At 37.8% G+C, this 72,089-nt stretch overlaps 2 protein-coding genes across 2 annotated transcripts in view; both read right to left on the bottom strand.

Annotated features, from left to right (window-relative positions):
* Window positions 1–6,667, bottom strand: part of LOC139709951 (indoleamine 2,3-dioxygenase 2-like) — a 13,930-nt gene extending 7,263 nt beyond the window's left edge. Inside the window, exons 1-4 of the mRNA XM_071621901.1 lie at window positions 6,581–6,667; window positions 5,331–5,426; window positions 3,785–3,904; window positions 1–94 (exon numbers count right to left, since the gene is read on the bottom strand). The exon at window positions 1–94 is cut by the window's left edge and continues 40 nt beyond it. Coding sequence (XP_071478002.1) covers window positions 1–94; window positions 3,785–3,904; window positions 5,331–5,426; window positions 6,581–6,667 — 397 coding nt within the window. The remainder of the gene's footprint in view (window positions 95–3,784; window positions 3,905–5,330; window positions 5,427–6,580) is intronic.
* Window positions 6,668–15,567: 8,900 nt separating this feature from the next.
* Window positions 15,568–36,834, bottom strand: LOC139709949 (indoleamine 2,3-dioxygenase 2-like). The gene is made up of 13 exons (XM_071621900.1): window positions 36,744–36,834; window positions 28,700–28,791; window positions 27,076–27,195; window positions 26,216–26,349; window positions 23,854–23,974; window positions 22,614–22,710; window positions 21,756–21,807; window positions 21,278–21,353; window positions 20,599–20,680; window positions 18,119–18,211; window positions 16,851–16,947; window positions 16,167–16,246; window positions 15,568–15,773 (listed from the first exon to the last, which is right to left on the bottom strand). Exons 1-13 carry the CDS (start codon window positions 36,832–36,834, stop codon window positions 15,568–15,570), a joined length of 1,341 nt encoding a protein of 446 aa, XP_071478001.1.
* Window positions 36,835–72,089: the final 35,255 nt, after the last annotated feature.

Here is a 72,089-nt window from a genome sequence, read left to right as displayed (position 1 = left end):
TAATCATGGAGAAACCCCATGCAGTCAGTGATGGCGTCACCTGTAGCCTCTCCGCAACTGTTGCGAAAGGTATAGCCACGCATCGCGGCAAAACCTGATTTGAAGAGTAAAACAGGCATGAAAATGCAGTTAGTGCACATTCAGTTCTTCCTAGTGACTTTCAGTGGGGCAACATATCACCTATAACTACACATACACATTGTTACCCACGCCGATGAAAATCGGCAGGGGGTTATGTAAAGGGTTCCGTATGTTTGTTTGTTTGTTTGTTTGTTTTTTGTTTGTTTGTTTGTTTGTTTGTTTGTTTGTATGTTTGTTTGTTTGTTTGTTTGTGTACAAGATAACAAGAGAACGGGTAAACGGATTTGCACGAAATGTTCAGGGAATGTTTGGATAATGACAGGAAAGAATCGATTAGATTTTGGTGATAATCGGTTGACCCTTGCAAATTCTGTGTGACCTTGAAGTTTTGACCCCATGGTATAGTGACCATTCCGAAAATTTCCCGTTTCTCACTTTGCGATTTTCCGCTACCATACGAAAACATAAACTCCCCAACGATCCTACTTCGCTGCTCAAATGTTCGTAAGAATTCCGAAATTTACGTTTAGGCCTATTTGAGGGACTATGTCCTTCTAGATTTATGAAAGTTCGTTTTCCGTCATCACAAACTGGCCCGTATTTTGATGATTTTTCAAATTAACATTGATTGTTTTTTTCGTTGGAGGAGCATTTTGCTCGGTCGCAGTCACACTGCACGATATGCGTGCTCAATGTCAATGCGTGTGCAAGGCCGCTGAAAATGCATCGCGCTCTACACTGTTGGTGCAAAATTGCACCGGGGACGTTGCGGCGCTCGTTGGTGGCCGAATACTGGTGCAGTAGACATTTGCATTCAACCCTTAGAACCTTGCATTGAATAATTCCCGTAGACACTAATCATAGGGGTAATTGCCTAGGGGGTACGTAAATTTTGTTTTTCTTTTTTGCTTTTGTGGATACCATCAAAGATCGTACACTCATACGACCTTTGATATTTGATGATTTTTCAAATTAACATTGATTGTTTTTTTCGTTGGAGGAGCATTTTGCTCGGTCGCAGTCACACTGCACGATATGCGTGCACAATGTCAATGCGTGTGCAAGGCCGCTGAAAATGCATCGCGCTCTACACTGTTGGTGCAAAATTGCACCGGGGACGTTGCGGCGCTCGTTGGTGGCCGAATACTGGTGCAGTAGACATTTGCATTCAACCCTTGCATTGAATAATTCCCGTAGACACTAATCATAGGGGTAATTGCCTAGGGGGTACGTAAATTTTGTTTTTCTTTTTTGCTTTTGTGGATACCATCAAAGATCGTACACTCATACGACCTTTGATATCATCACACTCTCGGCTTGCTATAATCAAAATATCCCGCAAGAAAACGGCGTATTTCTCGATTTTTAGCGCTTTTTCCGCGACCCGTCGCGTAGACAATACTCTTAGAACTGGACTTAATTCGCGCGCGCTTGGAAAAGTTCCGATTCTGCACTTTTGACGGTGGAATTTGGGATTTTCGATGGATTTTTGGAGGAGACTTGAGGACTTTCCTGTACGTGAATGAGTGTTAATACCGTATGTGTAATGATGTGATTTGCGTGTGATGTGACTGTAGAACCAAAGATCGTACACTTCAGTGTACGATCTTTGGTAGAACTCACTGGCTGGTGATAAAGCACACTGGCAATTAAGTGGCCGAATTCTGGTAGATGACCGAATGCACATTATGTTTACCCCGACTTTGTACTTAGGCGTGGGTCTGCCGCCTTTGACGGCCCCTCTCTAGTTTATAATATAGGCAAGATTCGCTTGCTTTGAAGCAGCTTATACCAGTTTCCTGCTGCAGATTTTTTTTTTCTCAAAGCATGATGAGATTAGTCGTTGGATAAATGAGTCGTGAAATTTTATGGGGATAATGATAATGCATACTCTTACTTTTGGAAATGTTCATGCAACGCACAAGTTTTATAGCAATCGTTAAAAAGATAAAATTGTTACATTTTGTTAAGCAAAATTATTGTATAGGGCCTATTGTTATCCTCAGTTAGTGTTTTGGTGACACCGCCATGAAAGTGCCTTGAAGACTAATGATAATCGTATACCGACAAAACGCAATTATTGTTCGTTATTCCGATGATTAGCTACTACGTACGGACCCCCTTTTTACCCACGCCGATGAAAATCGGCAGGGGGTTATGTATAAAGGGTTCCGTATGTTTGTTTGTTTGTTTGTTTGTTTGTGTACAAGATAACTAGAGAACGGGTAAACGGATTTGCACGAAATGTTCAGGGGATGTTTGGATAATGGCAGGAAAGAATCGATTAGATTTTGGTGACAATCGGTTGACCCTTGCAAATTCTGTGTGACCTTGAAGTTTTGACCCTATGTCATAGTGACCACTCCGAAAATTTCCCGTTTCTCACTTTGCGATTTTCCGCTACCATACGAAAACCTATACTCCCCAACGATCCGACTTCGCTGCTCAAATGTTCGTAAGAATTCCGAAATTTACGTTTAGGCCTGTTTGAGGGACTATGTCCTTCTAGATTTATGAAAGTTCGTTCTCCGTCGTCACAAACTGGCCCGTATTTTGATGATTGTTCAAATTAACATTGACAATTTTTTTCGTTGGAGGAGCATTTGCTCGGTCGCAGTCACACTGCACGATATGCGCGCTCAATGTCAATGCGTGTGCAAGGCCGCTGAAAATGCATCGCGCTCTACACTGTTGGTGCAAAATTGCATCGGGGACGTTGCGGCGCTCGTTGGTGACCGCATACTGGTGCAGTAGACATTTGCATTCAACCCATGCATTGAATAATTCCCATAGACACTAATCATAGGGGTAATTGCCTAGGGGGTACGTAAATTTTGTTTTTCTTTTGCGCTTTTGTGGATACCATCAAAGATCGTACACTCATACGACCTTTGATATCATCACACTCTCGGCTTGCTATAATCAAAATATCAGAAAACGGCGTATTTCTCGATTTTTAGCGTTTTTCGGCGACCCGTCGCGTAGACAATACTCTTAAAACTGGACTTAATTCGCGCGCGCTTGAAAAGTTCCGATTCTGCACTTGACGGTGGAATTTGGGATTTTCGATGGATTTTGGGAGGAGACTAAAGGACTTTTCTGTTGTGAATGAGTGTTACCGTATGTGAAATGATGTGATTTGCGTGTGATGTGACTGTAGAACCAAAGATCGTACACTGAAGTGTACGATCTTTGGTAGAACTCACTGGCTGGTGATAAAGCACACTGGCAATTAAGTGACCGAATTCTGGTAGATGACCGAATGCACATTATGTTTACCCCGACTGTGTACTTAAGGCGTGGGTCTGCCGCCTTTGACGGCCCCTCTCTAGTTCCTTTTTTTTTTTCAATTTCGAGTTAAAGAACCTTCGGAACACCCACTGTTCTTAGCTAATTTTTAGATTAACCCTTTGTGTGCTTAGAGGTGAGTCTGACACAGAAAACTCAAAGCCTTGTACACACTGTCCAATGTCCCTGGCACAAAAAATGTTAATGGATCCTCGGATCAAGGCACCTTTTTTCATTCTTCGGAAAAACGAATATCATCCGAAAACACTAACCTATCGTCATTAAAATGCACATGAGTATTTTGATTGGAAAATGACGGAATTTCAAAGGACGTCTAATTTTGAAAAGATGGAGATGAGTGGGCAACGTAATTATGCTATCAGAGTCTCAGTTAGTAAGTCCATGGTAAGCATACCTCTGGAATATCATCCTCCCCATTGCACCAGACATAAGTGTTCGCAAGTGCTGTGAGCAAGACTAGCGCTGCCTTCCATTGGCGGGGACCTTCCAGCCGATTATGATCCAGCAAAGGCATCTGTAAGCACGTAAATAATAGAATAATCTAAAAAAAAAAAAAATAATGATAATAAGTTAACCCTCATCGCCATAAAGTCATGATAACGTCATGACAGTTTGAGATTAGAGGTCATTTCACTATTCAAATTTTTAAAAGGCCACAGTGGTATACCTGTATAGAGGTCATTTAACCAGATATCATCCTTGCCTATGCTCCAGTTTGGCACCCGGGCATAACGGAGAATCAAAAGCTAAAATTCAGCAAATCCAGTGGAGGGCTTAATTACCACCTCATATTTGGGCCGTTCTACTAGCCGGTTCGCAGTTCTATTTGGCGCATGAGCAGAAAAAAAGGGTCTTTCGTACCAACAGGCATGTTGATTTTTTAATTCACTGGAATAAGCATCTGTGATGAAGTGATTGTTCATGTATTCCTTATAAATGCTGATTGCCACCACATCTATCTGCCAGCGGTGTGGTATTTGGCAATTCACTAGAAAAAGATTGTAAATAAATTCAATGCAAAATCATGACATGGATGCTTTCCCAAGTGTCAATTGATAGATCACTCTGGCCATCTGGTCTACGAAAGTTCATTCTTTGTTTGAATAAGATTGATGAATCCAATAAATTGTTACGTAAAGCTTATGCATTATCTTACTCTGAAAACGAGGGAAGTACCCCTTATCGACTGAGAAAAAAAAAGAAATGAGCTAATGAGCTAACTCCAAACCGGCTTATTGTAGTTGTTGTCTTGCTCTCGAAACATTATCTCCCTAGAATAGATAGCAGACACAAAAAGCTGGATGTCAAGTTATGTATAGAGCATGTATGTATAGGGTTGACCAAAATACCTTACAGTCCTGTTCTTTCCACACTAAATGATTTTTGCCGAAACTGTTGAAAGGGACAGCGACCTGCTGCTCGCTAGGTTTGTCATGATTTAGGAATGATGCATACTTAGAAAACAGAAGTGCACTCTGATGTCAGATTTGAGAGGGCATAAATTATCCCCTGCACGGAGCATATGGGCACAAAAGAGATTCATTCTCCTTCTATAATTCCTTCTTGGAAAAACGTCGTTGAATTTACAACAAGAGGACGAGGTATACAAGTGAAGCAGGTTTGGTATTTCAGAGATGTATTATTGTTTTGTTGTGTGTCAACGGTCCGTGACCAGTTTTGGCATTTTCTTTTCAATATACAAAGAGTGCGCATTTCTTCTGTTTACCATTTCGTATCAAATAACAGTTCATTGTGAATGTCTATTTTGTACTCGTCTTTTCTTGTCGATGTCTCGTCATTCCATACCGGTGAAAATATATGAAAAACAAGAATTATAAGAAACGGCAGTATGGCTGGCAGGAGATCATTTTATATCTATTTACGTGATACAAGCTTCGCTTGGCTAAGCTCTTTGATGATTTATGTAGTTTTCAGGTCACCTTTTCTATTCTCTCCCTGGCTTTGCCACTATCAACCAAGTACGCAGTATTGGATGCAAGTGTCGTCCATGGTTTGAAGTAATCTGGCAGATCAATCTGGAAAAGACATACGATGATCAATGAACGGTGAAACAATGAAAAATGAGCAATCGTCAACAAAAGGAAACAAAGTATACAAACTAAAACCACTGACATCAATGTGACGTATAACAAAAAGGGTCAACGAAAATCCCGACGCAAGTAGCCCAGCACATCAGCATTAACAAAGAGCTATGATGCATATAGCAAAGAACTAACATGTGTTTTAGGTCATTTGAAAAGAAGCGCAGGTTTGCATTCTACGTTGATGGATCAATTTAACTTATGTAGTCAGATTACATGGAGATTTATTTTTTACTAGGGCTGGTCACTGCATGATCACGAGATAATTAGAAACCTTTTATAAAAACCTCTTGTGAATTATGAAAGAGCATATTTTAAGAGGAATTCAAAGTTTGCTTGATGAAAATTGCTTTTGAAATGGCTGAGAAATCCAAACCTTAAGAGGTCCTTATAAAAGGTGAGATCCACCTTTTATTAGGACCATTTCGCTTGGATTCTTTGTTTTAATTGTTGTTTTATATCTCAGCTGTTTAAAGACGGTTTCATCAAATTCTGCGAATTCATCTTAGAATTGCATGCCTTTTTGATATTTCATAAGTGATTTTTAATAGTCAAAGTTCAAATCTGAATCCCCTATCTCAACCAAGACTATTATCCCTTTGATGTGTACAGGTGGATAAAATTAATTGCATGTTAGGTTCACTATTAAATTCTAGCAATAAAGTCTATAATATAAGGAGATATCACTATTTTCCTCATTAAACCATAACTGTAGACGGTTTAATCTGCAAACATTTTTATTATTTCTATTGCTCATATTTTGTATATTTAACAATACTTAACATCGATTATACTGGTTCATATTCTTTCATTGGTTGTTTCTATCTCTAACTCACATTTTACCATTATTTTAAATCAGTAATGCCGGGTTTTTGTTTCATCTGCAAATGGTAAATTACGCCTTTAACTGAAATACATTAGAATATATATTATATCAACATGAATATATACTATCTATATACTGTTGTTTACGTACATTATATTATGATGATACAATTGGCAAATAAAATGATTGCATATAAGACATTACACTTCTTTGTTTTGACGGACTGTCAAAAAGGAACTGTTTGAACTTAGGGGTTACTTACCGTCGGGTTTGCATCCAAGAACCCAAATGTTGGCGAAACGCCGTAGTCCTCCAAGCAGGGTACATCGCTGTATTTGGCTCCAGCCATTGCTGTCTCCTTACTTTGCATCACAAGACAGAAACGTCAGGTAACGAGTGTACGTTTACGAGGAACAACAACGTGGCTTATAGAGGGGTTATGGTCATTCAGGTGTTAAAGGACTCACATTAAATAATCTGGCTACAAAACATTCACTTCCACACTCCACACTCCACACTCACAAAGTATTCTAAACGTACGAACGTACGCACACACGCACACACACACCACACACCCACATACGCACATGCTTCGATCGCGTTAGTAGATAGAGGCATCGACCTCAGTGCAATAAAATGCCTTGGTTTGACTTGGAAATACAGCAGGTGTATTCTATTGTTGCTGAGTTGGTTAGAAATTTGATTATTTGTCTTACCTCTTCGTTTTATCCCTAAAATTATGCAGAATTTGGTAGAAACAATGTCAATCTTAATTCGTCTCTTGATTTGGATGATATTTCTAGCTGACTCCTCCTATACCACAAACTGGACTATTGTAAGACTAGATCTCGATCTACATAAGATTAAGATTGAAGTGATCGATGTGATCGATTGATCTACGCTTGTGTATCTACCATGTGTCGGGCGTCCAAATGAAACTGGATCGAATGGTGATCATGTAGAAAAATAAATTGTAGAAACAATGTCAATCCTGATTCGTCTCTTGAATTGGCCGTTATTTATACAAGTAGAGCCTGATTCTTTCTTCACCACATACCGGACTCTTGTAAGACTCGATCTCCATCTACATAAGATTAAGATTGATGTGTTCAGTTCGGTCATACATCTTTGTCTTGCACTTACGCTACGTACAGCAAAACGTGAACGAATATGGAACCTTCGCAAAAGAGTTCAATACGCGCCAGTTCTACACTAATTAGCAGTGAACTGATTTTCATCGCCGATCTTCGTGATAGAGATGGAGGCGGTAGGATAGCAGTACAGAGAGTACTGACTTTTGAGCCCCAATTGTTGCCTGCGAGTTTCCTGATCATGTTGACCCTTGATTTAAGTTTGTCTGAAACTTTCCTCAGATATTCTCGGTACGTTTAGTTGCAGTTCGACGTAATCCCAAGGTACGGGGAACCCCCTGCAGATGTTTGACAGTCTTGCCGCAGAAGGCTGTCATTAGTTTAGCGTTTACTTTCAATACGGTCTAATACAGGGATTGAAGGCGCTAACAGTGGTCTTTGAAGGGTTGAGCCGATCAGTCAGCAGAAAGTAAAATACTCCTGGGCCCTGTTTTATGAAGAATTAAAATTGATTTTCTAGTTGATTTCAACTGTAAGTCTATGGCAGCCTGTGTGGTAAGAAAATTTAAAATCGATTTTACCTTTTGATAAAACGGGGCCCTGAACCCTCAATCTGTCAATTGTCGTAATTTTTGTGGTCACGACTTGGGTGATGTCAGGCAACGAACTTGATTGAGATGTAATGGCGAGATGATCTGCATATGTTTGGATGAACTGAGTGAACTCCCTGGATGAAGTGGTAGTAAGCATGTTACATCCTTAAAAAAAAAGTAGTGGAGCTCGTAGTTAAACACAGAACTCTGTATGGGAGGCCATTGTTCAGAGGGGTTCATCCCACTAGACCGACACCCACGAGTCATACAACCCACGAGGTCGACATGGGAAACAGGTCCATGAGACAAAGATCACGAGTCATAATAGCCCATGAGTTCGACACTACGTAAAAACAGCCCATGAGTTCGACAGATACAACACGGGGCTTAATGTGTCGGTCTCATGGGCCTTGTTACCTTAGTGTCGAACTCATGGGCTGTATGACTCGTGAGCTGTATAACTCATGGGCTGTATGACTTGTGAGCTGTATGACTCGTGGGTGTCGGTCTCGTGACGTTCACCCGTTCAGAGTCCTAACGGCGCCTATCTGGATACCCAGAGTGGCCCTGAATCTATGATTGTTGAGGATTGAAGACAAACAGCACAAAGTTGTCTAGCAATTCATAAACACGGACATTTTTGGAGGAGACCATGGTTCCACACTGTGTCATATCCGTGCTGAAGAAAGATCTTTGAATGAAAGACCTGTTTCCATGATCGCAGAAACCACTTGCCGGTAACCAGATTGTCAATGTTCCTATCCGCATAGGTGGGCGCCCTGCTCAACCTCGACGCCGAGGCCGACGAGCTGGGGATGTCGGTGAAGGACCGCATCGTCCTCGTGGTACTTCCTAGCCACCACCGAGCTCCTGTGCAAACGGTCCACTAGGGCGTTGCTCTACACTACCAGAAGACAGCAGGATCTAACACCGCAGGCGTCCGGGCTTTCTGGGCGATACAGCGCACAGCTGATGAAGGGGGTCCACTTTGAAGGCCCGCAGCTCTAAATTCTTGCAATCTGCGCCCAGACTAAATGAGGAGATATCTGTTCGTCAACAAACTGCATGCACTACAACCTGACCAACCTGACCATGCATTCATCGCATCCCGCGTAGACTGTTGCAACTCTCTCCTGAATGACCTCCCCAAGTGCTAAGGACAAAAACTCCAACGTGTTCAAAATGCTACTCTCTTTATCACGATACATCTCATCTCTGCTCAGCCTCCAGAAACCATCTCGATCTGGACTGCGCTCCTCTTCAGCCCCTTATCTTCTCATTCCGCAAGCTGAAAGATCCGCAGGGAGATAGATTATTTATATGTTTTATTTATTATTTATATTATTTATGATTTTCAAACTTTTACATAATTATGAACAACTATTAAAGGCATAATCTACCATTTGCAGATGAAACGGAAACGCAGCATTAGTGCTTTGAAATAGTCTTACGGGATATAAACAACCACTGTGAAAATTTAAATCAGTAAAATCAATGTTAAGTATTGTTAAATATGCAAAATGTGAACAATAATTATAATAATAATGTTTCCAGACTAAACCGTTGACAGTTACGGTTTATCAAGAAAAATACTGACATCTCCTTATATTTTAGGCTTTATTGCAAACATTTTATATGGGAGGGTGTCTTGTGGTAAAACAGACCGACACATATGCATGGAAAGTGATATCTTGTACATTTTTCAAATCACTGCTCCCAAAGGTAAATTGGACCTTTAATTGGTTATACTGGGTACAGAATTTCAGATTGTATAGTGATTGGAAAATTATAACAAATGGTAATGACCAAGGATGATGACATGGCAGCCTCACTGTAAGAATGCATGAGTCGGGGCTCAAGGAATCAAAACAAAATAAGAAAGAATGCATAACTTCTACACAGGTGAACTTGTTAAGCACGTGGTGTTGTAATGGAATTACATTTGCTACATTTCTGAAATATGTGAGGCTCTATGTCATCAACCTTGTTCAGTGTAATTTGATTTTGATTTTTCAGAATATTGAATTCTATGCTCACAACAAAGGACCACAACAAATTCAACGAATGTGTACATGGCGCTGTTTATCTATGTGCCCCTTTGTTGCGACACGGATTGTCGCCCCTACACGGATTGTCGCCCCGTCACGGATTGTCGTCTGGCGACAATCCGTGACGCTTGTGCAGTTCCCAAATTTTTGACCTCGATAGCGACAATCCATGATGACAAAAAATTTGTTGCGACACGGATTGTCGCCCCGTCAAGGATTGTCGCCCCGGGCTCGGGGTGGTTGCTCCGGTGTTAAGCTTTGGTGGGATCGGTATGACTGGTAAGTTATGCGTATGTGTGTATGTGTGTGTGTGTGTGTGTTTGTTTGTTGTGAGCTGCATGGTTTTGTGGCTGATAATTTATGTTCCTTTTGTGGAAAAAGCTCTGAAACTTACTCGCATTTATTTTGGAACTGTGAAAAAGTTAAATCTTTATGGCATGATCTCATTGAGTACTTTCAGTTAGAAGAGTTACGTAATTTAGCTTGGCGGGATATACATATTGGTTTAGAAGGAACTTCTCACAGAATCAAACTGTACAACACTCTTATTCTTATAGTTAAACATATGTTATATAAAGCGAGGTCACAGTTAATAACACCGACATTGGTAGAATTAAAAAAGGCATTAATGACATGTCGAAAGGAAGAGAATGATATTGCCATAAGAAGAAATAAACCGGGTTTGCATTTGCTGAAATGGGAATGTTTAAAAAAATTGTAAAGGATTAGTTTATTTATGCACCCGTACTTCTCCCCTTTTGTGTGTGTTTGATTACTGACTTCTTTTCTTTAGATATTTTTGAGTTCAGAGATAAGTATTGTGTATATAAAATATATATGCAGGTATGTGGATATGTATATTGTGTGTATGATATGTGTATGTGCATGCATGTATTGTGTGTATGCAGCATATATCCTAAGCATAATTAGCATAATTATTATGTTCTGAATGCGAGCAGAAATAACTGTGTGTTGTGGTGAGTGAATGTGTGTGCAGGGGGTGTGGAAGTGTGTTTAAGTGGATGTGTGTGTGTGTGTGTGTGTGTGTGTTTAAGCGGATGTGTGTGCAGGGTGGGTGTGTAAATGGGTGGGTGGATGAAAGGTGGATGAGATGAGAGGTGGATGAGAGGGAGTGTGTCTGTCTCGGATAAGGAGGTGGATGTAGTGTAGAGGGTGGGGAGGTGGTTTAGAGATGAGAAGGACGTGTGTGCAGATGTGTGTGCAGGGTGGGTGTGTAAATGGGTGGGTGGATGAAAGGTGGATGAGATGAGAGGTGGATGAGAGGGAGTGTGTCTGTCTCGGGTAAGGAGGTGGATCTAGTGTAGAGGGTGGGGAGGTGGTTTAGAGATGAGAAGGACGGTTTTTTTTTGGGGGGGGGGGTTTAAAGTTTAAAGTTATGAGTAGTTGAGGGTTGGGTATGGTGGAAAGGTGGGAATGAGGGTGGTTTATGTTGTTGTTGTTGTCATCGTTCTTTTGATATAATAGAAATTTCATTTCCTGTTTTTTTAGTGTTTGGCTAAATTGCTCACAAATGCATATATGAATTCTGCTTGTTTGTTTTGTAGTTAAAAAGGAATGATCGGATAATTCATTCTATTTCCTCTCTTCTGTTTGATATCTGCCTTAAATTGAATTGAATGATTATTCTTGTTTTATGGATTATGGATTATGTCTTATAACTGTAGGAATATCTACATGATTTATGACAGATGTTATGTAGAATGTGTGTAATTTTTTTTGAATTGTTATATTCTCAAAGGAAATGGAATTAATAAAAAGATCACTGAAAACAAAAATGTGCTGTGTATGATTTGTAGGTGCGTACAATAGGTGACTTCTGTATGAGTTTCCGTATTGTTGTGTGTGTGTGTGTGTGTGTGTGTGTTTGGAGTATAATAATACAATATGTAGAAACTGTGCATGTGTGGTGGTTGCATAGTGGCAGTGGTTTGTTTGTCTGTGTGTATACGTGTGCCTGTATGCGTACGTGTGTATGTAGTATCTATAGTCGCGTATGTGTATATGAAAGGGTATGTGATGGTGCGTGTTTGTGGGCGCAGTTTTGTGCCTGCATGAGTGTCTGAGGGGTTTGGTGTTCGTGGGCTACGTAGGCCCTACCTATGTGTGCTGTGTGTGAGCGTTCGTGTGTCTACGTAAGGCCCCAGTGACATAATGCTCTGCGTCCGGCGTTACGTCCAAATAAGTCATTTTTTTTTTTTTTGGTGCAATAACGAAATGTAACCCCCTCCCCACATACACACACACACCCGAACCGATACCACATTCCTGATGAAACGACTTCCCAATGTTGATAAATAAGACATAATGGACCGTATGCAGAAAAGCAGCATACGCCCGAACGCAAGCACCACTCCGAATTCATAAACAAATCCGCCAAACAAACTCATCAAAGTTAAAGCTGCTGATAAAATCAATATAAACGTTTATGCCAGCAACAGCTTACTAGGTATCCCTACCCACGCGCAGCTAAAAAAAAAACACATACGCAAAAAGCTGACATAATAAACACATTCTTCCATCATACACACACACACACACACACACACACGCACAAACGGACACTATGTGCGCGCGCACATACACACTTCCTTGAAACCTCACCATGACTTTTTACATGGCATGTTTGCATGGATGTAGCCATGTAAGTTATGTGTTAGTACATCAGTGACTATGTCCAGAACGATATTACCCTGCAAAATATGCTTCGAGGGCGGGCGACAATCCGTGCCGCCAGCCCTCGTCACGGATTGTCGCCAGACGACAATCCGTGACGGGGGCGACAATCCGTCCGGGGGCGACAATCCGTGTAGGGGCGACAATCCGTGTCGCAACACCCTTGATGTAAACTAGGAAAATCGGCTGGAATGCCCCTTTAAATATGAACGTGTTGCTGCTGTTGTAATATACTGTGAGATTGTGTGCTTCTTATGAACATTAATTGTGAGCGCCATGAGTAGCTCGAGTGGATAGCTGCGCGTTGTGAATATCTATGATAATAAATGGTGACGATGATAATAATAATTATTATTATTATCATAATCACTATTATTATTATCATTATTATTATTATTATTATTATTATTATTACTATTATTATTACTATCATTATCCTCATCATTACTACTACTACTACTACTACTACTACTACTACTACTACTATGTATCATATCTATTACCTGGTGTAACGAACACAATTTTCGATCCCCTGACCTATTCTATGTATGTGAGAACTTAAATCAAACAATAGATGACGTTATCTCATCTTCACGTTTTTTTAATGCATGTACTTTTACATTGGAAAACTGTCGTCGTGATAACAGCATATGTGACCGTGCATCACAAAACGAACAAAAAAATCGCACCCCTTGATTTTACGCGAGGACTCAAAAAAGGTGAAATGGGTCAACCGAGTTAGTATTGAGTTTTTCATATTTTCTGAAAGAGCTATCCTTCTTCTTAATTACCCTTTAGTTTGGGATCATAACGCTGAAAGTGCGTTTTCAGCAGTTTTTCTACAATCCTTTTATTGGGGAAAATAGAAAGATCGGGTATGTCTTACAGTTCCCTTTTCATTTCTTGAAATGCTTTACACACTCTTCACTTTCAAGTCTAATAACTTTTGAAAGGATAACTCTACTGCTTTGAAAGTTGGCATTAATCATGGACAGAATGTGTGGATAGAACATGCTTAATCTGATAATCCCTTCATTGTTGTTGCTCCGGTGGCTTACATCTTGTGTTTTGTCCCTTTCATTGCACAATTAGCACGGCTTGGTAAAGATTAAGTGCTTGAATAGACCCTGTACTATATAGCCTCTTTTCTCAGTTCACACTTTTCCAGAGTGTGTGCTTTCTTTCTAGATAGGTTAGGGGAGTCCATTTGAATTGAGTTACACATTATTTTAAAGCTTAGAGTCTGCTCTTTAAGAATCCGCCCTTGTATAAAAATCTATGTCTGGCGAATTTTTGTTGGTTTTGTGATGCAGGGTCACATAACAATATTATAGTCTTGACCGGCGTGTAGGTATCGAAAATCGTACGTGGTTTCTAGCCCGGCTCAGTAGCTAGACAGGCCCTGTCTAGCTATTGGGCCGGGCTGAAAACAACGAGCCCGTACCGGGGTTGTTGCGATTAATTTCCGGTCTAATATTAATTGCACACACTCTGTCTTGAATAAATTATAACCAACACCTTCAGACTACGTAAATATGCATTCACTCGCATTCACGGCTGACAAATTAATATTTACTCGTACATCACTTTTTTCTTGATACCAGACATTTTTTATTATAATTATTTGCAACATTTGATTAATGTGCAGAAATGTAAAAACAACTAACAGCAAAGTCATCAAAAGCCGCTGTCACATTGCCAAGAGATTGCGAATTTTAAGATCACGATCTTTCGATAAGATCTCGATCTTTTGTCAGTGTGACCGCGGCATGTTGAACATGGCAAGTATTCCTCCTTCATTAAGATAAATTATAAGGAAAGACTGTATATGAATATTGTTATATTGATATCGGATGAAAACTTGAACCGTTAAACCGACATACTCAAGCTTAAGAAAGATTACATGTAATATTGTGCCATCATTAAATTGGTGTTCCCAGTTATCTGAGTACGGTGTTTTAATGATATTTACTATAACTTACAATTTTGATAAATGTTGATATGTTATTGTGTCAAAATGTACTTTATGAATAAATATTTCATGATTGCAGGTAACTAAAGCCATAATAAAACCCATACAAACCATTATTACCTCTCTGACAAAAATCTTCACATGCACTGCATAGGCAGTAAGTTAAATTTCAGTATTAAGGCACCATGGTTACACAGTGTTATAGAATTGCTACATTGTAATAAATCGTAATAGCTACTGGATTACAAGTTTATCGAGGATTCTATATAGATACGCGAGAGTTAATAATAAAATCTGCTGTATAGATCTATAATCTCAAAGCATTTTTTTTTTCAATGAAATCCCCCAAAGTGAACGCTCCCTCTCCCTCTCATCTACGGACAAAACATACTGAATCTATATACATAACTATGTATGAAGAATTTTATCGCAAAACGATCTAACTCCAAACTAAAGAGCTAAGTTAAAATATTTGTGATTAAAGCTGCTAAAACACGAAGAAAATGATAAGAAAATACAGGATTTTCCTAATCATAACTTCAAGAATACTCCTTGTTATGTCACAAGTGAGGTATTACTAGAAAGGTTTTATTTTGCTCTATCTGATGATGGACTTATTTTGAAATGTTTAAAAATGGCGCTTAGCTCATTTTGCAATAACACTCTTCATAGATATACATAATATAAAAATGTATTTATGTCTATATATATATACATATATATATATGCATATATATACATCATATATATGTATATGCATTATACATATTACATATGTATATAAATATTTCACTGCAACACAAAGTTTGATAATCATATAACCTTGTATTTCAACCTTGTATTTAGTGGCACTAAATTACAAGTAGAGCCAAAGTGGCGACCAGAAGGGAGATTGCAAGGCCCCTGACCCATGTAGACCAACTGCATAGCTGCTTGTTTCGTTTATCTTGTTGCCCTGTTGCCATGGAGACGGCATCCTGCACCTCCGACTTACGGACCCCTCCCAGCATAGTCTGGATCGTAGCATCTCGCAATCGAGTTAGAAAACTTAGGAAACCTGTGAGAATAACAAACAGGTGACAAGGTAAATTCAACGCAGAGACGAACACATCGGGGAAGAAAGAAGTTACATACGTAATTCTGGACATTAAAGCAATGGGCAATTTTAGTAGATGCATTGCGGTGCATATTACTTGCCTAGTTTGAGAAACATTCCGGCGTTGATGGAAATTGTATAAAAGAATATTGATGTATTCCTGTCTGAATATGTTTTTGACGCCCCATCAAGAATTACAAACCAAACAAAATATTTAAAAAAACCAAAACTACGAACATCACGCTTCAGAGCCGAGCGAAATATTTAGCTTGTCGAGATTTATTTGTAGTTGTTTTTTCATTGACCCCTAGTTGTCCATCATTTTCAATATGTTTCTTTTTTCCCATTTCTCACCTGTTCCGCCAGTTCCTGCCTCTGCCTGTTGGGAAAATTGGGTGTTTGTATCGCCTCTTCGTGACATTGCTAGTATATATCTGAAAGTAAAAGAACGTAAAGAGGCGAAAATTTAAAGACCTTGGTAACCACGAATTATGATCACACATGTTGACATTTTTGAAGGCTTCGGTGGCGGTAGAATGTTGGGTGGTACAAGACTTAACGGTGCACCACGTACTAGTATTCTTTCTTGGGTATGTATGTGGCCATGAAAAGGCCCTTCTCAGGGCTACATACATACCCAAGAAAGAATATATGGTGCACCGTTCAGTCTTCTATCCAATGAGATATTATGTGTCACTTATGAACAAAAGATTTACCCAATATGAATTGTATTTCGGGACCCAGATGTGCAAGGTGTAGACACTGTAGGTTTGACCATTTCTGAGAGCCATCACATTTAGATTTGACGGTGCGGCTATACCGCTGAGAGGCCCATCTTGTCGAAGCTTTTCTTGTGTCTAGCTTAGGACGCCTCTGAACAAGAAGGTACGACCTTCATCACTTATGATGATAATTCCAACATGATTACAATATTATCGATAGGGCATTACGTCATCTGAAAGGCTTTTCAGAAATCCTGCACTTTGGTTTGAATCGTTTATCCAGGAGAACAAAATGTATATTCAGGAGAACAGATACCTTCCAACCAACTTTAAGTGCCCGTTCCTGAAGTCCTTCATACCACTGAGACAGGCGTTGAACCACCGAACGGCTTCTGGTGACCCACAGGAGTGAACTGCGTTGTAGGGAAAGAGTGGTCATCAGAGAGAATGCACTCTTACACTCTGACGATGTTTACAAAATTAGTTTCATGACAAGAAACGTTTTAGGAGTTAAAAGCTGTGTTTCCGCTACCCCCTCCCCTCATTTCCTTTCTCCAACATACGCACTACAGCCAAAGTGTTGCGTCTAATCAAAGTATGGTTGCATAAGAATTGTTCACTTGTCCTACTAAGCCCTAATCAAAACTAACAACTAAGATCAATTATATATATATATATATATATATATATATATATATATATACAGTATACATTGTCAATGTTTCGTTTTCTTTTTTTCTGGGGTTGGGGTAGTAAGATTATTTATGAGTAGTTGCATAGTGTTGAAATTATGTTTGTTCTTTTCTGTGTATTTAATATTTACAGTCGCGACCAACGCTCTGATGTATTGATGTACTCAACGGTGTGGTCTCAGGTACAAACCAAGATTCATCCCAACACAATGCACACCGCACTGCACCGCACGCCCTTCGCACAATTACTTCCCACTCAGTGAGTGGCAAGATTTTCTTTATGTATCTCTTCGTTGAGCCCATCGCACAATTACCCCCCACTCAGTGAGTGGCAAGATTTTCTTTATGTATCTCTTCGTTGAGCCCATCGCACAATTACCCCCCACTCAGTGAGTGGCAAGATTTTCTTTATGTATCTCTTTACCTGGGGCCATCATCCTCGTCAAGCTTAGCTTATGATGATGGTCCCCTGCATTTCATTTTTATCATTTCCTATTGCTTCCTTTCATATATGATATTCGTTCTTGAAAAAAAAAAGAAAATGTATGTAAGATCCAAACGTTACGAATATTAGCTGTGTAAATGACTATGTAAGTATTTTGTTGATTTGTTGATTTGTATTGATTTTGAAATGCAGAAATAAAAACTGAACTGAACTGAACTGAAGGTGTCCGAACTTACGACAGACTCATTGATATCCTTTTGCTTCAGACATGTCAAAGGGCAACAATTTATAGCGTTAAGCAAACATAAGAAGCAGGACATATATCATAATAATTATGTTATGCACGATTATATTACATCATCTAGTTTATGTCTCTCTTAGGTCACCCAACTGGGGAACTTTGGAATTTTGTTCCTTCCGTTTCACTCAGTCATTATCACCACTTACCGAATGATTTTATCGGTGGCCCTTCTGAGATTGCAGCTATCAGATCTCGGTGTGGTTTAGGCATGTACTGCTGGAAGGACTTTAGGAGGGTTACTGGAAGGTCAGAAACGAATGAATGATGTTAAATGTTGTATTCACTATTTCATTAAAGTCTTTTCAACATGCAAAAATTTGTCAGTAGTTTGGGAGACGTGCAAGCAGTGGAAAATTACTAACAATTTGTTGTGTTGAGTTTTTTCTCTCTTAAAGAAATATATTTGCATATCTAAAATTGAGAATATATAACATCATATAATATATCTACTATGGTGGCAGGGAATACATCTTAACTTCCAGATAAATGCAAACGTTGTGCGCATCTGCTACAATTCTTACTTTTCAATTTATAGTAAGTGGTTCTATGTTTATCGGTCATTATTTTTTTTTAAATCATTTTTTTCTCGATTTTTGTTATTAAATCAATGATGAAATTAAATGCATTGGAGAGCAATCGATTTCAATGTCGACATCTTGGAATTCATGACTGGCTTTCTAACAATTTAACTCATCGAACTTCTGTCTGTCATACGGCATTCCACATTCCGGGAACCCGCTAACGTTGAGCCCTGCATATCTATTTATATGGAATACACCATTGCAGGCTATCTGTATTTTAAATTCCACAAAGGAATGGAATTTTGCTAAATGCCCTGTTTCTTTTTTTTTTTTCTGTCATTTTCCTAGTGTGACCTCACGAATTGTGGCCTTCTTTTTTTTTCTTAAAAATGATGACAATCATTCCATGAAAACTGTAAAATTCATATCTTTTTTTCAACAAATTGTTCAGTTTCTCTCAAGCTTGGCTGATGTGTACTAATTTATTTGCTCTCAAATACTCGATGATCACATGTCAGTAAAAATGATATTGCTATTCGTGCCAGTCAACCATTTTCTATTAAAGCAAGTCCAATGTCTTAGAAGATTTCGCTTCTTCCTCTGACTTTAAAGGACAAGTTCACCTTCATAAACATAAGGATTGAGAAAATGCAACAATATTAGTAGAACACATCAGTGAAAGTTTGAGGAAAATTGGACAATCGATGCAAAAGTTATGATTTTTTTTATTTTTGTGTTGGAACCGCTGGATGAGGAGACTACTACAGCTTGTGAGTCATATGCGTATAACAGTATAAAGAAAATGTAAAAGAAAATTCAACATATTTTCACTTTTTTCGCATAATAAAAGAGCACTTGACTTGCCTCTTTCTAAAGGCAGGGGGAATAATATTACCCATAACATTTGTCGGTAACGAGTCAGGGGAATGTGTACTTTTTTCAAAAGATGAAATTTTGTGAAATTCTCTTTATATTTTCCGTATATTGTTGTACGCATGTGACATCTAAGTTATTCATACACTGCAGTAGTCTTCTCATCCAGTGGGTACTGCACAAAAACTTCAAAAATTCATAACTTTTGAACGGATTGTCTGATTTTCCTCAAACTTTCAATGATGTGTTCTACTAATATTGCTACATTCTCTCAATCCTTATGTTTATGAAGGTGAACTTGTCCTTTAAGACTAAGATTTTTACGATAAAAATAAGGGGCTTGCACTATATCGTCAGGATCAATACCATTTAGGTAACAGTAATAATATGTGTACGCGTATGATGACTTCTTTTTCGGTGCTGGTAAACTTAATTACTGACACACATACATCAGACAGACAGACAGACACACACACACACACACACATACACATAATGTTTGTCGCAATATCTGTTTAATGCGTAAATCGAGAGGAGAGTGGTGAGGTGACCTGAAATCAACGGTGCACGTGATCTTAAATGCAACGATTATTGCACGAGAATATGTAAAATTTCAAAACCCCATCCTTTCATGATTTGTCAAACTTGATGAAATTCGTATTTTTCTGTTCATCCTTACTCTTCTTATAAAAAATGAGCGTGAGTATGCCATGAAATAGATTCCGTCCTATGAAAACCGGACAAATTGATGATATGGATTCTGATGAAATGATTGGATGAGAGCTCTCATGTGACCGGAGTTTGATTTTTGCCTCCAGGCGTAACTTCACCTATACACGGGTCAATGCCGGGCGTTATAGCATCATTATTTTACTGACTATCAGCTCGTCTGCGGGAATTTGCATTGCCCGTGTATTACAAATGGATTATAATTGTTTGTGCTCGTTGTTAAGTTAGCTTCGAGCACGTACTGAATGGAATCAGAATGTGACTTTGGTCTCCTATTTCTTCTCTTTTTTCTCAAATGATTACTATGACACTTACTGGTCTCATATGTAAACATTTCTGTAAGATCGGCATTTATCTATATCCTTACAGACATACCTCAAGATGCATAAGGCCAATAGTGATTTAAAATTCTCACTAGCTTTGGCAGCAGACTACAGTAAACCATTTGTATCAAAGAGGATTAATCTCAATCATGTAAACGTAAGTTAATTTGTGATTTGCACCTTCTGACTCTGTCTTGTCCACCCCAAATGCAGCATCTAGGCACGGTAACGTAGAACTTTGGGCAGCACTACCACCAGTGTACTGGAAACAAGAATGAAATGAAATGAATATGAAAATAAACATACAAATTTGGATGTATCAAATAAAATGACATTTGCAGTAGTGACAGAGTCACACACGGACAAATATGTAGCTGAACTTTTCCCTAATAATTGCCGCACGTACTTTGTGGGTTCAATATGCATGGATTTTAATATGCATGGATGGTTTTATCTGACCGTTGCGCAAAATTACAGCAAATTAGCTACGATTTGTGTTGCTGCTGAATATTTTAGAATAAGGAAGTGGAGAATGTATACAAAACTGAAGACCAATCGACTATATTGTATTGTTATAGCATTCTTAACCAAAACCCATTTGCACGTCAAAGTCTCCAGGCATTTTAGAGACAAACTTAAACTTTGTCTCTTTTGACGAGCTTTATCTTCATCACGGATTTTATTTGTGATCACTAGCTGTCCAATGATTAGATGCACATATTAATGGTGCTTAAACGACACTGAGATTCATAGTTTCACCTGATTATGAATTGAAATGATTGCACTACCCAAAATCTTATTGCTATCATTATCATTATCATCTTTATTCAAGAATACACCATAAGAAATGGGTGCTTACTGAGAAAGGCTGATCACTAACTCCTTCATAGATAAGTCCGTTCAGATTCTTTTTCTTAAATGCAGGTGAGTCCCATCTGCAGAATAGAGACACCAATAAATTGATAAACAGACATGTATGTACACTTTGATATGATTTAATACATAATAATTATATACATACTAATGCATACACATATAAATATATTTGAGTATCAACTTTATCAAATAAGCAAATCATACCCGTTATTATTAGAAAATCGGCATACAGGTTTCTACTTCCTGTGAGCGTTTTTTTTTTTTTTTTGCCGGATTATTGTCCACAAATGCCGAATTAACAATCAATAACCCCCCCCCCCCCTTCGCTCTGCAATAACTTGTGGGTGTTTCGACAAAGTGTGCTTAATTTCAGTGATGCGTTGTGTCTGCTGAAACTGTACATCATTTAAATTGCATTAAAAGCCATCAACGAGGAGCTCATAAAACGACATGGTTCTTACCCCGCCAGAAACGGTCTGAAGACATTGTAGAATACATGAGGCCTGCATCTTTCTGTCAAACAGTTGTAAGACATGCAGTAAGGGAGAATAAAAAGGGAAAATAAACTATGATTTTATGCAAAAAGTTCCAGAATGCAGAAGACTATCATCTTAAGCAACTGCTTTATGTCGATTGCTTACTTGAAGATTCTGTAAGTTCTCCTAGCTTGGTGCATTAGTATTCCTATCTTCTATTCCTCAGCATAGATTTCTACCCGAAATCAGTCCTTTTTACCTTTGGGCACCGTGATTTAAAAAAAAAAAGAATTAAGATATGACATTTAATGCATATGTCAGAGTATATGCGTAGGTCTGTTGTACTACAACACATCCTACCATATATAATTTTCGCGATAAAGCCTAAAATATATGGAGATATCTGTATTTTTCTCATTAAACTGTAAACTTACTGTATACGGTTAAGTCTGGAAGCATTTTTATTATAACTGTTGTTTACATTTTGTATATTTAACTATACATCGATTTTACCGATTTAATTTTTTACAGTGGTTGTTTCTATCCCTAACGCACATTTTAGAACTATTTTAAAACACTCATGCTGGGTTTTTGTTTCATCTGCAAATGGTAAATTATGCCTTTAACTGGGAGAGTACATCACCCCCCCGCCCCTCACACCCCCCCCCCAAAAAAAAAGAGGAAAATACACCAGCCAATTTCATTAAACCTCCAGTGTGCTTTATGTGCCGATTGAAGCAAAAAACTCTGTAGCAGCGAGCACAATGTCCAAAAATCTCTGGAACAGAAAAGTTTAAAGAAATGATTTAATAACAGGTCACTATACTTTATGAAGATGCTTACCCGACATTCTGCTTAGCGTGTGAGTCATTGTACGTATAGCCCTCTCGATAGTTTGGAGTTCTGTAATAAACTTCTCCACATCACCGTCAATGACAGCCTTCAGAAATATGTGAGATGAATGGAGCATATAATATATATATATATATATATATATATATATATATATATATTATATATATACATATATATATATTTGTATATATATATATATATATATATATTATATATATATATATATATATATATATATATATATATATAATTATATATATATATATATATAAATATATATATTTGTATATATATATATGAAATATATATATATATATATATACATATATTATACATAACAGATACATTTACAAATATGTGTATACATTGTATAGAAATATACCTGCGGGGTGTGGCCCCGAAGTGAATAGAAATATTGGAAGTACCGAGCTCCACAGTTCTAACCAGAAACTCGAAATTAGGCAGAATGTATTTGCTCTGAATTTGTGGTAAGAAGGAAAGAATGAGGGGAGAAGTGTGTGGTGTTATGGAGGGATCCTACAGTGACCTTACAAAACAGGGTGCGATGACAAATTGCTTTATGACATTTTACAAAGTTTTCATAAACAAATGAGGCAGCGCGCAATGTCACAATTGCTCTTTAATATAATTTTACAAATAGTGTACTATTTTGAAGATGTCGTCATAAAAAGTGACATTGTTTCCAAAATAGTATGCCATACAGTGTCAAACATTCTGAAAAAGTTGCAAAAGAATTATTATCACTTCAAGCAATTTCAACCAATTACTATAAAAATGATATAATTACAGATCAATAGATAGATACAAACAGATAGAGAAATAGATAGTTACAGGCAAGGCTCGACTCAAACATTTTTCTCTGTTGGCCCGTTTGGGACTTTACAATCGGTAAAACTTTATGTGAAATGTTAGAAAAAAAAATAGTTACACAGTTATAAGAGGAAACAGACCAATCTATTTTAATTTGAGTCGCCCAACCGGGGCATGACAAGATATGCTTTTGGGAAGTTCGTTCGCCAGGCATGAATTCTTAGTGTCTTGGGACCACCGGTCCGTCGCGCCACTGAGCCATGGCCAAGGTCGAGCCCTGTAATAGGTATCAAAAATACGATTGTCTGGTCTGAGGTTTGGAATGAGTATAAAGCAAAACCATTGTGAATGTCCGCTTGCAAATGCCTGCTTATCAAAATACTCCCCAGATGTTCACCTTTTGTGCTTCTACGATGCTGCAGAGTGCGGGAGCAAAGTCGAGTTCCACCTGATTGGCCACGCACATGAACCAAGACTCATCGGCACCGCCTCGTACTTGGACAATTGTTTCCATGTTACTGGCGGGAAAGGAAAAAATACCAAAAACACACGATCCATCACAGATTGAGTGATCAGGTATTGTAAGATATTAAAAGGATCCCAGGTTTTAAATTTGCTAGATTTCAGTGTATTGAATCGTGATGGACAAGAAAGCTGTAATTGACCGAAGGAGACGAATAAGAATTAATCGAGATTGTAGAGATTGCATTCATTCAAAGCAAAGTAATCATAGAAGTGTGTTTTGCGTGTGTTTACTTTACATGCTTCATATACCCATTTCTTTCTGAATATAATATTCTTTTTCTTTATCTGCTCAGCAAATGCATTTGTTGTAATCAGACTGTGACATAACGTGTCAAATTTTTCATTTGGTACTCATCCTTTCCCCCTTTTTGTCGATGAATGAGTATATGTCGATGAATGAGTGAATGAGTGAATGAGTGAATGTGTGTCTGTATGTATGTGTGTTAGTAGTCTGTTAGGTTGCTGTGAGCTGTTGATATTACTATGATTACTCGGTATCTACACATCATGGTGCCCATGATGATAGTTTTGACAGTCTCGGCGGGCATCTCATATTAAAAAAACAAACAAACAAACATTAAGCATGGTCACTATATAAAACATGTCTGCCAGCTGGTGTTTGAGTATAGCTAAGAGTCAAAGCAGTCTGGGACTTAAGGCAAATCATAAAATCCGAGTTAAGAGCATTGAAAGCATTATCATATAGCAGCGATATTGCTCTGCGCAAATCTCATCCCGCCACAACCCAATTGTCGATAATCAGCGATCTTTCGCAATCATCGTTTGTTTTTCTTCTTTTTATTTGATCACGGATGACTGGATTTATTCGGTTGTTTAAAACATCGAAAATGAATCGTTATACGTTTCGACGTAGCGGGGAGGATGTTACCTTCATTTCATGGTTTAGTATAATAGTATCCCTGCATGGCTTCGTGCTTGTTACAACCTTTGCGTTTTCTTGACGTCAGATATGATATATCACAATGCGAGTCTGTGTAGTGGTTGTCCCTGCCATAGCATACAATGGCTCGGAAAATACAGAAAAAAAAAAATGTCCCCTGGATCAGCAGACTTAGCGTGACTTATGATTGACAGTCCGTGGTCTGTTCCACTGAAACACACATCCACAAACGCGTTACAACCACATACCCCATCTTAACAGACCACATAACTCGGAGCATGCCTCCTGAGCACACCGGAGAACATGATCAACGTGAACCTGTTCAGACGCAACAAAGTGGACAGCCTCCCGCCAGCGCACTCCCGAGGAACTCGGATAAACTTTTTTCAAGACCGTCCCGGGTAGACTAGAAGTAACGTCCGGAAGACATTCCGGTAATGAAGCCAGAAGATATCACCTTGGCCGGAAATCTTGATGTAACCAGAGAGCACACTGTATGCTACAGGTCGAACGGCATCCACCGTCAAGTTCAGGACAAGCTGGTTTTCAACAATGTCGCTGATTTTATGACTGATACATTTGTTATATATATATTTACCAAGAACATTCTTAAGAAATGAGGAGGGAAAGTGTGTTTACACGGTAAACGTATTTCATAGACGAAAACACTAGAGAACAGATAATGCTACTGCAATGCCAATGATGAGACATGCATGATGAGACGCATTTTCCGCGTATACGCAACGAACTGGTCAAGGACAGCCAATTTTCCTATAGTAACATACCCGGAGAAGGTCTCCGAGCAACCCCGTTATGAGGACGGGGCATACATTGTTCTCCCCTTCTATGGATTATTTCAGTGGAGTGTTTCACCTCCGGAGCATGTCGGGTGAACGTCCGGGTAATGTCTGAGACAGGGTGGAGGCAATACACTCCAAAGAAATGATTGCGTAGTATGACTGCGTAGTAGGTACTCTAAACGATAACATCGCTTAAAGGCATAATTTATCATTTGCAGATGAAACAAAACCGAGCATTAGTGCTTCAAAATATTTCTAAAATGTGAGTTAGGGATAGAAACAACCAATGTAAAAATTTGAACCAGTATAATAGATGTAAAGTATTGTTAAATATTCAAAATGTGAACAATAGTTATGGTTTAATGAGAAAAATAGTGATACATTGTATCTCCTTATATTTTAGGCTTTATCGCAAACGTTTTATATGGCAGGATGTTTTGTGGTACAGCTGACCTACTCATATGCATCAAATGTCATATCTGTAACATTTCTAAAATCACTACTCCCAAAGGTAAACAGGACCTTTAACTTACTCCAGCTCGACTTGTCCGTTTGGGTCCTTGAGCTTCCAGTTAATCATGGAGAAACCCCATGCAGTCAGTGATGGCGTCACCTGTAGCCTCTCCGCAACTGTTGCGAAAGGTATGGCCACGCATCGAGGCAAAACCTGATACGAAGAGTATGCATGAAGAAAAATGCATCTAGTGCAAATTCAGTTGTTCATAGAGATATTAAGTGGGGCAACATATCCCTTATAGGCAGACACATACACACACACACACACACACGCACACACACACACACATATCGTTTATGAATGCAGTATCGCTTGCTTTGAAGCAGCTTATATCAGTTTATATCAAAGCATGATGAGATTAGTCATTGGATAAACGAGTCATGAAATTTTGTAGGGTCAATAATTATTTATGCATACCCTTAATTTTGAAAATGCGCGTTAATCATGGAGAAACCCCATGCAGTCAGTGATGGCGTCACCTGCAGCTTCTCTGCAACTGTTGCGAAAGGTATGGCCACGCATCGAGGCAAAACCTAATTTGATGGGGGTGGACAAAAACGAATTGATGATATCCAAATGAACCTCATTCAAACACAAGTGGGCCAACACTGGCCGATGTGAATATCTCCCATACCCCCTTCCCCACGTACACACACACACACACACACACACACACACACGCACGCACAGCGTTTATGCAATGCTCGACTGCTTCAAAGCGGCTTTAATTCTTGCAGTGTTTTCAACGTTAAAACAACACTGACATTTTGCTGTACAAATTTACGGAAATGTTTTGATTCAGAAATGACGGGATTCAACACTTTCAGAAGATGGAGACGGGTTGGCAACTTAATAATATAGTCTAGACCGCTTTACCTCTGGAATGTCATCCTCCCCATTGCACCAAACATAAGCGTTCGCCAGTGCTGTGAGCAGGACCAGAGCTGCCTTCCATTGGCGGGGACCTTCCAGTCGATTGTGATCCAGCAAAGGCATCTATGGCAGGTAAAAAAAAAGGGGTAAATGAACCACCTCATAATAATGATGTCACAACAGGGGGCGGCTATTTCATGTAACGGATGTGCATGTGGCCGGGAGGGGGGTAGGATGACTACTGCTGATGTGGCATAGAGCCGGAGTTGTAGATTAAAGGGATATGGATCCGAGATATGTGTGATTGAATGACAATTCAAGACATTTTCAATTTCTGACATAATCGAGGAACACTTGGCTAACGTCTTTTCGAAGGCAGAGGAAATGATATCATCCTCATCATAATGTCAGCAACAAAGGGAACGAATATGTACTCTTCGTTATAAATCAAATGACGTTGTAGAATTCTCACTGTCATTATCTCTGTCCTACGATGACATCACGAAGTGTTGGAGACTTCGTATCCAGCGAAAGTGATGGCCTTATCGAAACTTTAAAAATTCGTTAGGTTAGACCAGAGTGTATCCGATTTTCCTCAACTTATCTGATGCAATACACAATACTTATCATTCTGTCTTTAATCCACATATATAGTCGGGTATTTTTCCCCTTCAGAATAAGTATTTGAAATGAGACGTTTCAAACCTTTTAGTCGTTCAATTTGTAATTTTCTCTGCACACACTGCGCTGCACACCCCTCAAAATTCCTTATACTCGCCTTACACATACTATCAATAATCAAGACAGGAATAAGCAGAATAATACCAAAGGAATGGTATTCACGTACTTGTTGCAATATCTTATTGTTATGGAGTGCACCCAACGTTAACATACAGGGTTGCCATTAAACTCAAATTCACTCACAGCTCTATGCATTAGAGACACTCAAGGGCGCCAGGGTTCGGTTAGAGTATCGGCTTCCAACGGGCCAGTAGATATGAAACAATGGCAAGAAGAGGGGACAAAAGTGCAATACTTGATAAAGACAGGAAATGTATAAAAGGCAAAACGATAATGTATGAACAACGACGAGAAGTAATGGGGAGTATTAAACTGGTCTCATTTGCATTGCTTGTTTGTTTTATTTCAATATGGTTTTAAAAAACACTATCAGCCTCGAGGCTGTTTTTCAGTGAATCCGTGGCTTATATGAGTTTATAGCATATAATCTGATACAGAACAAAAGGTAACATTCCCAACACGAGAAAGAGCACGTTGGCAAATAAAATATTACAACAACGGAAATTGATTTCAGTTTAAAAAGTCATACGGTAAGTACAAACATATTCATATACTATATTACAGATTGCCAGGGACTATAATCGTTTTAAGGTTAACTTTAGATATATTTTCTATGTTGTTGTTGTTAACTTTTTCCTCCTTTTTAAACCGTTATTTTTGCATTCTAAATATCCAAAACGTCTTTATTTTTCTGGCGATTCTTTCATAGTAAAAATACAGCGTGTTTACCGGCGTGGCATAAATCACGCTTGGCCGACATCTTGAATGTTGTTTATTCGTTGTATGATTGTTATTGTTGTTGGTTGTTTTTTTTTTTTCAGCTCACCTTTTCTATTCTTTCCCTGACTTCGCCACTATCAACCAAGTCCGCAGTATTGGTAGCAAGTGTCGTCCATGGTTTGAAGTACTCTGGCAGATCTGTCTGTATACGTGCGTATGACATACGGCAAAAGGAAGATAATCATAGTCAACGAACGAGTACGATCTGTTGAAAATCCATCGTCTAAGAAAATCACAGTTTGACCATTTCAATAAGAGGAAACGAGAGATAGGTCTACCGAAGCAAAATCATACACAGCGATATCATGTACAACAACAGCTACAAAAACATCAAAATTAAAACTTTTAGCACAATCTAGATACACATAATCACAGATATAATATTTCTGAACGATAGATACCACAGAGTATATGCGGCTTTATGATTGAATCGTTAGTGAAAATCACAGTAGGCTTACTCTTTACATCAGTGTGCACTCATCAAAATTTGAATGTTTCTGCTTGTGACCTAGTTATAAGCTGCTTGGTTTACATGCCACTACTATACCCTTCAATATTTTTAGCTCCATGCATGCGTTGAGTAATCATGTATTGATCAGATTAATTGTTACTAGGCCCTCAGAGGAAAAGAACCCGTATTCTAATAAACAGATAAACTGACTTTTTGGATAATGATGAAAAAGAAAATGTGTTTGTTAATAAACAGACATAACATGTGATTTGATATCAAAAACTTATGGAGCACGAAAGCTGAGCAATCTGTTAATTGAGTATATGAATATAAGAACGACCCAAGTCCAATTTTTGGCCAAATTCAGTTTGACATGGGAAATTATAGCTTATGCATGGACTCATCTTGTGTATAAATGATAAATCATAATTACCCCCGGAAGTGCCTGAAATGAATAAGTTAAATCTTATATTAATGTAAGAATGAAGGACTTGGGTCATTCTTACATTCATATGATAGCGCCCTCTCTCATCCTTCTCCCATCTCTATGGCAGAATATCATGTATATGAATCAAAGAACGACCCAAGTCCACCACACAAAATGGCCTCTCCACAATTAATGTAAATGTTAATTGTCATAATAATATATGTTCTAATTTGTATATACAATGTTGCCTTCCCATCACAGTTAAATAGAATATTATTGGACAAATAAAAAAGATATTAAGTTTTTTTTAGTTTACTCGAAATGATCTTCCATGGACTTGGGTCGTTCTTATATTCATATACTCAATTGTTCTTCACTAAAAGTCAGAATTGTCGATTTCGTCTCCCGATGGTTGAGGTCAGCACTTCGATGTCCAGTCATGCTATCATTGTGCGCTATAATTGAACAGCTAGTACCGTGTTATGCAAGTAATAATCCCAATCGCTCTGATAGGGAAGTCCCGTTTCCTCATTCCAGTACAGACCTAGGATTGATAAACCTTTAAAGGGATGGTACAGTTTTGGTGAAGATGAGGATTGAGCTTTTAACTTTTGGAGAGATATCACTTAAGAAGTCACTTACTAAATAATGTCACAGAGCATACCATTCGACGAGGAATTCCAAGTTTATTTCATGAAAGTTGGTTTTGAAATGGTTGAGATATCCTCAAACAAAGTAAAACATAGCGATCCTAATAAAGGTTAGAACCCACATTTGATTAGTATTGCTTTGTTTTGGATATCTCAACCATTTCAAAACCAATTTCCATAAGATAAAAGTTGAATTCCTCTTGGAATTACATGTTCTTTCATACTTCACAGGAGGTTTCTAATCATCTCACTAAAAAGGTTAAAAATCTAAAGCCAGGTCTCAAGCAAAACTATGCTATCTCTTTAAGGTTCATGGACCCTCTTGCGGCGTCGAAGTTAATGTTATTGTCATTACAGACAATCCAGACATAACCGTTTCCCCTTGTAGCAGTCCATTTGATTTCTGCATGAGTATACTGGATAACTCAATGCGTTAAAGACGTAGGCCCTGCAAGGTATTATCAAAGTTGCATTTACAGTAATCAGAGATCTCAGTAGTGAAAAAAAAATGCACTGTATGCTGGTATGAAGAATTCCATAAATAATGTGTAAGTAAATAAGGTGACATGCTTACTTTGGCAATAAAATCAGAAAATCAGCTTTTTGTTTTTTAGCAAGTCCCTTCATTAGTGAGTGAAAACTAACATTCTACATTGAAAATGAAGCAAGTCTGCATACAAAACAGCATTAGGGGAAAACACGGTTCCTCGTATCAAGCAGGATACCGTGCATCGTGTCCGCGTACACGAGGAACCTTCCATCCTGGCATCTCAATACCTATTTAACACTATGTTTATTTTTGTTTCAATAATATAAGTGGTCATTTTGTAATCAACAATTTACTACACTATTCAAAGAACCACACAACCCCAGTTTTGGGCCAGAAAAAGATTCCCGAAGGTTCTACGTGTAAGCGGCTCACCAAATTTTCATTCTTCATTTTCTTTTTTCAAATTAACGCATAATTATGTCCTACTTGTAGGCCCGTTATTTCGCAGGACACCACAGCTATTTGTGAAAATTACAATTGAACATATTTGTCATGTTTGTTGGGCTTTTTTGCCCAATTTTCTCTGAAATCTTTAGAACTATTTGAGTGCCATCAAAATGATAACAATAGTTCGACATTGATGCTTATTATGAATTCTACCCTCATAAATTAAGGTTCCTCGTGTAAGTAATTTTCGGGACACCAAGAATACATGAGAAACTTGATTCCTGAGACCCACTCGTGAAAAAAAAAAAAAAAAAAAAAAATCATCATTTCATGAATGACTATTGGTCATAGTATTCAAATTTGCTATTCTTATATCATTTTTGAGCCACTAATATAGATTTTTATTCATCAATAAGCCATAAATCTATTAAACTGGTATTACAGTAAAACACACACACACACACACACACACACACACACACACAACACGCGCGCAATTTCGCCAACAAAGTCATGATTTTGCATTTTTTAACAAATATATCTGATACTTTTAGCAGGAAACTTTTTTGCCTTCAAACAAGAGGATACTTACCTAATAAAAGGGGGCGTAACCGTTGTGACCCTTTTTTATTTATTCATTTTTATGGAATTACCCATTTTATGGAATTACCCATATATTCCCTGTTGTACTAGTTTTTTATTACAAAATCACTGCTCAGGGTGATCTAATTTTCTAATCGAGGCAAGATCTTTATAGTCCAAAGAACGATTTTAGATTTCAGATCACCAATATGACCGTACATTAAGCTATCTGGTGCATTTATTCAGGAACACCAACAACGTCCAGCTAGAATATGTAGATCTCTACAAATCAGTGTTACGGTTTAACACATTTTACACTAACAATATACATTATTATATCTATACACTAATATGAACTTATGAGTAAATTTAGTGTATAGATGGTAGCCTCGTGTCCTCGAGTGTGCCCGCTAAAACATACCTTCAGTAAACCTTACATTTTTTCATATTCTTCTTTGCTTTCTAGCAGTATAAGAATATTTTTTATTGCTCGAACGATGCAATCACGTTTACGCTTTTAATGAGTACATTTCAGATGAATGCAAAGTGAAAGTGGCTCGCTCGCTCTGCCCGTACTTAGTATAATCATAGTCCTTTGCAGTGATTTCTTTTACTATGCTTAATTCCTTAGAAATTTAATCTAAAATGCTCTATAAACGCGACTTTTATACTCTGTTTTTACAACAACAAAAAAGCCCCTATAACCGTGAGAGGGGGTATCCCCCTCCCACACCCTCCCCCGCTCGGTCGCTTCGCTCCCTCGCCGAGGATCTCACACCGTCACATAATGTACCCCCGTATGTTATGATCATAGTCCTTCCAAATGATTTTTTTTTCAATATGTTAATTCCCTAGAAATTTGCTTTTAAATGCTCTATAAACGCGACTTTTATACTCTGTTTTTACAAAAAGTCCCTACCCCCTCCCACACCCTCGCCGAGGTTCTCACACCATCACATATGTACCCCCATATGTAATAATCATAGTCCTTCGCACTGATTATTTTTCAGTATGTTTAATTTCTGTGAAATTTGCTTTTAAATGGTCTATAAACGCGACTTTTGTACTCTGTTTTACAAAAGCTCCCTACTCTCTAAAAAAAAAAAAATACTTTTACGAAAAGTTACTGCCGTCGGCGTCGGAGGGGGTATCCCCCTCCCACACCCTCCCTCGCCGAGGATCTCACACTGTCACATAATGTACCCCCGTATGTTATGATCATAGTCCTTCCAACTGATTTTTTTTTTCAATATGTTAATTCCCTAGAAATTTGCTTTTAAATGCTCTATAAACGCGACTTTTGTACTCTGTTTTTACAAAAAGTCCCTACCCCCTCCCACACCCTCGCCGAGGTTCTCACACCATCACATATGTACCCCCATATGTAATAATCATAGTCCTTCGCACTGATTATTTTTCAGTATGTTTAATTTCTGTGAAATTTGCTTTTAAATGGTCTATAAACGCGACTTTTGTACTCTGTTTTACAAAAGCTCCCTACTCTCTAAAAAAAAAAAATCGAGTGAAAATATTCACTCTTAAAAGAGTGAATACAAAAAAAGAGTAAATTTAGAGTGAAATTGGAGTGACTTATGAGTGAAAATGTTCATTTTCACTCATTTTGGAGTGACCTCAGGGATCACTCGATGATTTCGAAGTGATCCCTGAGGTCACTCTAAAACGAGCGAAAATGAAAATTTTCACTCAAAATTCACTCCAATTTCACTCTTTTTTGTATTCACTCTTTTAGGAGTGAATATTTTCACTCGATTTTTTTTAGAGAGTACCGTGGGGGGAGGGGGTATCACCCTTTCCACCCCCCCCCCCCGCCCCGCTCGCTCGCTTCGCTCCCTCTCCGAGGATCTGACATCGTCACATAAATGTGCCCCCGTCGAGATTTTGCCCCCCCCCCCCAAAAAAAAAAAGCAAAAAAAAGCATAGTTCCCAATCGTATCAACGCAACGACGTCAGGATAACAACATTCCCCTTATCAAATGCTTAAGTTTACAATCAAGTGTGTTTAGCTCCAGAGTGCATGTAACTGACTCGCACCATTACAGGAGCAACGGCGTAGCCAGGATTTCATCTTGGGGGGGGGGGGGGCGATTAGTCTGCGAGGGAGCGAAGCGACCGAGCCCGAGTGAGCGGAGCGAGCGAGGGGGGGGGGGGGGGGGGGGAGGGTGTGGGAGGGGGGTGTCCCCCGTCCCACGGTAAGAACTTTTTGCATTTGGATGTTGTAAATGGTGCAATTTGATGCATGTTTTTGTGCGTTTTATCGACGTGAAACAGTCCCACTTGTTTATGGTAGCAGTTTATTTTGATGTAGGTTATTATTGAACAATTTGCCTATAAAATGGTATAATTTAGATACACTTCTTGTATCAATTCTTTTCACTGAATATCATAAACGCGACTGAACCCGAGCGAGCGGAGTGAGCGAGGGGTAGGAGAAAGTGTGGGAGGGGGGGGTGTCCCCCTCCCACAGTAAGAACTTTTTGCATTTTGATGTTGCAAATGGTGCAATTTGATGCATGATTTTGCGCGTTTTATCGACGTGAAACAGTCCCACTTGTTTATGGTAGCAGTTTATTTTGATGTAGATTATTATTGAACAATTTGCCTATAAAATGGTATAATTTAGATACACTTCTTGTATTAATTCTTTTCACTGAATATTATGAACGCGACTGAACCCGAGCGAGCGGAGCGAGCGAGGGGGTAGGGGAGGGTGTGGGAGGGGGGTGTCCCCCCTCCCACAGTAAGAACTTTTTGCATTTTGATGTTGCAAATAGTGCAATTTGATGCACGTTTTTGCGCGTTTTATCGACGTGAAACATTCCCACTTGTTTAAGGTAGCAGTATATTTTAGTGTAGATTATAATTGAACAATTTGCCTATAAAATGGTATAATCTAAATACACTTCTTGTATTAATTCTGTTCACTCAATATCATGAACGCGACTGAACCCGAGCGAGCAGAACGAGCGAGGGGGGAGGGGAGGGTGGGATCCCACGGTAAGAACTTTTTGCATTTTGATTTTGCAAATGGTGCAATTTGATGCATGTTTTTGCGCGTTTTATCGACGTGAAACATTCCCACTTGTTTAAGGTAGCAGTATATTTTAGTATAGATTATCATTGAACAATTTGCCTATAAAATGGTATAATTCAGATACACTTCTTGTATTAATTCTTTTCACTGAATATCACGAACGCGACTGAACCCGAGCGAGCGGAGCGAGCGAGGGGGGAGGGGAGGGTGTGGGAGGGGGTGGCCCCCCTCCCACGGTAAGAACTTTTTGCATTTTGATGTTGCAAATGGTGCAATTTGATGCATGTTTTTGCGCGTTTTATCGACGTGAAACAGTCCCACTTGTTTAAGGTAGCAGTATATCTTAGTGTAGATTATTATTGAACAATTTGCCTATAAAATGGTATAATTCAAATACACTTCTTGTATTAATTCTTTTCACTGAATATCATGAACGCGACTGAACCCGAGAGAGCGGAGAGAGCGAGGGGGGAGGGGAGGGTGTGGGAGGGGGGTGTCCCCCCTCCCACGGTAAGAACTTTTTGCATTTTGATTTTGCAAATGGTGCAATTTGATGCATGTTTTTGCGCGTTTTACCGACGTGAAACAATCCCACTTGTTTAAGGTAGCAGTATATTTTACTGTAGATTATTATGGAACAATTGCCTATAAAATGGTATGATTTAAATACACTAGTCTTCTTGTATTAATTCTTACACTGAATATCATGAACGCTGTCTGTTCAGCAATCAAACAGAAAAAGCATGCACACGAGGGTGTAGATAGGGGCATATCCCCTCCCATACGAAGGTGATTTTGCGTTTTCAGACCTGAAATTCAGCGATCTGGTGCAAATTTTTGGTGCAATACTTTTTCATCGAAGTGTTAAAATCACGGAATTTAGCTCTTATTCCGAATGTGCACCATCTGTGCGTATGTATAAAGTCTTGTGAGGTAGAGCTTAGGGGAAGGGGGATTCCCCCTCCCGCTCGCGGAGCTTTTGCGTTTTTAGAATTGAAATAAAGCGATCTGGGTATAGCCACAGTCTACTTCTTTGCATGGCGGGGTGGGGGGGGGGGGGGGGGGCGGGCAGGGAGAAGGCGTGGGCGAGTGTTATCTCCACCCTTCCCTTCCGATGGAGCATTTATCTCTTTAAGGTTGAAATTGAGATATCTCGTATACTCATATTTGATGGAATCAACATTTGGGAAATCACAAAAAAAAAAAAAACTGATGGGGGGGGGGCTGAGGGAGGAAAGGGTCAATTAAAAGGGCAAATTCCCCTTATACATAAGGGAACCTTCAGTTTTCGGAATATAAGTGATAAGTCTTGTGCACTCAGAATTATTCAGAATTTTTTTGTAAATCTAAAAAGTGTACTTAGCTAGGGAAAGAGGCACAGAGGGGGAGGGTTTGGGAGGGGGATTACCCCTCCCAAGCACGAGAGATTTTGCATATTTTGAATTGAAATTCAACGATCTGGTGCACACTTTGAGTGAAATATTCAAAAAATATATCTTATTTGATGAAAGGTTGCAAAGGAGACCCGCTTCATGTGCATGCATACAGTATACACGCATTTTTTTCTTCCGCCTCCCAAATCCCCGGTCCAAATCTTAGGGGGGGGGGGGGGGGGCGACCGCCCCCATCGCCCCACCCCCCCCCCCCCCCCCCTGGCTACGCCAGTGTACAGGAGCCCCCCTCCCCCATGTACGCATGATTATCTCACTATACCACTGGTATCGTACTTTGCATAGAAGGTTTGTTATTACGGTCTTAACACTGCCGTTCGGATCTCAACACGCACAGAATACTAGTAGTTTATAACGTTACGGTCGTATTAGAGGCACTATACACCACCGGCATATCGTGTCAGACAACTCTAGTCGTTTACTATAGAGCAGGACTTCAGAATTGAACAATTGAGCAAAGCTCCTTGATGCGTAAAGAAAAAAAAAAAAGACGCCATAGACTTGCAGGTAAAAGAATGATAATGCACTTTTAGGGGCTACTCACCGTGGGATGTGCGTCCATAAATCCAAACGTTGGCGAAACACCGTAGTCCTCCAGCCGGGGAACGCCGTTGTACTTGGCTCGAGCCATTGCAGTCTCTGTACATGAAATCAAGGGATAAAGGAATGTATCAATGACAAGTGCATGTGCGAGAACTATGTAGTCTACAATGTGCTTTCCGCTGGCTACTATCACTCATAATGTTCGAGCGCTGTTAAATGGCCCACCTTATATATGCCGTAGTCTGGATCCACGTGCATTCACTTATTATGTACTCACAAACACAGCATGCACACAGATACACACAACATGCGTTTACCTCGTAAAGAGAGAGAGAAGTAGATTTAAGTGCCAGAAAGGGGGGTCGGTTTTACATGCGAGTACACAAGGTTATTCTGTTATCACTGAAGTTATTAAGCTTGGCGGTATGTGTCCCCCTCCCCCCCCCCCCCCCCTCCCGAACTTTGACTTACCGAGCAGTCTTCTCGTCACGTTCCGTTCGTTCCTCGGTTAGTTGCGTGTGTGTGCGTGTATCCGCATTCAACAGACGAACATACACACGCAAACGAGCATGCGCATATCGAGTATCGAGCAATCTTTATTTGATATCATTCATTCATAATTAACGCTTAAATCATAAGCATTCACTTGAATTCCCCCCCCCCCCCCGAACTTTGACTTACCGAGCAGTCTTCTCGTCACGTTCCGTTCGTTCCTCGGTTAGTTGCGTGTGTGTGCGTGTATCCGCATTCAACAGACGAACATACACACGCAAACGAGCATGCGCATATCGAGTATCGAGCAATCTTTATTTGATATCATTCATTCATAATTAACGCTTAAATCATAAGCATTCACTTGAACGCGAATAAAACAGGCAAATAAAAATCTAAGTACGGACATCAAGCCTTTTGACTATAAATTACATGACATTTTGCATAATCTTATGATGCCATAAACATCTTGAACAAGGAAAATCAGTCATTACATTCAAGTCTGTCCTTCTCCATCAAGCTGCAGCAGCTCTCCACTATCAATCCCACCTCATTCCCATATATTATTGATACACAGACTAAAAGTTACCATCACACATACTTTTTTAAATGAAAATTTCATTGGAATTCGTTTTCACAATGAAACGAATATGATTCAACTAAATCAACGAGATCAAACTGAAAAACTTCTGCTTAATCGTACAAAATAAACCAAAAAAAAAAAATGAAAGGACAGCATGACATGAAAGTCAACAGGAAACTAAATATGTCATAAAACATACCGGTACAGATACAAATCAAACATGTCAAACGAAATCCTTATTTTTTCATACATCAAAATCATAACCGATGTCCCTACATTGACCCTAACCACCAATCCCCTACCCCTCTAACAGTTGTCTAAGCGCAATTCTGCGAAAAAAATGTTACATTTCCTAAAAATCCTTAATCTGCAATAATTTGAAAAATATATGAGCTACAGGGACAAATTTAGTATCAAATGATAGAACTTGTCAAGTTCTTTCATTTGAGTGGTATTTTGATACAACTGAAGTGCATTCAGGCATTCTTTTCTTAAAAAGAAACCATTTTTGGGCAAAATTTTTGAGAATTTTTGTAAAAGCACACAATCTTTGACTCTCACTATTCCATTTTCAGCAACACTTCAGCATTTGTTTCAAAGTGGTTTATGGTTAAGAATGAACCAAAAAACATTATTATTAGCCTTGTCGGAGATACGAATTAAATTGAAGATACGAACTTAAAATATGAATATTGGGACTTTAAAAAGTGGCCAAAGTTGTAATATCCGTAACGCTAAAAATGCAATGTCCGTAACGCTTCATTTGTGAACATGTAGAATAAATGCTGAATGTATTGTACACAATTATCAATCTACAACTTAAACAGGACCTGAGCATTCATTTCAGAAGAAAATTCCTTTTACTTGATGTCCTGATTCATAAACTTCTCAACATATCCACATGGTGGTAAATAATCGTGTCCAAAAAATGTAATGTCCGTAACGGCAAGCATTTTGTGTAAATATCTACCGAATGATTCATAGTACCTGATCAAAACTCGGACTGCTAACATTTCAGGATGATTGGGTTAGAATAAACCATGAATGAATTAAAAATTATTATGCTGAATTGCTGAAATAGGCCCGCAAAGTCACAAAAAATTCTCCAAATGTAATGTCCGTAACGCTGGAATTGCCCCTAAACATATTAACTCACACTATTTAAAGGGGTATCTCACGTAAACTGAGCGACAAATGTGACAGTGCACCTCAAAACAAACAAAAAGTCGCCAGACATGAATTTTTAGTTAAGACCATATTCTGAAAGAGCAGACTTAAAGCTTTAAAATGATGTATAACTCAAATCAAATGGACTCTCCTAACCTATCTAAATATTGGAAAGAAAGCACAACCTCAGAAAAAGTGTGAACTGAGAAAAGAGGCTCTGAAGTACAGTGTCTATTCAAGCGCTTAATCTTTACCAAACCGTGCTGGCTGTGTGATGAATGGGACAAAAAGCAGGAAGTAAACCACTGGAGTAACAACAATGAAGGGATTATCAGATTAAGCTGAAATTAAGCATGTCTCATTAACACATTCTGTCCATAATTAATGCCAACTTTCAAAGCAGTAGCACTATCCTTGCAAAAGTTATTAGAGTTGAAAGTGAAGAGTGTGGACAAGGTTTTTCAGAAATGAAAAAGGGATTCTGAAGACACACCTAATCACACTATTCTATCAAAAATGTTCGAGATAAACTGCTAAAAAACACACTTTCCTGCCCGTTTTATGATACCAAATTTTAGCATAATGTAAAAAAAGACCTGCTCTTTCAGGAAATATGAAAAAGTTAAGTTCGGCTAGGTTGACCCATTTCACTTGTTTTCAGTCCTCACGCAAAATCAGTGTGTGCGACTTAATGTTCGTTTTGAGGTGCACGGTCACAAATGCTTGCGAACATAATAGCGAATATGGGATTTTGCCAGGGTTCGTATAAGGTTGCAAAATATTCGTTGCAGGTTGCAAGAAAATTCAAAAACAGTTTTCCTTGTCGCAAACAGTTCTTCTTGTCGCAAATAAATTTTGAACATGTACAAAATGTCTTTTCGATTTTTTTTTCTCGCAAACAATTGCAAGCGTTTGCAAAACAGTCGTAAGTCTTGGCAAACGGTTGTAAGACGGTGTCGCTGAAGTTTTTCCTACTTCGCCTATGCTTCCGACATGTGACCATATGAATAATAATGTATAAAATCGACGCATTGAGAGAAATTTGCCATGTAGGTCGCCATGCCAAAGAAACAAGGTACTATAAGGATTTTTTTTTTAACTTTGTCTGAAGTCTGTTCTCTGCAGCAACCACTCTCTGACCCAAATAGCGTTTCTTTTCTTCGTCCTTTCTTCTTTCTCGTCATCTTCTTGCTTTCTCTTAATTTGCACGATAGTTGTGCAGCAGCCAGGAAAAGCAGTTCTTCAAGGGCAGCAGCATGTTGGGCCTCTTCATGGCAGAAATTCATTTCAATATTCTGGAAATCGATCTCGAATATACTCTTCGATTGCAGTCAGAATGCTCGGGAAGGTTCGCTCACCCTTTTTATTGGGTTGGATCAACATATTCGCATGGTGCTTTCCTAGGAGTAAGCAAAAGTTCCCAAACATCCACTAAATAGTTGCTAACATTTGCTTAGGTTTCTAAAAGTCGTCAACTGCCATTCACAAACGCTTTCGCAAATATTCGCTCAAATAACCCTAGCTGTCGCTAAAGCGGGGTTCCCACTAACGTGCGATCCATTGCGAATGCCACGATTGGACATTCGTAACTGATCATGGACGTTTCGTTGAACTCGTCTGAAATTTCACGTTTGGATACGACGTTATGTGAGTCAGTGCGTGTTGATACGCTTGGATGGGATATGGTCACGATTGGTTTATTTCAAACAATACGATCTGTCACGATCTAGTCTCCCGTTCAAATACGATCCGATAGGATTGAGTCCACGATTGGTTCCGATCTAACACGATCATTACGATCGGGATCCCCAATCTGGTGCGCGCAGTTACGTTCTGATACGTTCCAATACGCATACCGCAAACCAATGCGGGCTGTTAAGATAAGGTACGATATCTTTCGCGATCGGGATCAAAAGCAACCCCCATTTAAGGTGCGATTGTACCCGATTAGGAATATTATAGTCCGGCTGACAATGGATTTCATTGTTTCTTTAACTTCTGCAGAGTGATATGGCCTACTATCCACAAAATTAAAAATGTCGTTATCTCATGGGGTAGCGAAAGTTTGCAGGGGCGGATCCAGGAATTCTGTAAAGGGGGGGGGGCGTAACTATTATTTTTGGTGCCACTTCCGGGTTTCATTTCATTTTTTCTTTTTATTTCTTTTGTTTTTACCGATAAATAAAGGGGGGCGTGCGCCTCTTGCGCCGCCGTCTGGATCTGCCACTGGTTTGGTTGATTTGGCTTGATTTATTGTTTTATCTAACAGTGTTTAACAAACAACAGAAAAGTAACTCCCGTAAAATAATGTCACTCTTTAATCAAAAAAAAAAAGTTTTGAGCAAAATTATTCGGCAGGGGTATTGCTACACTTATTGCCGAACTTCTATGTGAAAAATAATGACACTGCTCTTTATAGTCGTGTACGAGTGACTTTAGATCCACGACAATTATCATTTTTCAAAAGTCACAAAAGTTATTTTTGTGGGGTATAGATGTGAAACATTCTGCTTCTGGTGAATGTTTCAGTGATGTTGTTATTTTATAATTCATTGTGCCACCCCTCCCTTATTCAATATCAAGAGTACAGTAAATTTTGCAATTTTTGCTCCATCTTTAAAGTGTACATGCTTACCCAATGAAGACACAACTTCTCTTTCTTGTACTCACTCGTCATGGACTGCTAGATCTTGGCTGCATTATCTGACAACAATCCAAACTTAAACGGATTTTGCAGTTTAATGAGAGTTAACACAGCTATTTTAAGCGATTTATCATTGTATACAATACACAAGAAACAGAATACTTCACCCCCCCCCCCAAAAAAAAAGACACACACACACACAACAACAACAAGAAATACTGAAGTATACTTTTAAAAAGTAACCAAATTTGCCTTTGATGGTGCTCACTTATACACTATTCAGGAAATCATTCTAATTTTTGTACTGACGTCAGTCAATACGTGCAGACATATTGGTATTTTATTTTTGCTCAGTTTTTTTTTCGTTAAATGAATTGCCCTAAATTGATTATTCCTTTTGTGTGTGTCTGTGTAATTGTAATATGGATTATTGATACATATGAAAATATCTACCAATTTATGATACAACTTTCACTTCATGAAATTTTAAACAGCTGAATTGTTACAAACAATGCTAATGAAATGCCTACACAATCATACAATGTACCATTCGGAAATGGTAATCTAAAGATGCAGGTTACAACCTCGCGGAATACCAAATACAAATATACGATCTGCGAGTGAAATACGGGCAAATGCGCAAAAAATAAATAAAATAAGTAGAAAGAAAGTGAAAAAGACGATCCCGATCAACATGATTAACAAGCACGATTAAATGAGATTTGCTGCGTTTTGATAAGATCCAAGACAATCCGATGCGATGATCACGATCAAAAATTAATCGTGTTAATCGTAGAAAATTTTTGAACCGTCCAAAAATTTTCTACGATTAACGCGATTGCCACGATTGAACTCAAGATCTGATGCTATCTAATAAGATCACCACGATTGCTCCACGATTAAGACCACGATTTCAATCATGGCGCCAATCGTGATAGTGGAAACCCCGCTTAAGCATCGCTAAAAGTCGCTGAATGTCGCCAATGGCAGTGAGGTGAACCTGTCCATACCTGTCGCACACATACACACAATCACACATTAAACACAAAACCCTATACACACATATCAACAGCAATTACACACAAACACTATGCATAATATCTACATTCCTAATATCCTAATATATTCTATAATATCCCTCTCTATGCACATGCACAAACCGACATATGAATGTTATACAGAAACAAATATATTTTTCCCAGAATTTCATATTTACAAACCAGAACATGAGTGTGTGCTCGGGTAGGGAGGTTAAAAAACACGTGTTTTAAGCGCCATGTTTTGCAGGAGAATAAGTTTGTCTAGCAATGTCTGTGTATTGCCCCAAACGAAGATTCCATGATTTGAATACAGTAATATTGAACTTAAATGATATACGAATATAGATGTATATATATATATATATATATATATATATATATATGTATATATATATGATTGAGAGAGAGAGAGAGAGAAAGAGAGAGACCCTGCATCCGGGGGGTAAGCAGGAATACGGTTGTTTTGATAATATGCACACATGATTATTTTGTTTTGTACAGGGGGTTTGTTGATAGGTTTAAAAAAATGATGAGTTTCGTTCGGTCAATTTAAGCATGATTTTTTTTTAAAGTTTTTGGCAACTTTTGGGAAATGCTATACATTTGATACAATTTTTCTCTAATATAGCGTGTGCTCTGCAAAAAAAAAAAAAAAAAAAAAAAAAAAAGATGATTTAGCAGCACATTTGTGTGTGTGTAAAAAGGCAGATATGGATTGGCTTGATTAGGTTAATCAAGATTTTTTCTTATTAACTCTAAGAAGGAGTGGCCTGTGCAACCTCTGCCTCGATGAGAAGGCCATCATCATCCGAAACAAAAACGCACTCAATAAAAGGTCAGAGCTTATATCCAAATGCAGACACCGGAAAAGAAGAAAAATCATCCATGCGTCAAACCGATCCACCGCGCCACATGAGCACAGAAACACACCACTTTGTCAGTCTGCCTGAGGATCGCGACAGCGTGAAACCGCCGGTAGCAGACAAGGCACCAAAACACAGGTACGCCTAATATGCTCTGCTTTACAGCATTGAGCACTTTTCAATCTTCAACAAACTACATATTCCCGACGGATATATACCAAAAGGATATATATATATATATATATATATATATATATATATATATATAGACACTCGGCAAAAAAAGTAAGTTCCCCCCTAGCATTTGTGGATATATCTCAAAAAGTATTCAACCGATTTTCATAATTCAAACGGAAATGGATAAAGAATTTTATTACTCATAACATGAGTGGCAAATCATTGCCACCAAATATCATTATTGGTGTGAAAAAATGCATTTTATGTCAAAATGCATGGAAACAAAAGTTGCACTTTAGTGATTTGCAATAACTTTTACACAAATAATCAAACAATCACTCATGATTCTGAACATTTCAGCATGGGTTATTGCATATTTCTCTATCTCTTTCTTTTCATGACCATATAGTGAAGTATTTGATAATTGATATGTCCACCACCCGCAATGACCAGCCGCCATCTCCTCCTCATACTGTTAACTAAAGTTTGTACTTGGCGCTGCTCAATGTTGGCCCATGCTCTCTGCAAGATGCGCTGAAATTCTTGTAGTGAAGTGTCATCTTTCAACTTCTTGCTAGCTTTCCACTTAATGATATCCCAAAGATTCTCTACTGGATTACAGTCAGGGGATCTTGCAGGCCACTCCATACGTTCGATGCCATTTCCCTCAGGAAACTGATCTTCAACTTGAGGGCATGATGCAAAATGCCCACAGGCACATTAATGTGATCAACCTAAATTGGAATTACAAATCACATGGCTTCTACCAATATTTTCATATTGAGAAGGCCTATTGTTCAAAAAGTATGCATAACATCTGTTTAATAGGGAAGCACATTGTACCTGAAGAAATTCCTGAGAATTACACAATGTAAAAAGATCATTTGATAACTTACATAGGAAATGTATACAATATGCTTCCTATGGCCTAAAGTGCAACTTTTTTTCCTATGCATTTTGACATAAAATGCGATTTTTTACACCAATAATGATATCTGGTGGCAATGATATGCCATTCATGTTATGAGTAATGAAATTCCCTATCCATTCCCATTCGAATTATGAACATCCGTAAAATACTTTTTGAGACATATCCAAAAATGTTAGGGGGGAACTTACTTTTTTTGCTGAGTGTATATATATATATATATATATATATATATATATATATATATATGGGTGAGAATTTTGAACGATGTACAATTGCCAATTTTCGTACCTTATGACATTCTTTCCCTTAGAACACGCCAGGATGATCTAAGAAACCAGATTTTTTTGATGTCATCTCAAAGATTGGTAAATTTCCTTTCAGGAAATATATGGTTTGGTTGACTTTTGCCTGATATTTTTCATTTCACAAGGACTTGAAGCGTAAAAATACGGTAAAAACGCTATTTTCACAATAATTTTTGTTTTTCAAACTAATGATGTGCAATTTTAATGGTACGTGGCATCTAATATCTGACCATGTTCTGGATCTGACGTATCATGGGTATGTACCACAAAATTATAAGAACTTTATGACCACGTATAAAATTACAGAGAACAATTAAAATATCAAAGTCCTAAACAGACGAACGTCCGTTATGCTTTTATTTCTATCGCTGCTGCAAATTCTACTTTGTTGTCCCAACTCAAACGTATACGAAAATTTGATGTTCCACCTAATGAACATATCCTGCAAAAAATTGTACGTCTGCTGGCTGTACATGGGACGTAATATTCTTTTATGCAAAATTATACTCAGTTTTCGTCACGGACGTGTTTCCGCTATTTTCTAATAAAGATCGTAGCCCATGAAACGTTACTGGCGATATTGTTCTGAGTCGTAATCAACTAAGATCTAGCAACACGATAATATGTTTGTTTTGAGTTTCTGTCCATCCTTTGTCAAATAGGAACCGAAATTATATTTTTAGACGAACCTCCAAGAAAAAAAGAACGTCCGTGATGATTAAAACGTTTTCGAGTGGGACACCATCTTGCTTTGATGGCGAAGGTGCATTTTACCTTTGGCTATCTAGCCGAGGAGCTGCATGCCATTTTTGGAGCGGACTAAGGTTCGTCCGCAGTTTTTGGACCATGCAATTCACCAAAAACCAAGCAAATACTATTTTCTCTGAAAATTCACCTCCTGATCCCCCTCTGAGCAATACATATGTTGTAAGGATGTCAAATTTCTTATAATTTGCATTGACAATACATTTTCATATTTTTGAAAGAGTTAGGAAGGCTAGGTACTCTCTGCCGATTAGTTATCCGTCCTGCAACATGACCCTAGTAGTAGAACGAACGTCCGTGATAATTCCAGAGAACGTCCGTGACGTATGCAATCCCTCCGATAGGGATAACTTGTCCCGAAAGTGTCCTGTATTCTTTAAAACTTTTGGCTCGAATAGCGACAAATAAAGTTTTACAAAATAGAAAATGAGTTTAGAGCAGTAGTTTCAGAATTTTTAAGGCGTTATGTGATCATGATGAACAAACAATTGAAAATTTACTCACAATTTTACGCTTGTTTTCCCTCTAATTATACAAAAAACAGCTAAACACTTAAAACAAAGTTATAGGAAAATGGAATTTTGCGTAATCTGTAATTTCTGTGCGTTTAAATTTCTTTCCAATGAGGTTCTGGAGACAATTTGTACTGTTACAGGTTCTGAAAGTTTCGCTCACGGACGTTCTGTCCGAGAAAGGAAATTTCTGACAATTACAAATATATCACTGCACATAAGATTAATGTTAGTTGAAAATATTACCAATTCACCGAGCCGCTCATACACAAATGTGAATAACGTTCAGCACTCAATTTACCTGTAATAACAAACGGAAAACGTTTTTTTCACGGATGTTCGTTGGTTGAATAAGTCAGTGGATTACATAGTAGGAGAAAGAGGATCTGTGCCACTTTTTAGTGACAGGTGCTCTAAGTGTTTATCTTTTGAGTATGGTAGCTGCCGTCTCAAACAGAACACATCCAGTTTTGGTCTCCATAACGGACGTTCGCTGTAATTGTCATGATATTAAATGCCTTAATTCATTCTTATTTTTCTCTTCATGACGATTTTTCTCTCATTCCCTCAATAGCCTGAACATGTTGCGGCGAAACAGAAAACAAAAACAAAAAAAAAAACAAACCAAAACAAATCCGAAAGTGCTACGCAATCACATTCAGGATAATGACGGAAGAAGTCTGTAATGAGCATGTGTTGAATAAGAAACGGAAAAGTTTCAAAAGGACGTGGAAGCAGTTGAATGAAAATGACTGAGAAACAGAGAAGGGATCGAGCTCCAACACACAGAGAAAAGAATTGCCAGTGCACTCCCGTTATACAAAATTCCTCTGGAGAAGAGTTTGTTTGTTTGTTTATGTTTTTCATTCATCGAAATGCCGTCACAAGCGAACAAAAATCATGCAGTATACAATTATTGTCTGATGAAAACATACAAATCCTCCGCTTATCATCACATGGTGTTGTTTTATACTCATCAATGAAAAGCAATTATTTTTTCCAAGATTTTTTTTTTCATTTTACATTTAAGAGACAGAGAGATTGTCAATTTGTTTGTGCTTTTGTGCTTACTTTGTAAACACATGTTAAAAAAGTAATGATTAAGAATAGGTTTAAGGTTGCACTTTGATACGTTCGCTCTTCCTAAGATTCGTTACTCCGATGTCCAAAGGTTTGTTATTCCAAAATGGAAAAAAAAAATTGTAGTTAATTCAGGAGGTTTGTTATTAGAAATGTTCTTCGAAAAATAGATATTAAGGATCATTATTTTTAGGTCCGTTCTTCTAAAAGTGGAATGGGCCTGATATTCGTTTAGGTGAAAACGGTTATTATGAGGTTTTGAAATTGGAGGATTTTAGTTGTTAACTTGTTTCTCCACATTTGGATAAGCGAACATAATTTTTCATGTTCCAATCGATAAGCCTTTCGGCTAACCTTCGGAGATTCCTATCATTTACCGAATAAAAAAGCTTCATAATCATACGAACTCTATCAATGTTCATATTGACAAACTGTATGAATAACGAGCCACCGAAATGACGCGCTACAAAAGGTTTGTTATAACAAACCATATTGTATAATATCGAAGTCACAAACATCCATCCAAGTTATATAGATTTATTGTGTCTTGCTATGACGAAACTTCGCAGTATCGAACCTATTATCATTTCTGACTAATATAATAACACAAATTTTCCTCAGTAACAGTGTGTAACACAAGAAGCAAACACAGAGGGATTTCTTCCTAACGTATTCGTTTGCCCTCCCCAGCTAAACTTCGTATTTCTATAACGGAGCACATTTCTGTTGTTTTTCTATATTAATTCTTTGTCATAATTCTAGTTGTGATCATGTTCGTTATATAAAAAGCAAATTTTGCATTGTAGACTTTATATAACAAGTTTAGGACCTGAATATTTACTTCATGATAACGAAATTTTGATAAGTATATTCGTTCTTAAGGATGGACTACGTCACTGAGATTACACGTACGTTTGTACGTTCATTTACGAGAGATGGAAAAATTTTTTTCTTTGATTCCTCAGTATGAGAAGATAAACAAGCTCATATAATTGAGAATTGGTAATATCTATTCAGGATTTTGCAGAGGAGTTTGTTCTCGACATGAAATTGCTGTTTGTTGTGAGTAGAATGCGTTTCCAACTCAAGAGAGCTGCATTGTTCAATAGCTTGTTTGTTCCGAACGTCCGTGAGCTACATGCGAACCTCCGTGATGAAAACTATGCTATGTTTGTTGGGTTATAGAGACTGCCCAGATGAGATACATCTGAAAAAGGTATATTATTATTTGGGAATGAGGATTAAAGTATGGGATAGTGAAATAAGAGGTGAAAATATTGAGTTTCTGTAAAATGCGCGTAAAGTTAAGAAAGTGTTGAGCGGAAGAGCAATATTTCCACAGAAATGACGAATTTAGTTAACTCATCAGTTGTCTACTATTACGTACAGGTTAAGAGTACAAGCTTAATATTCTGCAATCACGTACACATGTCCCTTAAGATATTTCGTTAGGATTTTGAACTGAATCAGATCTTTGGAAACTATGTTAAATGGTATTCAAATGTATGTGCAGTACTATTCCTCACGGACGTTCGCTGCTCTGGACATGGTAAACTTCAGCGGTGAATAAAAACTTGTTCCTCTGGGAAAATCCTAGTATAATTGGGTTCATATTAAAGCTTGAGTTATACTCTTTCAGGTAAGATGAATGATTTGGAGAATTTCCTACTTTTTAAATTTTGCCTTGTTTTGGCTCAATTGTACATCGTTCAAAATTCTGACCCATATATATATTATATATATATTATATTATATATATATATGTGTGTGTGTGTGTATATATATATATATATAATTATCATCATTATTATCATTAGTAGAAGTAGTAGTAGCAGTATTAGTAGTAGTAGTAGTATTATTAGTATTGTTATTGTTATTGTTATTATTATTATTATTATCATTATTATTATTATATATGAAGAGTTTCATTGCAAAATGACCTTAGCGCCAGTTTTAAACATTTTGAAGTATGCCCATCGTCAGATAGGTGATAGCTGAAGCTCACTTGTGACATAACAAAGAATGTTCTATTAAAAAGCTGGTGCCAATAAAACCGGGTGTGTAGAAGAGGGCTCCAGCCTGGTTGAAAGCACTCTGATAGTACTGTTATTCGACCAGATAAACTTGAATATCATCCCGACGTAGATTAGACAGCAAAGACGCTACTTCCGCAAAGCTGTGACAAAAGCGGAGATAACAGTCCGCCATGCCAAGGAACCGCATCAGCTGTTTCCCGCTTATACAGGGACCGGGAAATTTACAACTGCTTGGTCGAGATTAATCATCGCACCCTTGCTTCTGAGTTTTCGTGTTAAAGGGAAAAACCAGTCCAAATGTAAGTCAGTATGATAACATGAGAGTAAAATCTTACGAGTTCAACGGTAAAAAAAAAAATGACTGAAATGGGATGAAAAATAAGGAAGTTATGACAATTTAAAGTTTTGCTAATTTCTGCAAAACAGTTCTTGTACGATCTGTCATATTTTTATGCTCATAATGTGCAATCAAAATTTCAATAATCCATTTTCTAGAATGAATTCCAGTGACAATGTAAATGAAAGGACATTGATTAGCTTTAATTCCATTACTGTTGTTATTAATAGTACCAGTAGTAGTAGTCGTAGTAGTAGTATCCCGTGGTCGTTTAAAAGTTTCACGCTAGCGTAAACACATTCACATCGTCTGCTGCAAGATTAATATGATATTATAGATGCAGATTGAGCAAATTCTATCAAAGGAGGCATTATGGAGGTGATCATTAATTTGAGGGGGAAAAAACATGATAAAAATTTATGGTTACAAGGAGAGCACTTGACGTAGATTCTGAGTCTGGCCGTTTTCTAAAAGCATAATATTCTGATAGTTTAGTACGATAAGAATAAAGACTTGACGGATATCACTCGTAAACATATGTGGTGGTTGATCTAATCCAATAAACTTAAAGGTAAACTCTTCTAAGTACTCACTTTTAATAAGAAGAGTAAGAACAAATAGAATAACGCATTTCATTTGATTTCAACAGTATGTGAAAGGAGTAGCTCTTTCAAATTTTCTGTTTACTCTCTGAAATCATTATTTGGGTCATGATAATAATTATTCAGTATGCAAAAGTGATTCTCTTCAAAAATATCACAATTCTCCGGTCCTTCCATTTGTACATAAAGAATGGTTTGTAATATCTTGTGTGTGCATGTGTGCGTGTGCGTGTGCGCGTGTTTGTAAATGTAGGTCAATAAGTTATCAACTTGAAGCTATTCTCCTTTTAAACAGAAAAAAACAAATATTATGATAAGCAGACTTCTACAATTAGACATTACATAATGTATTGCTACTTACAACGCGATATCTGACCCTTCATTTCATTTTAACAACACATCAGTAAAATTTGAGGAAAATCCGACAACTTTTTTCACAAATGTATGATTTTTTTTTTTTTTGGTCAATGATACTAAAAAAAATTAACGGTAAAATAATCCGTGATTTCACAGTATATATAGGGAGACCATTTGAAGAAATGTGTAGGAATTCCAAAGAATTTAATGTTTTTATTTATGCCTCCAACTGTTTATTCAATGTCTTAAAAGAATTATAAAATTTTCCATATCTTATCTATATTCCAGGTAGGTAATGTGCTCTTTGGATGTGGCTAGAAATATGAATGCACGGAAAACTGCCTTTAGTATAGACAGATTCTACCTGACAGGTCACGCAGGTACTGCGGTGTCCCGCACGTAGACGAATTATAAATGCACGATAGCTATTGCGGCAGGTGCAAGCCGGTGGTGATAAATTCATCATGCATTCACCATCACATAACAAGATCGCACTAAAGAACTCAATGATATATAGTATCAAAATACTGATTGTTCATCTAGCCAGTAACAGCACGGACACGACTTCCTTTCAAAAAAGACTATAGAAAAAAATGATAAAATCATCTTTCAACATGAATTCTTCCTTTGAGGTTGTCCAGGAACAGTCCGCAACTCCTTCGAGGCAGTAGCTACATATACCTACGCCACAACGAGATCAGATTGTTACAATTTTAAAGGAGTCATCGATAAAATCGTTTGGTAATTCTTGATAATGACTGAACTTTGAAACTGAGAAAACTTTAATTTCAGATTCCGAAATAAGTATTATCATATTAGTAAGTAAGTCAGTAATCCAAGAAGGACATAAACTAAGATGAGTTATGATTATCATGCTAAGGGATAATGATTATGAAGAGTTCAACCCATTCCATACTGAATTCTGCAATCCCCATAGACTTAATACACAGGCCACCAGGTTCCCGCACTGAACGGGGTAAGCGCCACTTATGAACATTTTTCTTTTTTAAGTAAGTCCACAATCAGATATAGGGGACAAAATATAAAACCCTTCCATTGACATCTCACTTGTTACATAGGAAATACTATTCTTGAAGTTATTATTCAAAAAATCACACTTTTCATCAAATTCTTTGTCTTTTACAATTTGAATTAAAAAAATCTTGAATTAAGAAGGATGAGAGTTATCTTATTTTGCGGTGAAAGTCTTCAGCATAAATTTCTTTAATTCATCTGAAGTTTGCTGTCTACTATTTACACTGTTCCACCTTGCAGCAAAGTATATCAATGAGGAGAAATGATTATGAAGACTTTAAAGTGCCGAATTTAATAGTTATTGCATTTCTATGTCTTAAGGGTCTGTTCCATGAGTCAGTAATATCTTCCTTTAACAAGTCGTGTATAATAAATGGTGAGGTATTCCGAACATCAGGTTCAAATTATAACCGATTAATTTTGGGGCTAAAACAATCTATGTGTTTACAAGGCTGTTGAAGACCGAGTTAGGCATGTGTGAACATTAGTCTTCATGACAATGAAAAGTTTTGTGGAAATGGATGGTAATTTTGGTACATTTGAACATAAATATACCTGTTTATAGTATTTAATGAATTCCATGTGGGTCGCAGAAGACACATTGACCAGATGTAAACAGGGGACAAATAATGACCGACGGACAACCTGTTGTAAAACGTAAGATAAAATCACAACATTAAAGAGTCGGATTTGCCTCGGTGGGAAGCTTTATAGCTGCATGTCATAAACTTCAAGTTCCTGCCTTTGAGTGATTTTAACACAGCTTCCCATGTGTTTAATATCATGATATCTTTTTCTGTTCAGAGATTTTGCATGCTGCAGCAGTCATCAAGGTTATCCAGGTATTTGTATCGCAAATCGTGCTCGCTGCGGGCGCTCTTCGTTTTTCGCAAAATTGAACATTGAGTTTCTAGCTTTCCAATCTAGCCTTTGGACAGGCCTCGCGCGCTGCTTGTCTTGCGAGCTGTGTCTGAAAATAGACTAACGCGATGTGGGTAACAACAGTGATTGCTGGATCGAGCAGATACTAATGGTTGCACACCCTGTATAATTAATTACAAGGTGGGGGGGGGGGGGTGGCAAAAACTTAAACATCATGTCAGAGACAATATGAAATTTATACTGAAAACAAAAACGAAAGTTCGTGAAATTCTCTTTAAAATGTAAATGGTATATAAATCAAAATAACATGTATATATGCATATATATATATATATCTCTTTTTTTTGCGAGAGTTTAGAATGGATTTGTGCGATCGATCTCGAACTTTACTGTAAATTTAATACACGTGATGATTATGTTTTAAGTAAACTACTGTGTTCACGATTGCCCCCCCCCCCCCCCCCCCGTCCCCCAACCCGAGTGCCCCACCTGCCCAGATTTTGGTTACGTTGTAAGGGATTCTTTTGACATCTGCCACGGCTGCGACCAAAACCACGGATGTACTAGATCGAGCGCCACCTAGTGAGGAGCTACAGACAGCGAATAGCGAGTTGGAAAGACATAATTATTTAACTGTCGTGGCGTCGCGAGTTCCAAATGGCGCCATTGTTCGTTTTCTTGCGGAAAGTGTCGGACGACAAATCTCAAGTGAAGGTCTCCCGCCTCTGAATGCATGAAAAGAAAGGGCAAACATTCAGTCTGATAATACCTGGAATGTCACCTTGAAATGCGATTGATTTCAGCCTTTTCTATTCCCTTTTCACAGAAAGGGGGAAGGACTGATGGCTAATATCCATGCTTTTCCTCTTTTTGAATGTACGATCTTAGTCATTCCAGAGCTCGATCCCTTAAAAGATGCCATTATAGCTTAGTATTCTTTTCTGGCTTCGCATTCCGTTCGTAAATACCACAATGTTACAGCTATATCTGTTCTAATTGCCATGCTTATGTGGCTGAATGTAGCTTTTTTTTCACTTACCCGAGAATGGTAGGGAGAGAAAGAGAGAGAGAAAAAAAAAACCGTACACCAATTATTGCTTCCAGTAGAAGTTTGAATTCAGTGATTTTGAAGGGTGTTTCATATATTATCATGAACTTTGACTACTGCATAAAATTTCATGTCGGAGTTAAAAATGATGTGAAACCTGATGTGGCAGATTTTCTTTCACCCGTGCATAATTAAGATTTTGTTTGACACAGATTGTCCTATACGAGTTGAGTTCCTTCTTTCATGTTCCTTTTTATTCATCTTATTGTGCTCTTCATCACCACTAGTTCCTGATTTGTTATCTTTCATGATGTTTAACATAAGTATTCTGATCCCATGTATTCAAAGTATCATATCTATTGATGATTAATTGTGCGAAAAAAAAGAGTACTAACCTAAACCTGCAAGTAAAGATGTTTCGTATATCTGAAGACTTGGGAAGAAGGTTGTAAAACAGAATTTCATCGCCCCATATACGTGCGGACTGATTCTCGAGTGTATTCGTTGCGATCAAACGAATTCATGAATGTATCATATGTATACATATATATATATATATATATATATATATATATATATATATATAAAATATACGAATTCTTTTGTTTATGTATATAAAAGCATAGCAAACTTAGCAAAGGATGATATATATATATATATATATATATATATATGATAAAAACCTTAGATCTATTGCCATTTTAGGTTTTTATCACATATATATATAATTTATATATATATATATATATTTCATCCTTTGCTACGCCATGCTCCAGATAGTAATACACGTATGTACAAGTAGAGCCTGTATCTTTAATAGCGAAGAGTCTCAGAGATTATGTAATACGTGTTCCCCCTCAGAGAAGGGAGGAGTTGTTAAGACGTGGGAACCTACGATTTGGTTTGCGCATCCTTAGAAGGAAGGAGAGAACGGCGGTGGCCTTGTGGGCTAAATAGACTTAAGAAATCGAGGGGCAGGACGGCCACTCATGTGTGTAGCTGAATAGCCTATGAAGGGTATGGAATGTTCCTTTCTTGTTGATGTCTGCGCCAGGGCTTAAGGATTCAGTCCATTGTGCCTTAAGTCAATAACTGGCTGGAAGAGGCGTAGGAATGGGAGGGAGAAAGGCAAAACCGAAAAGAAAGGAGCTCTCTCTTTCATCTTTGCCGATTGCATTCGATGAAGAGTTAAGGTAGAAATGGGTAGAGGGAGAGAGAGAAAAAAAAAGAGAGAGAAAGATTCGGGTCATTCAGGGGACATATCAGGTAAGTGCACTTTGTTCCTTCGGGCTTTGGAAGGGTCTGGGACATTGGATAATTGTTTGCTGGGAATACTTTTGAATTGCATAACGTCTACTGAAAAAAAAAAAAACTAATGGGTGTCCTTACGTTTACCTACTGTTTGACTCTGCCTTAACTGCCTTCATCTCGCGTGTATTCAAGCGTTGAATTCTGCTTCTCAAATATGTTTGTCTTATCAATCAATTAATAAATGAATATATTGTATAATACAGACGTATATTTATACATATCCCTTTATAAGCTCCATATTCTTCAATTATTTTTCAAAAATGTTTTGTTCAAATTTTGTCCATCCCAGTTAAAAGGGATGATATAGTTTTGGTTGATATGCAGCTTCATGTTTCCAACTGTTTTTGTGAGATAATGAGAAACATTTTTTTTTGTGTGTGTGTGTGTTTTATGAAAGGGGCATGCAATTCTAAGAGGAGTTCAAAGTTTATTTGATGAAAACTTGGTTTTGAAATGGCTGAGATATCCAAAACAAAGCAATTTATTCTAAGAAAAGGTGGGACGCACCTTTTACTAGGATTGCTTTGTTTTACGTCGTTTTGGATATCTCAGCCACTTCAAAATTTTCATCAAATAAACTTTGAATTCCTCTTCTGGTGAAGTGTATGCTCTTTGATATCTCACAGGCGGTTTTATGATAATCTCGCTCAGGTTTAATGAAGCGGAGTCATTTTAGTTATTTTATATTTCCGTTTTTAGTAATTCATTATCTGTTCCTTACGTCTATCCCGTATCATTCATCCACGTTTATGTTTATTTCTTTATTACTCTTTCTGTTTGAAAAGACGGAAGGAAGCTGATTAAGACATTGATGTCGCAAATTGCAGAAATCCTTGCCTCTGTTGACTTCTTTCTTGTTCGCCACACTTATGTAACATAATACATTAAACAAAACGTATTCATGTCCTTTCTTTCAACCAACTATTTCATATCGAATCCTCAGAAAATGGGCACTAAAAAAACTCAGCAACAAACATGTAGCTTTATCATTTTTAACACCAGTGTCATTCAGATAAGATAAGTTATCAAATAATCACACGAAAAACATGATGTCAGCAAAATCACAATAAAATGTGTTGGAAATCATGCAGAAAGTGTTTTCCTTTGCATTCATGTGAATTATGTACTATAAAAAAATTAAAAAGTGGATTATGACAAATATTAATGCGCAAAAATTGCAAAAAAAAAAACCAGTCGTACATCTGCACGCAACACACACACACACACACACACACACACACGCACACATACACGAAAAGAGAAGATCCAAAATTGGCTTTCTATATTAAAAACATGAACATGCCAAATTGCAAAGAGTTAACATCTTCTCTATGTATCAGTCTATGTACTAGGTGTTACAAAAAACATTTCTCACTTTTGACCTTTAATAGTTCGAAAACTGTACATCAGATAACACTGTCATTGATACGAGTAATAGCTGCATAGTGTACAAGTTAGTTGGAGGTGATTTGAATATGAGGGTATGAATCAGTTTCGTTAAATCCATGATTAATTTTAAAGTTAAGCTCCAGATTTTGGTCAGATTTGAACCCTCTGTACAAAATTGAACTTTACGCAAGAACCGAATGTGTAAAAGTGTGTGCATGGTTACAATGACCCTGAACAATAGACATGAATACCACGAATACCACCTTTTCAGAGCTCTGCTGACTAGGCTTCTGGACTCTTGCCCCAAGGCACATGAATGCTTTATTGATAATTCATGTGGATTGCCCTGGGCACTGCTAGTCTGAATTCATGGTAAAGGGTAAAATGCATGCACATGAAAAAAAAAAAAAAAACCCACTACATTTTAAGATGAATAAAGACTAGCTGAGACAGTGGAATTTCTCATGAATATAGCATTCCAATCCCGGCTACTGTTCAGGAGCATTGTCAGGGTATTAACCACACACTCCAATACACACCAATTTAATTGAGCCCTGCGCAAAATTAACATTTTGTACAGAGGGTTGAAAACAGAGAAAAATCTGAAACCTAACTTTGAAATAAATATTGAAAAATGAATATTGAATCTAACGAAAATGATTTATGTTTTTATTTCTAAATTACCTCCAACAAAATTGTACACTATTCAGCTACTGCTCATATCAATTTCGGTGTTATCTGCTTCATGTATGTTTTTGAACTATTAAGGACCAAAAGTGGGAAATGTTTATTGTAACATCTAGTAGTTAATTATTTTTCAAAAATGACATCCTTACTAATCGTCTTATTCGGTCTCTTTCAAAAATCACCATCGCGCCGTCTTGATTTGGGGTTTATTGGGAGGGGGTGGGATTAGGTCAACCTGTCCTTTTTCTCTTTTAAATGAAATAAAAAGGAATCAATTACATTCTACGCATTTATAGCTATTGTTGTAAGTGTAACAGAGTAGCCATAATGAGTGAGGACATTATATTTTCTTCTCATATTTTAAAGTAATTATAGGCATTGATTTTAAACAGCCATGACAGACGATTTGCTTCCTAAATAAAGAAGAAGAAAAAATAAGGTCTTGCTGCATCAGATTCTGTTGAAGTGTCCTTCACAACTTTTTGAACCATTCCTTTCTTTTCCGATCCTTTTGTTCAAAGCAACCGTTGTTTGTTCGTTTCGTTTATTGTTTATATAAGACATGGAATTCTCCCTATGTAGTCTTTATGGCAGAGTGTGAGCAAATGAGGTTAAAGCCACGTTGTCGTATTCAAACCGCAGGGGAGATACGATGTATCCCATCAGCTTTTTCCTTTTCCGGACGATAAGAGGAGAGGTCCACTTGTACGCCTATCAAATATCCTCTATTCTCTGAAAATCGATACCAGCAACTATCAAACAAAAATAAGAGAAAAAATATATGTATTTATTTATGGAAAGAGTGGGCTGACTCACAGCCGAGACAGCTGTAAAGAATGCGGGTGTATAATATGGATGGCGGGTGATGATTCTTTAATGCGCGGAAATCTGATAGGCGCCGACAGCGGGCAATAAATCACACCGGTGGTGGCGCTGCGGCTATAGGGCTTTTTACACTTGTAAATTTTTGCTTAGCCCCGGACTATCGGTGGGGCTAAGGGGGGGGGGGGGGGGGGGGCCTTAGCCCCACCGTTGGTACGGGACTATCCTTAGCCCACTTTCTGTTTACACTCGTTTTTGCCAAAGTGGGCTAGCCCCACCGATAGTACGGTACTATCTGGCCCTGCAAAATAGCAGGGGTTAGCACCGCAATTGCGGTGCTAGCACCGCAATTGCGGTGCCAAGCAAGTGAGTGTAAACAGAACGAAAAAATAATCCTGGGCTAAGCGACGGAGACGAAGTCCGACCCTCACTGACCAATCAGAAACGAGGCAATCAAGTGCTGCCGGTGCGTGCGTGTACGTGTACAGTACACAGCGTAATTATGAATATTCATGTGGTTTGGAAAGTCCCGGGCTAAGAAATACGAGTGTAAAAAGGTCAGTTTTCTCCTTAGCCCCGGACAAGAGATAGTACGGGACTAATTGGCCAGTGTAAAAAGCTGAAAAAATTGGTACGGGACTAACGATAGTCCTGGGTCAGAGAAAGTCCGGGGTTAAGAAACACAAGTGTAAAAAGCCCTTATGACGTCATGGTCATTACTGATGACCGTCGGTTTGGATATTTTGCGAGCTCCGAAGAAGACATAGCCGCCAAAATTCATTCCAGCGAGATATGAATAACGTCCTTGCCCACTTCTTCTTCTTCTTCTTCTTACACAGTACACACAACAGATACATTAATACATGCAGGGAAAAATTTTCGCATTATGTAAATACGGAAATGTTTTATTAGTTTCCCATTTTGTTTCGCCCTGTTAAAGGGGCATTCCAGACGATTTTCATAGTTTCTCAGCATGTAGTACATAAATCAACAGCTCAGTGTATATATTTGTGGAATTTATCGTGGTTCTTGGGCAGAGAAGCAATACTTTGAATACCCTTAAACAAATTACACCGAGCAAGGATGATGACATAGGAGGCTCACATATTTCAGAAATGTAGCAATGTAATTCCATTACAATACCGCTTGCTTGCGAGTTCACCTGTGTATAATGTATGCCTGCCTTTTTCTTTTGTTCTGCTTCCTTGAGCTCCAACTCATGCATTCTTATGGTGACCCTGCCATGTCATCATCCTTGTTCATTGCAATTTGTTATAGATTTCAAAAAATATTCTTATCCTTCATCCCAATCATCATAAACTGTGAAACTCTGTCCTAAGTATAACTAATTCATAGTTGTCCAAACGTAAAAATCTGAAAATCATCGTGAGGTCTCCTTTAAGTATCATGCAACAAAAACAAAAGAAATAAAAATAAGGTAAATTCAGCTGTCTGTTGTCATTGTATTGTGATGCTTCATCAAGTTTGCGTCGTGATGAAATCCATCCAGGCATACTTAGACAATCCTGTCTTCTACTAACATTTTTCCTTCCCTAATTTCGAATCCAAAATTGTATGCTGTTGTCTGTCAGCATACAAACCATTGTCTATGTCTCGTGTGAAAAATATAGAGATATTCTATAATGAAGTGAAATGAAGTTTAAATATGAGAGGTCACGATATTTATTTACGCTATCCCCTTCCTCTCACTCTCTTTGTCTCTCTTTCACACACACGCACACACACACACACACACACACGCACACTCACACACTCACACACACGCAAACACACACACACACACGCACACTCACACACACACGCACACTCACACACACACACACACACGCACACACACACATTCACACACACGTACACACACACGCACACACACATACACACACACATTCACACACACATACACACACGCACACACACACACACACACATACACACACTTTACATATCCATGATCTCAAAACAATTTAAGCGCTATCTTTTCTCGTTGTTTTTGTAACATTTTGAAGAAAATCCATCATCAGAGAGACCGAATGGGCCTTCCGATTATACCTCGCTTGTTGCATAACAACTAATATCTTTTGCATTTATTATTATACGATTACAGAGATCTTATATTTTCTTATTATTTGCATTGGGGTTTTTTTTTTAGTATGTTTTATCGTTTGATATCGTATTTTCATATACATTAAAACAGTTGATATTTTAGAGCGATGATGTCTTTGTCAACTGCAGTAAATTTAACAGCTATATATTTCAGCTGTACTATAGTAAATTCTGGATGAAATATCGTTTCACATTACCTTCCCACCTCCCTGGAGTGATCCACCTCTTATGAGACCTGCTTTTCAGGAGACCACTCTTTTCCACTCGATACTTAATTTTCTGTAAACCTTACAAAGTATGCATTGCTCTGGTTTTTCTTATTCTGTTTTATTGTGCATGATAATATATCTTATCATTTATACTTAACTGCATTATCTCTCATTTTTTTTCTTTTCTTTTTCCCTAGCGCTTAGAAACATTGTATTTAGACGCATTATTTAATCTATCGTTGTTGGCAGCCATTCGTCTAGAGAAGCTATGGCGTATTGCACTAGGCAAGAAGTTTGTACCATCTTGAATGGCTGAATGGTCCCACTCTTAAAGGTCCTGTTTACCTTTGGGAGCAGTGATTTTAAAAATGTTCAAGATAATTATCACATTTGATGCATACGTGTAGGTCTGCTATATCACAAAACATCCTACCACATGAAATTTTCACAATAAAGCCTGAAACATAAAGAGATATCAGTATTTTTCTCAATAAACCACAACTGTAGACGATTTAGTCTGGAAACAATTTTATCAAAACTATTGTTCACATGTTGTGTATTTAACAATACTTAACATTGATTAAAAGGATTTTAATTTTTACAGTGGATGTTTCTATCCCAAACTCACATTTTAGGACTATTTTATAGCACTAATGTTGGGTTTTTGTTCCATCTGCAAATGGCAAATTATGCCTTTAAGTGAATGACAATCTATGGAGCACATGCAACACGTGCAGCATTACAAATTTATTGTATTATTAATATTATTATTATTATTATTATTATTATTATTATTATTATTACTACTATCTATTACTATCTATTATTATTATTATTATTATTACTATCTATTACTATCTATTATTATCATTATTACTATCATCATTATCATTATTATTATTATTACTATCTATTACTATCTATTATTATTATCATTATTATTACTATCTATTACTATCTATTATTATCATTATTACTATCATCATTATCATTATTATTATTATTGTTAGTAGTAGTAGTAGTAGTGGTAGTAGTAGTAGTAGTAGTAGTAGCAGTAATAGTAGCCTAGTAGTAGTAGCATGCAAGTCTTACAAACAACGACAAACTGATCAAACAATCATGTGATAATAAAGGTATATATGCTTTCTGCGCTTACACGATGGACACAGTTTTATCTACACGGATTGCATCTAGCAGTTTGTCCGTTGTCTTTGTATTTTCAGATTGTCCTGTTCAAATTCTGCTTCCGTCCTGTGCCTTTTTCTTAATAAGGTATTCAAAACAGAAAGAACCACTCCAGGGCGCAACCTCTGTGTCGCAAAATGCATTTCCTGGTTGTAATTGCATCAGTTAATTGAAGCAAAGTACAATCTTTGACATTCCAGAAAGGAAAAAGAAAATACTGAGCAAAAATAACTTTACTGTCAGTTTGTTGAAGAGGTAGGGAGAGAGGAGAGGAAAAACCAGGCCTCCTGGGGGAAAAGATTCCATATTAAGGCTCGCATTCGTATTAGAACCAAGGCAATCCTTACGAGAAAGGGCTTACGTCCCTTTATTGTTAGGACGATAATCCAAATTGCTTTTTCCTGCATACCTCGCTGGTTACGTAGGGGCTCATTTTAGTTGTAACTTGACGAGGTCTTTCGAGATCTCGCAGAATAATTCAAACTGAGACAGTATAAGATCCAAGGGACTAGTTAGTAGTATCACCCAAGAAATTTGGTAGCAATATTCTATATAATGTGGCTCCTTGGTATTAAAGCAGATATGCAAAATCAGTAACAAAGTAATATGTGGGTGCATACACGACATTGACGGGGTGATGTAATAGACAAGAGGAAAGAACAAATTAACTTACAGGCAGACAGGCAAGTTGAGCTCTTGTCACATTTTCATGATGATGATGATGATGACGACGATTATTGTTATTATCATTTATCACTATTAACATTGCAGCTCATTGCTAGCACTATCATTGCTATTACTATCATCATTATTATACTACATCCCTATTGTCATTATCATGAATACTAATTCTTTGGGAGCATTAAGAAATAACCTCAAGTATTATTTCTTTAACTTGGCCCGCAATACTTGAATTACAATATTCTCATAATGTACTATGCTGTTTCACGTTGTGATTTCCTTTCTTTTTGTACATACAAGTTTGCACCTAGTACAGCATTTGATTATTAGATGGATTAGGCGTCTTATAAATACCATATATTATCATTGTTATAATCATTGTTATCCTTTTATCGTCATTGCCATTACCATCATTATAAGGGTTGAGGCATGGTGCAAGGATAAGAGGGGGTGATGAGGTGTTCCCCCAAAAAAGTTCGCTAAGAGTGTCATCAAACCAGGCCCGTATCACTGATTTTTGTGGGAGGGCTCAGAATTAGTTGTGTGGTGGACCTTTTTAGAAATATTTCTGGTGCCACTTCCAAGTTCAATCAGTTTAATCCAAAAAGAAGACGAAGAAGAAGAAGAAGAAGGAGAAGAAGAAGAAGAAGAAGAAGAAAAAGAAAAGGGATGGCTTCATCGCATTTACCTGGTGTCACTACAAGCCCATTTTATTTATCTATTTGTTGTTTGTTTGTTTGGTTTTCTTTTTTTTTTTTGGGGGGGGGGGTAGGTCCCGCAACTAATTTTTTCTTTTTATTTGTATTCATTGTTATGTGTTGGTTTGTTTTTTGTTTTGTTTTGTTTTGTTTTTTTTTTTTTTTGCTGCTAACAAACGGTAGTGGGGAGGGGGTGGATGGGGGTTCCACGGAACTCCCTGAACACCCCCCCCCCCCCCCTCAAGTTACGGGCCTGCTACCTTTTGTTTGCTTTGAGTGTCGACTGGCACTGAAAATCCCATTATACACACTGTCAAAAATCCCTAGCACAGAAGGGGTTTATGATAGAAGGTTGTTTTTTGTGTGTGATACATAATAATAATAAGTGTAGTCTCTATTCTTTTATGAGATAAACGTCTGCACATACACTACGTTTGCGCGTTTTCCTTCTTTTAGTATCTTCTTGAGAAATCGTTCAGATAAACGAACAACTTAGAAAAATTCTACCTAATGGAGACCTTTATCAAATAAGTAAACAAACAAATATATATATATATATATATATATATATATATATATATATATATAAAGATAGGCAGATAGAAAGGTTTTCCAGGAAGAGACAAGGAACTTGTTGCACCAAAAGAAAGAGAGAGTAATGTTGATAAAAGGACACATCCGAAGAGGGGAGAAGTAATCCAGAGACGAGAGTGAGGTATATAAGAGAGAGGAAACGTGACGCGCATTATTTATCCTCTATCTAACCCCTTCCCTAGCTGCACAGCTTACTCGTTCAGAAGTACCTTGTCCCCGACATTTGAATGTATTAACAAATGAATAAAAAATAAAGAAAAAAAGGAGATACCTTCGGGAACTATTGCCGGATATATCAAATCAACTCACCTGCTGATTTCAAGATGAAAGCGGCATCCAAATATCGGTTTCGTGTTTTTTTGTTTTTCGTTCCAAAGCAATATGTGTCTATTAGTTACTCTGTCTTCTTATAGTGGGTTTTCAGACTTTTTTCTAGACTTTTTTTTTCTAGACTTTTAGTGGGTCCTTCCATTTTTCGAAGTTTGCTTTTTGTTATTTCGTCTTTATCACTTCGAGTTCTCATGACAAGGTATTACTTCAAGGTTCCACAACTATATTCCTCTCAGTTTACTTTGTTTTGTGAAACTATCTTACTCTCTGTTATCAAGGAAAGTGAAATTCTGTGTTCTTTTCAAAAAAAATTGAATAGAATTGAATTGAATTGAATTGAACTGAATTGAATTGAATTGAATTGAATTGAATTGAATTGAACTGAATTTAATTTAATTGAACTGAACTGAATTGAATTGAATTGAATTGAATTTAATTCAATTTAATTCAATTTAATTTAATTTAATTTAATCCAATTTAATTTAATTTAATTGAACTGAACTGAATTGTAATGAATTGAATTGAATTGAATTTAATTTAATTCAATCTAATTTAATTTAATTTAATTTAATTTAATTCAATTTAATTTAATTTAATTGAACTGAATTGAACTGAACTGAATTGAATTGGACTGAATTGAATTGAAATGAATGTTAAGTCGGCATCCAGACCGGAGGTAGTGCCCATATCAGGGACCGTGGAACCGGGGAGGAGGTCATTCTGAGTGTTACAATCCTACCCCTAACTTGCACACACACTTTCAACTTTTAAAAAGCTTTAAACAAATCGGGGAAACACAAAAAAACACCTATAAGACTACCCCCACAGCCCACACACACACACACACACACACATACACACACACACATAGAACTCACAGACGCTATATAACGCTCCACGTTCCCTGCATAATAATTCGTAGATTTATACAAAATGAAAATTGGACTCCCTTATTTATCATGACTTTATCATTGACATGCATGCCGTTCCTCGAAAAATTAAAGTAAATCCTGTTTTTTTATCGAAGAATGTTACAAATAGAAAACTTACACAACAACAAAAACATTCAACTGACCAATTCCAAGCTTTTGGATTTATTATGTGAACACTTAATTTTTTTATTTATTTTTTTTTCCTTTCTGCTCGAAGTGTGGCCATCACTTCTTCGATCGAGAGTAGATGCCAAATCAAAAAAATCAAATTCAGCCAATCAGGTTCACACAGACGAAGAGGAAGTCATGGTTTCCCTGTATGTTTAAGGTGAATGCGCATCATGATGATTATTAGGCCAGCGAGGATAAATTGGATCAATGGTAACGATCTCGTAATTGTTCGACGGAATTTCTCAGGCTATACATTCTCGTCCGCATGCATACATTCACAGGGGATCAGCGTAAATCAATACGTAGACAAACTGGATTTGCAAATAGGATAATGATTATAAAACACTCATTCTCTTTTTCTTCCCCCCACCTCCTCCCCTCCTCCAACCCCCCCCCCCCCGTTCCTTTCTATGTGATTGGAAGCTGTGGCTGAAGAATGGATGCAATTTATTCTCTCTAAAAATCATTCATCACTGTCGAGGACCTTTGAGTCGTGAACTTAATTGGAATAGCGCCACTTACGTCAGACCAAAAACAAAATCCGATACCGGTTCATAACTGCATATTGACATTGATAGCTAAGTTTTTTTCTGGCAACTATACATTTCTCAATAGGCTGGTCTTATTATAACTCATAAAAGCACAAGACACAATTTTTTTTCTTTGTCTGATAGGGAAGTGGAGCATTCACACCAGTCATTGATTCTACACCTCAAGGAGACGATTAGGACTTCCGATAGACCGATCATGTCACAAGATGATACTATACGCCATTGATAGTTCGTCCTATTGTCGAGTTGACAGGGGAGAAGGTCAGATGGAAAGGTCGTCGAAAGGTCAGCCGGCGTCGACACATTCATGTCATTCCGCATCCGCCGTTTACATTCAAACCGGGTTCTATGTGTGTATTTTACGCGAGAAGAACTATGCAACAGTCTCAAGAGTCCCCAGTTTCCTCACAGACCCCCCCCCCCCCCTTTGACCACCACCACCATCACCACCACCCGTACCCTTCCTCGCCACGCCCACATTAGCAAGCGTGGTATGTTCCAGTGCATGGGGAACCTCATTAAACACACGTCCTAATTCAGACTAATCCAATCTATTGTCGTTTAATTCATTCCTTCGTTTGTTGGCTTTACTTGCATATTCCTTGTCAGGGTTGTCTTTCTCTGTGGGGCATGAAAGGGATCATTTCAAGGATATCTGGATCCGACATAAACCCGTAATCGCCTTATGTTTGTTTGTGTTTTGTTTTTGTTTTTGTTTTTTGTTTGTTTGGGTTTTTTTTTTTGTTGGCAAAAACATTTTTCCCCTTCTGGAAGTCAATCGTAGTGCGTGGTGCAAAGCGGTGTCATTATACCAATAGACCACTAAACTTTAGACTTTATTCCTACTCGGGTACATACCTTCGTTACAAAGATTTTTGTGAGAAAAAGACAGTTTGACGAAAGCTTGTCTGAGTAATTTGAGAAAAATTGCTAATATTTGTTCTTGCAATCGAGCTTTCTGTTATAGTTAGGAGCTATAATCTAATTTTATCAAGGCATACATGAATATTGCATGGTACTATGATGATACCGGTATTAGGGTACATAGACCGTAGAGGTGTAGCATAATAGTTTATTAAAAGGTATACACAGAGAGAAATTTTGCCGACCAGTTTCTGTTAAGGCACCCTCTAATTAATTGTAACAGCGCCACCTATGATACACTTTGCGACAGGCTTCCATCGCCTGTCGGGGCTGGCATAAAAATTGACCTTGGGAATGAAATTATCACTGTAACTTGATTTTTATCAACATGATCATTACTGGAGCTCCGTACTCTCTTTGATCTTCTCATTATTATGTAAATACACCTGTGGGTTTGTAGCATTTCGTTGAATTGTAAAACACAGTACAGTTAAATTCATCAAGGCCATTCTACAGAACAGAAGATTTTCTTCGGGTTTGTTTTTTTTTTTTTCTTCTTCTTCTTCTTTTCATTAGCTGTGCGGTTTCATGACAAAGTGTAATGCCTCTCATGTGTGAATTGAATATCGAAAAATGTCTTTTGTGTCTAATGTTGTTAAGAAATAATACACTTCCTGCAATGTGCGCTACGAGAAGAATTGACCAGTGTTTTTAAGAAAAAAAAAAAGAATTGCAACAGTGGCAACAAAAACCGAAGACTGATTTTGAAACAAAATAAAGTGAAAGGTTTGCACCAGTCTTTATTAACATACATAGTGGAGGCACGAAAGAAGACAGATAGAAGACTAGATCTTGTCTATATAGCTCGTTTCTTGGTAATGATTATAGCAAACGTCGTCATCAGGCACAATGGTGTCAAAAGTTTAATGGGATTGGTCCAAATAATGAATACCCCTCTTCAATCATCTCCAAAACTGACAAAAAAGGCAAGTCAGCATAACCTTTCGTAACTGATATTTAAAAAAAAAAGAATCTTAACACATACACAATACCCCGGCTTGCATGCAAAATTACGAACAAATCGTATTCCGAGACAAACTTCACTGAGATTTTGTAGCCTTCTAAAATGGCATTGCAGTTCATGTATGAAGAGCTTTTTTCTTTTCAAAATCATTTTTTTTTTATCACGGTTGATGCGCAAACGACATTCTCTAACTTTTCTTAATGCATTACGAGGGAAAAATTAATTTCGTTTTATTTCATGTCCAACACATAATATGATTACGACACTAATTTTGAATTCACACAATTACACGAAAATGCAGTGAAAACAAAGTCTAAACAGAGATACAATTTTGTAAATTTCTAGACAAATTCTCATCCATGATTTTCCATATTCTATCATCACACAGAAAAAGTAATCCGGAAGTTGCTGACGAAAGCGCATATTGAAAAGTAATCATGCACATTGATTATTGCAAGGAAAAAAAGGTCAAAAACCTTGCTCTTGAGTTTATGAGAGCCGAAGACAAAAGCTCTTCCTACTATAACTCTTGCTGTGCCTTCTCTATGTCGTCCAACTATCTTCCTGCCAGTAACTTTTCCTCCCAATTATTTGCTTGGTAAATTTTTATCCCTTACCTCTAAAAATCGTGGCTGCGACCCTGTCCTTTCCATGTAGGCAACAACCCGACACGCCGAATAGCCAGAAATCCACGCGTCACAGCGGAAAAGTCCTGGCGGGCTGGAGACCCGTATCTTTCCCCCATGCGGGTCGGTGCTGCAAGAAGTGGCTACCGCCGCCGCTCTCCTTTTATTGGTAGTCCATGATATCAATTTCTCTTCTGTTTCCATACAGCATTTCAACTCAATCGTCCTCGTTTAACACGACAGGTTTTGTGATCTACTTTATGATTTGTGTTTCATGTTTTTGTTCTGGGGTCGACAGATGATAAGTGTCCACAGCCATATCGAACAAAGAAGACAAAACAAATGCAAAAGATAAAGGAACGAAAGAAAAATAAGAATAATGTAAAAACAACTTTTTTAAAAGAAATCTGACTCTAATGCTCTGATTTTGATATGTACATGTGAAGCCGTTGAAATATAGATTTTGCAGAGCATAGTTTTGTATTATGTGTGTGTTTGCGTTTTGTTTGTTTTATAATTATGTGTAAGCTGATTTCTCTGAAAGACATTCACCACCGCCTCATGCACGTAAATCTTTGGAAGATATTGATCATTGTGTCCTACAGGGTTTAATAAATGAAGCGAGCTGTAACACGTCCAAACCTGTTTATGTATACAGCAGTATCTGAACTCCATGCACCAGATTGTTGATCATTTTTAGTCATTTTTAGTAATCCTTAGTAGTTTTGGGAAGTTTAGGATGCAAGATTTGTCGCAGAGGTGTATGGAACTCGTCAATGTGCTGAGCGTCATCGCAGAGTTATACCAAAATTGTAATTTAAAAAAAAAGTAATACCAAATCACTTTTCGGCCCACTATATATTAGTATAACAAAGAGTAAGAATCCAAGTGCACCAACTAAAACTACCTGAAAATAGAGTAAAGAAGGCAGACATGATTTTGTTTTAAATCTATGTTTTGTTTTGATTTGATTTGATTTGATTTGATTTGATTTGATTTGATATGATTTCATTTCATTTGATTTATTTGTCCTCCGTATGGTATCATTTACATTTTTTTAATCAACATAATGAAATATAATATATATACAAATATGATAATCATCATAGCTAGTTTCTACAATTTCAACAATTTTGATAACACATACATCTGTGACATAATTACAGTACATGTGTTATGAATTACCATACAGAACGGTCGCCTATAATAAGCTTTAATGACCCTTTGGCAACCGATGATACAATACGTAAATGCAATAAGAGAAGGGGGGGGGGGGTCCACCATGATGCTCGTTGATTAAGGGGATGATTATTACTATAGGACATTGTGTTGTATTCGGGCATTATGCTCATAATATCCTGTTGTATCGAAAGCTGCTCCATAGTTACCAGAACGTCTGCAAGCCTAATTTCCCGACATAGCAAAGATTAATGCATGCTATGCCATAGACCGCAAATGATAACAGAAAATTATAGAGAAGGAACAGCTGAAAACATAATTATCATATTCCAAACGGTGGGCATACCTTTATGCACAAGTTAATCCTGATAACTCGAAACAGCTTGCCCGACATAGCAATGACTCATGCATGCAAACTCATTAGAAAGTATTGAAATGCCTTGAGTGTATAAACAGGTAATGGAATAACTTGTGTGTCACCAGGTTCTGATGGGAGGAATGATATGCAGTGTATCTATCCATGAAATCAGTAGCCCAAAACATTTTGTTTTAAGGAATAGCAAGAGTTCTGGTATGGGTGTTACGTCCTTTGATCTGGTGTAGGTGATACACCCTTTGATCTGATATATAGAAGTTATAACTTTTAGATCTCGTAGGCGTTACACACTTTGATCTGGTAGGTGTTTGAGCTGGTGTTAACAGCAGCAGACTCCACCAAAATTTAATTTTTAATACATCCGACAGATGATACCGCTTTGGGTGCCAGAAAAAAACCCATTACTCAGTACTTCACCTATAACTAAACCATTTCCCCAAGATTCTTTCCTATTTAAAAAAAAAAAATGTTTTTATTTGGAGGGTTATGGGGTAATGAGAGTGACTACATTTTTAAAGCGGAAGTAAACAGTTTAAAAGCTTGTGGGTATCTTGAGAGTTGTGTTTGTTGTTGTTGTTGTTGTATTGTGCCCCTTTTTCAAGGTTTCCTCTTGTTTGGAATGAAGCCGGATGTAAGGAGTGTTTCCCTTTCTTAGCCCGGAAGGAGGAGCCGAGGTATCAGCTGGTTTGGGATTATGACTATGCTGGTATATCAGGCGAGCGAATACATATACATTGTAATTGTAAATATTGTTGTCGTATCTAAAAAAAAAAAAAATGCAGAAGTACAGCTGTAGACATCGCAGAAATATAGTGGTTTTGGTTTTGTGCTTTAGTGGGGTTAAAGCAATGTCTATCATGGTCATAATCCTGGTTTCATGTTGTCAGTTATAGTGTTATTGGAAAGAAAATACACGCAGAACAACCTGTGCTCAGTCTTGTTAATGTTAAGGAGTAAAACACATGCTATTGATAGTCTATTTTAGGTAATTGTATTGCAATTATGGGCCTACGATATTGATAATGCCGAGTGACTTTTACGACATCTATCATTTATAATTTCTTTACTATAGTGATACACAACGACTTTCAAATAATAAAGTGTAACACTGCTCGGAAATAATTTTCGCCAGCCAATCACATTATGTCTTTATTCTCGAAGGGAATGTTACAGTGAATTGCAATTGTCCCGACTGAAGTGCATTTTGCTTATCGTTTCATGTTTTGCAAACACAAACAGTGAAGAATTTTTTAGTTGCAAAAGCTGGTCCAACGTCAGTGCATTGTGATTGTATTGAATTTCGTCAGTGTGGCTCGCGGCCAGGAGAGATACGTGTATTTCAGCTTTGAGCCACGCGATAATTGCTCAAGATGCTCAGGAATCTACCAAAAAATAAAAATGCTGGAAGTCATTTGATTCAAGTCACACTTTAGCACCCTTGCCACCGTCACCCTGAAGTCTGTCCGACACGTGCCCATATCCAAACAAATATTCACGATGAGCGCCTAAGAACATTAGCATGCCTCTTCGTATCTCCGCCCACATAGAAGAAGAAACCCCTCCCCTACCTCCCACCCCCTCCTTCACAAAATGCGACGGCCATAAAAAAGTAGTTCCGTCCACGTGAGCTCCTACGACATTGTACGAGCGCACCTGTATGCAAATGAATCCTCAAATGCGAGATACCATACATTTCATCATTGTAGACATGGTTTATAAATACAATTTATTACACTGTGCCAGGCAGGAGTGCAGTGCCTAAGCATACAAGACATATTCAGGTGCACACGCAGGACACATACATACAAGCCCCCACCCCCCTCCCCCCAACAGACATGCATACAGTAAACGAAAACAAACAAAAGCGTGTCTGCGTATAAACCTTACTGTGGATATTTACTTCGATGAAATATACAAATATATATTATAATATATAATTCTATATATACTGTAATGCATGATTGCATATGAACGGACACATCAAATAAGCGCAGGTGGAAATTTGGTTACTAAGAGGATTGAAGATTAAAGAAAGCAACGATGAAACTATTCAACGTTTTCAGGCTTGACTTTACTCCAACTGGGTTCGTAAGGAATTCAACTTGTTCATGAAGCCACGTTTTATTTTGTGCGCAAATCCACGCTTGATATAGTACACAATAACGGACAGAACGACCCCCCCCCCCCCCCCCAATTTATAAGCTGCCACTGAATATGGCTTCGGGATTGTGTGGCTTACGTTTCATGAAGGTTTTGTTCTTTTCTTTTCCTTTTTTTTTCAGTTTAACGATGTGTTGTGATTAAAAATGCCCTTGGCATATCGTTTGCATATCTTGGTGATAATGTTTGAGTCCGAGAGGGAGGATGTCGCGGAATTCTGGGTACAAACCATTATGAGTTCAAGTAAAGTCTCATGCAAGTGACGCCACTATCACTTGACCAATGTAGCGCTTTCCAGGCCTCCAAATGACGTCATGCTGGATGACTATAAAGTGACAGGTAAATTCCCCGGTGGTACGCGCCTTCAAAACAAAATAGGGATAATTGATCATGAAGACACGCTCGCTCAGTTTCTGGCTTCATGTCTGCTGCACCATGCAAACGATAGACTAGATGCAACTTTACGATTTCAACATCATCTTAGGTAGACGTTACATTTCTGGTGACCACAATGCTTGCATGATAATGTCCCCATATTCGTTTATGTAATTTGCGGTATCATCGGAGTAAGCTT

The sequence above is a fragment of the Diadema antillarum genome, unplaced genomic scaffold (assembly GCF_040938485.1).
Source record: "Diadema antillarum isolate AM-2024a unplaced genomic scaffold, OU_Dant_1.0 seq00001482_RagTag, whole genome shotgun sequence".
Classification (NCBI taxonomy): domain Eukaryota; kingdom Metazoa; phylum Echinodermata; class Echinoidea; order Diadematoida; family Diadematidae; genus Diadema; species Diadema antillarum.
The sequence above is the reverse complement of the archived record's forward strand: the minus strand, read 5'-3'. Positions and strand labels throughout refer to the sequence as shown.

Excerpts from the sequence above, each read along its gene's own strand:
- LOC139709949 (XM_071621900.1), bottom strand. The coding sequence starts at position 36,834 with ATGGCTCGAGCCAAGTACAACGGCGTTCCCCGGCTGGAGGACTACGGT. Across the intron at positions 26,350-27,075 it reads GGGAGGATGACATTCCAGAG|GTTTTGCCTCGATGCGTGGC; the intron begins GTAAAGCGGTCT and ends TCTTCGTATCAG. Across the intron at positions 23,975-26,215 it reads AACGGACAAGTCGAGCTGGA|TAACATGGAAACAATTGTCC; the intron begins GTAAGTTAAAGG and ends CTTTCCCGCCAG.